The sequence below is a fragment of the Ylistrum balloti genome, unplaced genomic scaffold (assembly GCF_031769215.1).
Source record: "Ylistrum balloti isolate Yb309-2 unplaced genomic scaffold, AGI_CSIRO_Ybal_v1 Utg370266, whole genome shotgun sequence".
Lineage (NCBI taxonomy): Eukaryota > Metazoa > Mollusca > Bivalvia > Pectinida > Pectinidae > Ylistrum > Ylistrum balloti.
This window is the reverse complement of record NW_026782208.1, coordinates 343005-397765: the sequence shown is the minus strand read 5'-3', so window position 1 is coordinate 397765 and position 54761 is coordinate 343005. Positions and strand designations below refer to the sequence as shown.

Here is a 54761-nt window from a genome sequence, read left to right as displayed (position 1 = left end):
TAAATCCACTACCTGTATATATTTGAGAGAACTTAGCAGGTAGTGGACATGCTCCTAAGCATTTGCATCCCTTGTACATCTTAAAAGCTTGGATATGCTAATCAAGACACATCTACATAAATAATGTATAGAAAATTTCAAGAAAAAAAATTGTGGAACATAATTCCATTTTCCAATCTCTGGATCTATGTATCCTCTTATATATCTAAAATTGTATATATTACACTAAAATTCCACTCAAATGATATATGACAATTCTAAAAGTATTTTGAATCAAACTATCTGTAAACCATGGATAACACTAAATTCCTTTCACAAGAAGAAAGTGTAGTCCCATGTACAAATACATTGTTGTCATTTAATAATGAAGACTACAGAAATGATACAGTAAACTGAAACAGAACCATATACATGACTTTGACGAACTTCTGGGTACAGACAATAATATGTTACAGTGCACCAGCTGTTTGGTTAAACACTTTCAATGACAACAGCTGTCTGTGGTTTACTACTGTCAGTGATACTAGCTGTCTGTATGTAGTTTACCACGATCAATGATACCAGCTGTCTGTGGTCTACCACTATCAATGACACCAGCTGTCTGTGGTCTACCACTGATAATGACACCAGCTGTCTGTGGTCTACCACTGTCAATGACACCAGCTGTCTGTGGTTTACCACTGTCATTGACACCAGCTGTCTGTGGTCTACCACTGTCAATGACACCAGCTGTCTGTGGTTTACCACTGATAATGATACCAGAATACTGAAGTATACCACCAAAAATAACACAAGCCTATATACAGTATGTTTAATACCAATAGCTTATAAACAGTTATGTTGACTAGTATTCATATCCAAAATCAGTATACAATCTTTATCAAAGTTCCAATTAATGTTGATTCTGTGTATATCTTACTGCAAAATAAAAAAAATAGTAAAAATAATATATTCAATCAATCACCAACTGTGTTGGAATAACTTTGACTTTATGTAAACTTACATTACATACAGTGGGTGATGTTGCAGTGTTTGGCACATAAAATGGAAATCAACCTTATGGATGGATGAACTTGTATTATCTGTGTAAACATACAGTTAGAGCATAATGCGAAGTGTGCAAAACATTTGTTTGTTTCTATAAGAAATTTATTTTAATTGGAATGTGTTAATTTAGTCTTTCTTGGTCATTGTTAAACTGAAGTGTACCAACCATATACTGTATTGGTTTTAATGATATTGCTGGATTCAAACTACAATTAAAACAAAAATTAAAATAATTATGTAAAATAATATATCATAATAGGAACTAAATTACAAATGCGTTTAACTGTGATAAAAAGAGACTAAGAAACAGGAACATTTTTTTTTTGCAAATTGTAATGTTTATAAAATATTGAATACACAAGTTTTTGGGACTGTCCAATAGTTACCACCAATAATTGTTCCCATTTTCCATCTCTTGTTCCCATTTTCTGTCCCCTTTTTGGATGATAAATACATTTTATGTCAAACCAATGACCAAACTAATTAAGCATTTCCATATTCAAAGAAACATTGACATACAGCAGTATAATAAGGATTTTTAATGGAAAAAAAAATGCGAACACCCTAGCTACCATTTCAACAAAATTGTTACATTTCAATCAGCAGCTCATAAACAGGGGGAACACAATGGCTTACAACATGACATTTGGTAACTGATAGGTGCAACAATGATTATCACTCTAACCAACAAATGAATAGTGTATTTTACAATTAGCTGAGCAGTATTATATTTATTTGGCAATAAGCCCATTTAATAAGTCCAACTATTATAATTACAGTTCAGATCCTGAAGTAAGCCTACCCTTTAACTTTGATTTGAAACAGAGGTAATGTGATGGCAGTTTAAATAGGGTACCTTTATGTCTGATGGATCAGATCGGATCAAATACATAAAATTTTTTGTACAACAATCCATATCACTTTTGCTTTTACATAATGATAGTTTTCACATTGCATTTGCAAATTTGCAAGTTTATGTGAGCATAGAATTTTTGGAATGTGATAAGCCTGCAGATATATCATTTTAGAAACTAGCTAATACCTTTATACACATGTAGCAGAAACCTAAATAAAATCCTCTTACATCCTCCAGCTGTTACTAGGACTTAGGGTGTTAATTTTCAGACGTTTTATTGGGTTCTGATATTAAAGCCCACAGGTAAAGTGAAACCTGACAGAGGTTATCAATATTGCCATAAATTTAGAATGTTTCTCAAACAAGAGATCCCAGAGGGATCTTGGCGCCCACCATTTGAGGATCTGTTTTCAGTTCTTGAAGATTTGTTGTTTTTTTTTTGTTTGTTACAGGTGTTGTAAATGTTCATGAACTGGTCTTCATTGAATGTACTCAATGATGGCACAAGATATTTTTATTAAGCACCTATTAGCAAATATCATTTGAAAAAGATCCCAAAGTATTATTAGATAGCAGTCAGTTACAGGTGGATAATGGACAATATGCTTGTGCTGTATTACTGTCGACATCCAAGATGGCTGCCTGTGGGCCACCTTGATTTCAAATCAGTCCAAAATGGTACAATGCACAACTAGGGACCAAGGGAAACCAATATCTATGAAATATCAGAAGGATCCATCCAGTACTTCCTAAGATATAGCAGTAACAAGATTTTACTCTCAAAATCCAAGATGGCTGTCTGTCAGTCATCTTGATTTCGGATCAGTCCAAAAAGGTATGATGCACAACTTGGAACCAAAGGGAACCTGCATATGAAATTTGAAAAAAAAGATCCATCCAGTACTTCCCAAGAAATAGCAGTAACAAACTTTTACATCCAAAATCCAAGATGGCCACCTGTCGGCCATCTTGAATTCGAATCAGTCCAAAAAAGGTACAATGCACAACTAGGGACCAAGGGGAAACTGCATATGAAATTTGAGAAAGATCCATCCAGTACTTTCTCAGAAATAGCAGTAACAAACTTTTACTTCCAAAATCCAAGATGGCCACCTGTCGGCCATCATGTATTCAAATCAGTCCAAAAAAGGTATGATGCACAACTAGGGACAAAGGGGAACCTGCATGTGAAATTTAAAAAAAAAGATCCATCCAGTACTTTTCCAGAAATAGCGGTAACAAACTTTTACTTCCAAAATCCAAGATGGCCACCTGTCGGCCATCTTGAATGTGAATCAGTTCAAAAAAGGTACAATGCACAACTAGGGACCAAGGGGAACCTGCATATGAAATTTGAGAAAGATCCATCCAGTACTTTTCCAGAAATAGCGGTAACAAGAATTGTTTACGGACGGGCGTACGGACGACGGACCACAGACGGCAGGGCGATTTGAATACCCCACCATCTGATGATGGTGGGCTAATTAAAAATAAAAGGAAATGTGTATAGCTTCATGTTATCTTTCCTTTTCAGCTGGAAGAATAGCAAAATCACTGTTAGAATACAAACTGTTACAAACAAACTTTAATAACTTATCTGAAAGTCCCCAATTTTGAGAAATTACATACAAGAGTAAATCAATAGTAAAACATTAATATCCCTGATATTCTGACAACTTTGGGTTAGCATAATGAACACATATTAAATAATATTTACAAAAACAATTTATGAAATTAATTTTATAACATTTTGGCTTTCTTAAGAAAAGGATTTAAAATTACTATCACAATCAATGAAAGCACACATCACAGCAATTTGGCATACATTTGATTATCATCATGCTAATATAATTATATATTTTTTCATCACCAAGTAATTTTAAATGGCGTTGATAACATTTTCTAATCAATTTTATGTCTGTTGTGAGAAGGCCAGCACCATTATCAGAATTCTAAATTCTGATTATATAATGGAGTTGTAGCAGTAAAATTGTTAAGGATGAACAAACTCTGACTTAGATATTTGAGGTAATTATTAAAAACAAATTTCTTTAAACAAATCAGTGTGTGTAACAATATTCTTTCAATTCCTTGCGTATGAAAAAGTTATTCAAAATTTGCAGCAAATTTTATTGAAATATGTACTTTTTGATTCTTATGTTCATCAATTTAATATGTATGATAAAAATATCTTGATGTGTTTCATGTAAATGAAATTTTCCTTGTGATTATACCTAATAAATATATGTATATTACATTTTAAAGATGACTGGATATTGGACTTAAAACTTCCTATCAATGTAGTAAGTAAATGACTTGTATTATAGATGAACTGTCTTTTCATGAGAAATGTTCTTATATTTGATTTATGGTTGTAAGATAGTGAATTCAGCATTTTCATGGCAGAGTTCAACAGTTTTTTCACAATATCTTAGGACTACTTAACAAATTAAAGAGGCATTTCTTCGTTTGAAGGTCAGAAATATGCTATGTTATTATCCTGCAAATTCATGTCTAAATGAGAGTTATTGTAACGCATGTTCCTAATGATGATGAAGTGAGCAGAGAATTAGTAAAAAAAAATACTCGTATTCTGTCAAAACATTGATGTCTTTATGCAGTGATACATGAATATTCTGTCACTGCATCACCAGCTGTATTTAGATATCATGTCAAATTTGAATTATGTATCACAAGGAATTCACCTAAAAACAATTGTGTGGCATGTCAACAGAAGTTTAAATGTGGTCACATGTATGTAATCTAACGGATGGAAAATTAGAATGTATAATTTGAGCATAACATCTTTACAAACAACTGTCTAGCTGGGGCAGGGCCAATATTTGTCATTCATCTGAAGTGAGGCAGCAGTTTGCCATTTCCTACCTTTCAACAGCTTTGCTAAAATTGAATAAACTTTTCTGTATCTCACTTACCTGTATGTTTTGTTCTTTGTTTCTTCTCAGACTCAGATTTTGGAGATTTATTTGGATAATTTAAATTTAAATTCACTGGTAGGATTAATCTTCATATTTCTAGTCTAATTGAAAACTTCATACTTTTTGTAATTTCATAACTGTTACACTTTTGCACCTAAACAGCCACATTAAGTATAAAGACAATAACTTTCACTACTTCACAAAAAAACCCAGGTTGTTCTTGTAGTTCTTATTATCTAAAATAGTTTCAACAATATAATGCCCCTTAATTCAATAAGAAATACTCTTCAATGCAAAAAAAGAACAATAAACAATTAAATATAAAGTATAAATATATGTCACTGAAGTATACCGACCAGGTAACTCATCAAAAATGCTGCTTGCATAAAATAGTGCACAGAGATCACATCTGCCTCAGGGAATGTTTTAATGACCAAATTTTGCTATCAAGTGTGGATTGTATGAGTTAAAAGGCCTCACCAACAGACATAAAACAGGGAAAGGAATCACTTCATATAGGAATGACACATGTATTGGATTTTGCTTTACTTTTTTGAGGATGAGACTGACTAAGTGATAATAACATTTGTATGTACATACAACTTCATATGTACAAGTACTTGAATATCATCTTCCTTGTGTTTCACATGGAATTACATGTGTACTGGATCCATCTTGAAATTGTATTTTTAGTATTTTTAAAATATCAGAAAGAGATAATAATTCTATACATGAAAAATATACATTAAACAGAATGTCTTTGTAAACAAGATCTATGTATTAATACATGATGGCACCAAAATAAGCACTGTTACAAGCTGTACTAACCAAACTTCTGACAATATTTATGCCATCTGTAAACACATGAAAGATGATAATTCATAGTTAGACTAGTGTACATTACTCTATAGGCTTGAACTACCGCTTTTCAAACTCCTCTTCTGACTTGTCGCTGATCACTGTGACTTGACTTAATCTTTAATTCCAGTGATCTGCGAAATAAGGAACTCTCCAACACCAAAATAATATACAGTTTGGGCTATGCCAAACAAGGGTGCTATGACCAGAATTCTACATAATCCTCCTTTGTAAAACGCCTTTAAACCCTCGTATTTGTACACTTTCCTGAAATGAAAATAAAGTTGTCTCTATAGCTCTATTGTAATAATTACTGATATATCACTGTATTAACATAGATACAGTTTACTTTATCTACATATTCATGTATGTGTCTAGTTGATAAGAGATCTCTTGACACCTGCCACCTCATTATACTTATTGGCTATTGATTTTAATTTTTCTGTTCTTTTCTCTCCTTTCCTTTTAATCATTTTTTCTAACAGAGTCAATCACATAATTTATATATATGAAATAATATCAACATGGAAATGAGTAAAGAAAGACACACTCAACAATAGCACTGAAGCATGAAATATTTCAAAACTGAAAACAGTTCCAGGCAAACAAGATAATCCAATACTAACCTGAAACAATCCACAATGCCGTTGTAAGTCTGTTCTCCTGCTCCCTTTTCAATAGTCTGTAGTCTTGTTTTAACAACTGAAACGTTCAGTCTTTTATCTTTACATTCTATTACAATTTCAATACATTACAATAAAAAATTTATAATCTACCATCAAAAGTAGATTTTAGGTAAATCCCACCTCCAAACCCCAAAAATGGGATTCCATTTCAGAAGAAAAAAATATTGTACCTCTAGTAAACTGTGTGAATGCTGTTAAAATTAGTAACATAAATCCTCCTATTTGTTCTGGTGTGTAGAAAAGGATATCATTGTAACAAATTTTGATGTATGTAATCACTATTGAAGTGTTGGTAGTTCTATATATATGCAGAGTGATTTCTATCTTACCATCCATGGGGTTGACAAATAAGGATGCGGTGCCTCCAGCAATTATTCCAGAAATACAGGTATGATAAAACACAGCTTCAGTACTGTTTTCCCTTCGTTTACCCTAGAAAAGAATAGTGAGCATAAAATAGATAAATTATTTAGAATTGTTTCTGCAAAGGCTGTATACTGCTACTACTGTAGCTAGGTTCTGCATTCTCATTAATTTTCTCCAAAAACAGTTTTTTCTTTCAAGAACTTAGTGTTATCTCAATGTTACAGATTAAATCCCACTTTCTCGATTGGAAATTGTATACATATACTTTGACATACTTAATTAGGAAAAACCAGGCTCAAATCAAGTGCTTATCTAACTGCTGGTTTGTATTAGTGGAATTACTAGGTATATATATTAGAAAAAAAAAACACATCAAAAATTCATTTACTAATGCGATATGCCCTAATTATAAAACTGCCCCTTACTAGAAGCATTGCAGAACATTTTACAACTGCATGTATTTACATCTGCACAATTTTAATTTATACACAACAAGGCTAAAAGATGTAAAACAAGAAATCACCATTGCATTTAGGTGAGCAAAGTAAGGGAAATATAAAGCTGAAAATGTGACATCTCTCAGCATTGTGGCTGCACACCCCTGGTACAGACCAGTCAGGCCCTTTTCTCTCAATAGCATTGAGATGATTTTCATGGCTGTCAGCTTGGATGCAGTGCCTGCTCCATTGGCGGAAACATTTAAACGAGCTGCAACACATATGAAATAAGAAAATGTTATTAACACTTCGAATTAAAATAAAAAGAAATTAAAACAAATCTGTTATAAAAAATGTTTTGTTTCAGTGTGTTTCTATCAAAACAGAACAAATTTTTAATAAAGCCCTGCCATTTGTAGCCTTTCTCTCTCTAATATTGCAATGAAATATATTTTTTTTATTATGAATATGAGATTTACTTTTTGATCATTATGCTTGATAAGATCATGATGAATAAAGAACAGTGTAAGTGATATTGTTAACTGAGAATACTTCAGAGATCAGACAAATCGGCTGCATGTACATCATACTTTTTTTCAGCAAGTAATTTTCAAAAGTGAAATTAAATACCGCTGGTTCAGTTTTTTAACTTTAATCACCAACCAACATCATATGTATATATCCAAATTCCATTTTTTATAAATTTTTTAGAAAAAGAGCAGTGGTAATGTCTTTGATATGATATATTCACACACAAACAAAAAGTTAAGATAGTCTCTACAGGATGACAGACAATAAATAGGGAAGTTAAGGTAATCAATAGAACAAATATCTAGACCCATATGCAAGATTTATTTATAAATATATTGACAATGGAATGTGTTGAACATCTGTCTGAAGTATATACTGACCACTTCGTCCAGCATCCTGCAGCTGTATCTTAATGAGTTCCATTGGTGTGGTAACAATGATCTGGAATAGTCCTGCTCCTGCCCCACACATAATCTCCCGAGGCAGCGTCAGCTTGCCAGTACTGAAATTTTTATTTACAATCATAACTCCTGCATTAAATTCAATGTTTAACTTTTTAATCAAGTTCTTTTCAAGCTTACTATTTCTTTCAGTACTACGTGTAAGTAAACATGTACTTTAAGTATATTCAATTCAATATTTTTCCTAGATCTATTCCTGCTTAACCGATGGAACCATGCATGTCTATGGTCAAGGTAATATATTAAAAGTATATGTAGAACAAGTGACCCAAAGGGCTTGCTTCACTCATTTGGCAGAAATTACTTTATCTAAACTGAAGGAAAAGGATTCTAAAGCTTTATATCTCTTTCTTCACTGGGCGCAGCTCCATCATGTGGAAACAGAGAGGTTGGACTTAGGAATCTATATCAAGTTATGTAATATCCATGGGGATATTTTTTATTAGTAGTACTTATGGAAAGTACAGAAACTTAAAATAAAAAGTTTAAGACAAATAGACTAATCAACATGTATCAATAATTCATTTTCTGGATTTTAATCAGAAGGTAAACAATGATTCTGGGCCTGTAAGCCTTTAAAGTACAATCAATGTTTGTTCTGTCTATTCATACATCAGAACAAGCATTTACCTGTATTATAAAATCAGTCGTTCACAGTATATCTTATCTGCTATCTGTAAAACAGGTAGCACACCACACCACATGTTACTGCCAATGTCTAGGCATAATGGTGAAGTACATGTCAACATAACTACATGATAAAAGATTAGAATGGGCACACATGTGTCCTTCTAACTCTGTAATACCTCTAAATACTTATCAACAGGAGAAACAATGGATTTACCAACATTCCATTAAAGATTTCAGATTTTATATCTAATTCAGACATACATCTTACAAGAGATCAACATAAATAGTAATTCTTCACATCAAGGACAAGTATCATGAAAAAATTAAATACGTACATCTAGATGTGTTTCAAGTTTTTCAATAAAATTGCTTATATTAGATAAAACTTTGACGTTACAAACTGACAATAATCCATGAATATTACCAAGATTAGGATTCAAACAATGATAGTTTTTAATAGATATATCTCCAATAATTCTTTTGATTGATGCATGTTCACATTCAAATAAATCATAAAATTCATCACCAATATTATTACTACAACACAGATTACAAGTTCTGTTAAATCAATGTAGAACTTTTGGACCAAGCCAATAATTAAGGCACTTTAGATTCTAACACACTGACTAGCTAGAGACTCCCTTGGGACAATCACTCCTCAGAAACTATAAATAATCAATACCTGGTACTTAATGATTTCATTACAGCCACATACTCTATTCTATTCTCTCATCACACATAATCATCACAGGATTTTTTCAGACCCTGCTACATTAACCCTCTGTCTAGTCGCAGCATTGGGCAAACAAGAGCCTTACAAATGTCCATTATAAATACATAATGGTAAAGTGCATTTATTATATAAGTTCTGTGAAAAACTTTGTGGGTTTATATGGAATGGCAGGTCACTAGAATTCAGCATTTTATCCATCAATAAGTCCATTCTTGGAAATACACCCACTTAAAACTGTAGCTGTTCAGTACATGTTCTATTCAACAAATGCTTTTTCATTAACGAGTAAGATGAAATGTGTTGACTTCCTGGGATAATTGTGGTATAAAGGTTGTCAGCCAACATAATAACAAGATGATATTCATGTACAAAATAAACTTTTTATATAATCAACACATTTCTTATTGATTTTGATAGTCATTTGAACTTTGATGATTTTTGCATTTAAGTTTTATCAATTCAAGAATCTTGCCGAACAGCATGTCATCTACGATACATTGGATTACAAAAGACATTTTTCACATTGAAAGTCAACTTTACATACATGGTCATTCATCTTTCCCTTCCTTCTAATTAAACTTGAGGATTGTACAAAAACCTCTCTGGACAATAATACAGTATAAGGAATTTCATATACATTTGTATGTATGTTTCAATGATAATGAGCACTTAAGTGGACGTACACATATTTATGCATGTTAGTATGTAATCATGTTATCAAATGCATTCAAAGCAACAACCCTATGTAAGAAGTCCAATGTAACACTTTCACAGTGCATTTAAGGACAACTAACTGAAAACTAAAGAGATACCTGTCCTTCTATCTGCCATCTAGCTACATATACGAATTGCAAGAAACCATTTACATGATATCATGAAGTGCATTTTTAATCTTCTGGATTATCCTACCTTCCATCTTTAAGGTGATGACGAAGGAAGTCATTGCCCACAAGTTTGATAGCTTTCTCTGGAGTTATCAGGACCAAGTTGACTCCAGACCCTACAGGAGAAAATATTAGGTTAATCATGAGTTATCAGAATTTTTTACTTGTATTTTGTTAAATAGGTGGTTTTTTTAAAGGATATAGTGTCTAACCAATCAAAATAGACTAACAATTAAAATGGGTAGAATATACATAACATTGTGCATTTCCGGATTTTAAGCAAACAATTTCAGGATTCCTTCAGGCTTCTGACTGAATTTTCTTGTCTGAGAGTATACATAGGCGATTTTTCTGATGTGTAAAATTTCTGTCTTATGCATGTATACTTAGAGAGATTTTCTACCTACCTCTGTACATCCCAACGAAACCTTCATTTCTGTACGTTTTCGAAAAGCAGTCCCATCTATAGAAGAACAGAATACATACAGAAAACATTAATATACTCAAAATGGCTAATAAATCTCAGTGTTAAATAATTAAAACACAGTTGCAAGCTTTAATATATCAACACTAGACATTAGCAATGTCCACTTGGCTGATATGTTGTTTCTTTAACACATCAATGATAACATTGATGATTCAGAAGTTATTTCGTTGTTTTAATTTGTTTACTAGTAGGACATATTGGATGCCGTAATGTTTTCTTATGATTTCTTAACCATAACGGTAAATATTTTAACAAGCTCAGAGTTTTTATAGAAATGTTACAATATAATGTCCTTGTCTCTAAACTATTGTCTTTTCTTCATATACCCCCATCACAGGTTAGTTGTTTTTCATTTTATCATATATTTTGAATTTACAAAAATGTTTTCAAGAATTAAGAAATCATATGCCCATGAGATATAACCACTACACTGCTATCTAAATAAACTACTTACAGACTGCGGTAGAGGAGTTGGCCATTGGGTCCTGGCTGCTGGTTCTGTAGTCGTGTCTTTGTCAAGTCAATGGGGAACACACAAGTTACCCCTACAATTCCCGCTACACCCCCATTGATTATTTTAGGTAATAACCTGAAATATTGCAAACAATTTCAGTGACACAGATAAAGGTATTACAAATTGTTACAACTTTGATAATTAAAACGTTACAAAAATAATTCAAGAAAGAGATAAAAGCTTACACAAATATACAAAATGTTTTCAAAGCATACAACAGAGAGAAATGTATTTCCTTTACCTTTCAATAAGTCATTTATTTTATTAAAAAGACAACTTTTTATTTGTAGCAAAATTCACTAGTGACTTTGCTTAATACATGTACTTACGAAAACTCCATCAAACAATGGTTTCCTTGATAAGAACGGGAGACAGTGACTTCAGCTGGTGATCTTAATTGTTCTGATTTGATGTAATTAAATAACACTGCTATCCACGTTATGTTTGGATCGACCAAACCTTGCTGCAATGTACTAACTTACATCAGGTTCACCTGCAATTGGAACAAGAATGTGATTTAGTAATGTAGAACAAAAAGGACTAGTTCTTAGTACATCTTCAAAATCATACCACAACTATTAATTAGTCCAAGTAATGTTCAATCACAATTACACACACCAGGCATCACCAGTAAGTCGTACATTTATTTTGATTTGTCAATCTTTGTTAAAACTATCATTAAGTTAAGCAGAGCTCATGTTATAAACAGCACTGCCCTTATGTGCATTTCTGTCCTATTGTATATGAAAATCAGAACATTTTTTCAGCATTCACAGTTTAGAATGTACAAATAACAGCAGTCTCAATTGAGACGTCAGCTAGAACAAAGCTAGCACCCAGAAATTTGCTTCCTAAGATACAAAATGGTACTAATCAAAAGTAATGAAACATTCAGATACCCATGCATACTGTAGTTGTTTTCAAGTATGTGGTGTGTTGCTCAGTGCAGAATATATAAAAATACTAATACCTACAGGTTAAACAGCCTGGGCATGATTCCATGACAAAACATGAGAACCAAGAGGAATCTAATGGCACCCACAATTGTTTGATAATTATTTGTTCTTTAAAAGTTGGGTCTTTTCCCTTCTTTTCTCTGGTTTCCTTTGTATTTTCTTTTCACTTGTATGAAAATTGAATGATCTTTCACTATCAAATTAAAGATGGTTGCTTGTTGCCCATTTTGTTTTTATGATCAGTCCCAAAATCAAAAGTGCACAAATAGGAAGTAAGGAAAATTACAGATGAAATTTGTTAAAGATCCATCCAGTATTTCATAAGAAATGGCAACACCAAAATTTCATTGTTAAAATCCAAGATGATCATCTACCTGCCATTTCATAACTTTGAACAGTTCTAAAATAACAAGTGCTCAACTAGGGACCATTAAGGGCATTCATAAATCTGGAGTGAGAAATATAGGTCACATTGAACTAGTTATAATACACCTTCATCCTTACATGTACATGAAACTGCAAGTTAAACTATGGATATCTTGTGATCTGATGATCTGTCATAAAATATAATGTAAAACTGAATCATTTGCTCAATAACTTTGACCCAAATTTACTTCACAGAAACACAGATATACATGTACAAGGGCAAAAACCTCATTGAATGAGGCATATACTTGTACTATTATCATGCAAATTAGCTCACTGTCTCTCCATACTGTCTAAATCTTTAAAAACTTCTGAGTTTTGGGCATAAATTGTCAGCATAACCAACACCATCACCAAACCTGGTTCTACCCAAATGGGATACTGGTGTCATATTTATCACTAAGGCCAAATCTGTACTAAAAGGATTTTGTATGATTTAAGTCTTCTAGTAATGGGAGACAGATAATCCAATGTTCTGGTTAAGATAAGAATACCTCTGTCTTACCCAAGATGGATATCAAGCATGCACAGTGGTAACATTAATGCATGAACCAAGAAGTCAGAAACAGTGAGCAAGACTTAAATAATGTTATGCAGTGTGATAAGTTTCACATTAATTGCATACACTAGGAAGAGTAAGTTAAAGCTCTGACATATAAAACCACATTTATCTTTTTTTTTTTTGTGGAAATTTTTGGCAGTCTGTGTCACCGAGCCTTGGATTCTTGATGCCAGTAACAACATTGAAATTTGAAGAAGGTCAAAGTTCACAAAATGTTGGGGTCAATGACGTCATCATTTACTATCATCGGAGCTTCATATGCACAACTCAGTTTACAGCCACAGGCTATTTTCGTCCACTTACAATTTAGAATATGTAATACTTGTTCATCCCAGATTTCTTATGCACATTTAAATGTGTTTTCAGAGTGTTTGCAGTCAGTTGAAAGTTCTTCTATTCAAATATTATAATTACAACAGTGAGAGTTATGTGACTTTGACAGCTTAACATTTTCCTACACATTGCTAGCATTATAGGAACACTTTAATATAACAAAGTAACCAGAAAGATTCTGTTTTAATAGCATGTATATGCCTTAACAAAGTATACAATACATTACTTGTGATGAAAAATGTAAATGAAACTATGTATATTGATTGAAGTGCAGCTTTAATATTCTAAAATGTCTATATTCAACTATCAAAACTATTCAAATATAATGTACATGCAAGAAGACATCTGTAAGCAGGCATAATGTGGAGCACATGTCAGAGCATGTTATATGATCATGACAATTACCTAATAAAGTAATACAGGTAAACTTATGCTAGATGTTTTACTCCAAGTATACAATACTATTACCCACCTGTAGTAACTGCCTTGAAAGCTAATCATAATCACAAAAATAGGACCAGCTGAAATTATATACATATATTAGGTTGGATTGTGTATAGAAATGGGATTATATATGAGATTTCAGCATCCTAATTAAGGTCATATGAGAATGGATCATTGGGAGACACCAAAGTACATTAACTAGCCTGAATATCACTAACTTTTCTTGTAAAATCTACAGTATGTATGACTGTGTGTGGATACTAATGCACAAAGTACATTCTCGAGAGTTGAGATGGACTTTCACCATGACCTTGTATACCTAAAACAAGAGAAAGAATGGGCCTGTATCATTTATCAGCTCTGATGAGTTTTACAGATATGACATGACTGGAAGGGTTAAAGAAGGTATTACTTAAATATTAATCTTATACATTACACCTGTTCTTTACCCTGTATACATATAAATGTGCATGTTCCAGACCAAATAATGAAACTTGGATTTCCTTATCAAGAACAGGTTATTGGAATATTTTGACAATACTACCCCTGTAAACTTGCTTGGTTCATATAAGTGATTTTGTTACTGAGCACTTGCAATTACAATTGATGACAAAATACTATATAACTTTTAGTATTTTTGGTAAATTAAAAGTTTATCAAAACTTTTAATACATTAGATCCTTGTGACCTTAAAGAAGTCATCCATTTTGCAGTTTGTCCTTTGATCACTCTAGAATGCCATATTTAAGGCTTAATATCTCAACACTGGCCCTCTTCATTATAGTTATTAAAATGTCATTAAAATATGTGAATGCAACTATAAATGGAACACAGGGACTTTGAAAAAACATCCATGTCATTCAGTATAATGACCTTGGTAGCACTTTTCACCCTAACATGTCACTGGTCCAAAATTATGACAATAACATGACAATGAATCTTTAATGGTTATAAAATTTTGTTTTCCATTGCTTTTTAAGATTTAACACAACACATTTAACCCCCTTTACCTTGACAGTGGGTCAAGATCATCCATTTGAACATGTCAATGCTTAGACAACATGAAATTATAAAGCTGGCATTGCGGTTGGTTTTAACACATTTCATTTGATCAATACCATAATATGCATATTTTGTAAAAGGCAAAAATTTGGGTACAACTTAGATGTTGGGTTATTCACAATCAAAAGAAGCCATATGTAAATATCAGCATATTGGAACCCAGTGACCTTGGAACAGTTCAAGATCACTGACTTGAACAAACTTCAATAATTTAACCTGGCAGGTTACTTGCCCAATACCAATATCTTGACTCTAAAGTTGTTAAAATGAAAAAAACTACCTTAAACTCGATTTTTACAGATTTTAAACCTATTACACATTAAGAACAATCCATCAAACTGCAAGGAAATTCATACTTGATATCTGACACATTAAATGCAACAGCACAGACCTATGTTTATTATGTAAATAAAATGCTAATAACATCTCCATTTTTCACCGTCTGATAGCTTTAATGGGAAAGATTAAATGAATTATCAAGTATATATTACTGTTATGTGAATATAGATCCTTTTTATGCAAAGTAAAATGTACACATAAATGGATGGGCCCTTAAACATATACATTAATCAACTATTGCCTTGACAAGGCAGTTATCATTATCACTATCAAGTGTGAAAAGAAAACTGAAGCAATCAATGACAGTTTTAAAAAGATATATATAATGCATACGGCCTGACAGATGTGCAAATGATGCAGGTGCATCACTCCTCACAGTTTTGTGAACAATGACATGTTCTTGTCAGATAGCCGAAACAAATTTAAAAACTGATTATAAAAAGCTAACATTGCGAAGTGCATAATTTACTGTTATAAAAAGCCACCATAATTGCACACTGTTAAATATAGTAAATTCATTTAGTTTCATGGTGATTTTATTTTCATTTAATTCATGGTTACTTCCATAAAATGAAAAATGGGCACTGAAAGGACAATGTCATCAAGATCCCCTGCCCATGTTCATTTGTAAAATATATACATTTAAAGTGACCGACATAAACATCTGAAGTATTCAAAAGCATTTATCGTTCATGTTCAGTTTAAAGTTCCATTGAAAGTGGTCAATATAATAACAATGCAGTAGCATAATACTGTGAATATTAAAATCAGCTTATCATACCTTTAGATTCCCGTCTCTTACCCAATGGTGATGATAGAATATTTGTCAGTGATGCTATATCAATCAATGATTCTATTTCTGCTCAAGTATGACAAAACAGTGAAATGGTTTATACACATCAATAAAATACAATAAAGAATCTAATTGTCACATATGTAAAATTGCAAGAAAGGTACTATCAGTAAAACAAATCATAACCGGTTCCTTCAAAAGATTACATGCAGAAAGCATTCAGTCAGAATGCCGAAAGATATCAGGCCACAGCAGTCTCATGAAATATGCATAGAATTTGCTGATAAGCAAACTTGAAAAAGGAATTCAGGTAATAAGTCTACAAAGCAAGTTTCCAAAAAATCTTATCATTCCTTCATAAGATAATGTGCAGAAAGCATTCCCATAGAGTGATTAAAGAAATCAGCCAACCAGGTCAAAAGCAGTCTCATTAAATATGCATGTGAATTGTTGTTAATCGAACTTCGGCAAGGGATTAAGGTAATAAGTGTGCCAATCATGTTTCATCAAAATCTGACTCATCCTTCAAAAACTATCCTGCAAATAGCAGCATTTGAACGGATAGGACAGATTGAGAGATGGAACCAATTTGAATATCCTCTGCCCAACAAAGGTGGCAGGGGATCAAAATTCTTATGGATTATAAAACAAGTAGACTTCATGAGCATAAGATATCCAGGAAATCACAAAAGCACATTTTGGTAAAACCAGCAAATAGGAGTACAATGGAAATACATTTTACAGATCTTTTTTTATCACATTTTCCCATTTCAACATAAGACTTTAAAACACTTTACAGCAAAGTTTAATCTTACAAGAGGACCCTCGGTTTGTAGATTGATTAAATGCAACCAAACTTAATAACTCTATGTCAAGCATACTATTTGCCATTTAACATTACTGATGTCTTGTTTACTCAGAAAATGATGTTTGAAAAATTTAAACCATTTATATGTTATCATAGTGATCTTGAGAGTGGGTAAAATCATTCATTTAAACAAACTTAATTGTATTGGCACAAGATCATAATTAAACTCAAATGGTTATTATGAAGAAAATGTCAAAGTGCTGGTAGAGATGGATCCCAAATGAATGGCAGACACTGCAACATTGCAATAACATAAGCTCAGGTGAATTCAAATGGTCTTTTCTTTTTTTCTCTATGACATCTCCATACCAAATTTACTTATTTATGGTTTTCAATCTCTCTATGGTACTTCCAGACATGTATGTTTCATGTTCAGTAATAATTGTAGCATGAAGCAAAGATGTTACAATGTCTAATTTTTCTGATGGTGGTTATTACGAATAAGGTTGCAAAATTAGAGGGAAAAATAATCAAACTAAATTGTGATTCAATCCCAGGACTTCCTACATCTGGACATGATCATGATAGCCTCATTTTGCAAGATGTTGACTAATCCTCCCTTCCTTTCCCACTAGTAATTCTAAATATGCCTTATACTGCCCACCGAGCAAAACAAAGGACGTAGTCATTCAGATCCCCCACAAAGGGAGCTTAGTAACAGGCATGAAATGTCCCTCAAATGATCAAAATGGAATACATTTAGAGGTAATAACCAATGTGAGGTATGGGATGAAAGTGGTGATTAGTCTCATTAAAGAAGTAGTGGAAAAACTGGAATCAGTTAATTTGACCCTTCTATCTCCATAATTAAATCTTAAAAAATGAAAATTCTTATACAGTCATCTGCTACAGCAGAAGGCACTACTAGACCACTCAACTGATGTGTGTGGGAAGTTTCATAGACATGTTCTGAAAAAGCTTAAATGAGCGATTAGGACTATTTGTTTACATGGTAACCACCTGATCCAAATAGAAAACTCAATAAAAAAAGGCATTACTAGAAATCTTGAACCTAGTTTTTTTAAAATCCACCAGCAAACCTTTGTCAGACAGGGGATAACAACAAGCTGGTATGTGTATTCCCTTGCATGAAGTTCAGAGTTTGAACCCCAGAATGTTTAATGTAAACCACATACATACAAACAACATAATTTGTGAACTCTAGTGCAAAATGGTCAAGTTTATCAGTGACACAGACAAAACAAAAACTGACACCTGAATCCAAAACTCATTGGTATAATCATACTGGAATCATATCCTCCAAATGTCACTTTAAAATCATTTCAATATAAAAATAGGCCATGTAAAATGTAACTTGTATCTAGTTTCATTAATTCTGGTAGAGCTCTTACCCAGTCACTGTCAGACAAAACCGAATTGTAAAAGATATACAAAGCAGAAGAAAACTGAATTTCAATGATATTTGTAGGTCAAACTTATACATCACTCTGGTAGTGACAGTAGTGACAGGTGGTATCAATACATGGTATTAGCTATGTGTAATCTCTCCATATAATCACATAATACACCGACCAGATCATGTTAACTGGAATGTACCCACCACTTACCAATTCTTGCCTAATCCTGCACTGGTATATGATGCAGACCCAAAGATAACCATAGGGTTGTCAGACATATGATACACAATAGCCGCTACCAATATAGTGGGAGTCTGAGAATAGCAGACAGCAGCCTCCAATTGATGAACACAAACAAAATCAATAGACCAGGTCCAATCCACACCTTAGTTCTTTTAGTGGGCTTAACTATTAATCACTTCTGCAGCATGAACAATTAGTACCTGGTAGACGTATGCATAGTACATGTGTAAAACATGAAGTACTTATAGATGATAGTGGTCCTGGAGGCACATGGGTAGTGAACGGATGACTATGGCTACCAGCAAGTGATTGGGACATACAGCTGTATCTGGCACAAGGCTATACTTTTTGTATTCAGTACATGTAGCTAGCCAGCATAACAAGCCTTCATGTCATTTTCCCTAAATCTCTTCTATTTCCACTCCAACACATCTACACTGTATTTAAGTACCTATCTACAAACAAACTATTATCATATGGGTAAATTTGTTAATGAGTTGACATTATCGCAAACAAGTTTTATCAGTGATATTATAAACTCAATGTACCAGTGTTATTCAGTAAAAGACATCCAAATAAAGATGAACACATGTATAGAAAAGGTGAAAACCTACCACTGATGTATTGTGATCCATGTGAAACACTCACCATCTGATTTATACAGAGCTATTTAATCAATATAAGACAGGTTATTCCTAATGCAGTAAATGTACCCAGTATTAACTATATTAAAGATATTTAAAGAGGACAGTTATTGATGATCACATGTACAATGTAGAAACTTTGGATAGTTTCTAATATAAAAATAAATACAGTAAACAAAGAAACATTAATAAATAATCATCTACAGTAATACTTAGTCTAAATTTAGATTTGTGATTTTTAAATGTTAACAGCTGTGACACTATAATAGCACAAGTTTTACTAATGAGACACTCGTAATTTTATAGGTTATCTGGATGTATACCTCAAGCCCAAGGGAGCTATGTATAACATCTTAATTGAGTTCAATGTAAGAAAGGTTTGATCAACATAATAATATAAAGCAAGCAGAGTGTAAATATTATCATAATTAAATTTTTTTTTTTAAATGATGCATATGTAAAGAAATCCATTACTTACAACTTATTCTCCTTCACATGCACACAGTTGTATAGTTCCCGGATATACACCACACTACAGGAAGATACACATGCATCATACTTAACAGTAGTAATATAATGTTACCATTTAGTTGTACATCTGATAACATATGTCACACATTCATGTAGTCCTAAAATCTGTAAAGGTTTTAAGAGGACTTAACAAATGAGTCTAAAGCTAGCCAGAGTTAAACATTTCCTAATTATGTGTGCCCTCTATATAAACAATTAGGGATGGGATATTCATAAGATATCTAAGTAATTTGTATTTCTAGGTAAGCATGTATTCATTTTTGAGGTTGAACATGTATAATGTAATCAGATCATTTATGTTTTCATTCTGACATTTCCTAAGTCCCTTCCCAGTTAAAGATCTCTCTCTTTTAGTTTTAGGCATTTGATTATCAGAATAATTATTAAATATCAATATCCTCATCTCTAACAGGTGCCTTGGCCATGCAACACTGAAAGTGACCACTCAATTTTACACTGCAGGGATCATTTCATTTTTAACAATGACCATTATGTAGTATATATAGTGTCTGTAGGTGGTAGTTATGTGCACTTTCAGAGATAACCACACCATTCAATGTAATTAAATATATATGCAAATTGCTGTAGGTCTCCTATGTTCCAATTATAAACAGCACAAAATGTAAAGCAATCCAGCAATTTTACCTATTTTCTGGGTACATTGTACTACAAATACATAAAAGTGTAGCTCACCTATTTGACAAATTATGTTGTCCAGCTGTACCACTATTACTCCTTTGATATGATGGTTAATATGTACAGTGAGTGAAATAATAGATTATATTTCAAGATAGGTCAACACCTTGCACAATAACAGAAAAAAAATGTTTAAAAAATAAGAAAATATAGCAAATAATTTCCTAGCATTTTCATCTCAGAAGAATTACATGCCGCAAGAACAACATGTACTATAACAGGTTTAGAGTTGAAGCCAAATTTTATAAACCAACCGCAATCCAATTAAATTTTGTAATACCTCATCTCTATTTTCTTTCTTTTTGATTTTTCTAAAGTTAAAAGTTATGCTATTTTGATCTTCTCTGAACAGTGAATAACTTCATTATATGATTTAGCTTTCACTAATGTTGTACTCAATCTATAGAGAAAGTATATAGTTTTTGTTAGAGCTACACTGTAAATCTTCCTTAAGTAAATTTTAGGATTGAACATACATATGTAGCTTATCGTAGGACACTTGAAATCCAGTCACATGATGTTGACAAGGCTGTATGATTATATATAGCCAGCACAGCTGTTTTTGTTGGTCAAGGTTGCGCTTGATAAACATGATTTTATGACCTACACCTCACCAGAGTGACTACAGAGCAATATGTAAAGTACCTAATATGATACATATCATGACAGCAAGGGCAAGACCGAGATATTGATTACCATATCTATCCTGTAATAAGACCAGTGACCAAGACATCAGCACCCAGTAGAAGGTGGACTAACTGTAGGACAACTCAAATGAAATAACATGTCAGTAGTATAAGTCACTAAACTAAATATGGATGGGCTTATTGTTGGATAGAAGCAGTTAACCACATCAAGTCCAGCTGGTCTATACCACTCACATGGAAATTTCAAAACTGACCAAAGCAAATTTAAGCAAATTATTACAGTTCAAATTAATATCTAAGCATATCATCATGTTTTTTCTTAAACTTTTGTGTCAATTTCTGGCATGAAAAAATTACACACTTGCCCACACAGTTAAGTCAAATTCGACTATAAGAGCAACCTAGGAATTAAGAGAATTAAAAGGAATTTCTCAATAGCAATAGCTTTTTATTTTTCTTTATTTAATTTTTGCAGTCATCTGCAAAGCATTCTATTTAAAACATCAGAATACCTGTAGTGACACAGTATTGCTTAAACTCTTCAAAACTTAATATAATAGTAAAAGTTATAGTTTTTGTGTTTCTAAATATATATCAAGTTAAGAATTAAGTTTTTAAAAATTTTAAAAATAGATAAAGTAGAAGTGTCCACAGGTAGACAAAAAAATCAGGACACTGTTGAGTTGTTCCATTAACCAATTAAAAAACATCTTGACAACATAATCTATGCTTGGAAAATTGCAGACCATACATGGACATGACTCTTGAGGGTGTGGCCATGGCACCCTAATCAGGTCAAATACAATTGTATGTGAGTGTATTTCCCATTTTAATCTGCTCTGCCAAGGGGCAGTGACTGCTTGTGTGATTTTATTCAAATCTTGCAGAAATGATCTCAGGCAGTTTGTGATTAAAGTATCCATAGGGCAAAATGCTGACTGACCCTTTGGGTGCCCCTCTCGGCCCCCTCCTTCCCTTCTCCAAAGTGAGGACAGTCAGAAGTTTGTGGGGTATATTTTCTCATTCCCATCTTGTGTAATTTAGACTTTTGGCTCATTGTATCCTATGTGCCACCCACTATTTCTTTCTCAATTTTTTTCTGCTACCAAAGTTTCATAAATGTGACAACAATTTTCCCTGTAAAATATTCACACTCCTAATATTTGTGATTTTCGAAGTGCACATAGCATACCTATCTAAATAGGTTGAATATGGTAATAAATTTCCTTTTAGCTACAAGAACTTCAGATGAATTCCATTTCAAATGTTTGCAAGTATTTGTACATCACACTTGTGTTACTCAAGTTATCATTCTTATAGACCTTTGGTTTAGGTTTTGTAATGATTTCCTGTGAAAGGCTAACAAACTGATGATCACCACTGGCACTGACTCAAAAAAAATAATAATTATACAAATTTCCCTAATTTTCCCATAATTTGCTTTTCCAATTTTTCAAAATAATTTGGATCACAGCTCAAATATTTCAGCATATAACTAAGTTTTCAATTATTTATCTTCAAGGTTTGTATTTATTTTCTTTGTGTCGACTCAGTTTAGTTCTTCTTAAACAGAATAAAGAATGTAGAGTATTTATCTGACAAAACAAATATCTAACATATTTTCTAAACAAAAAGAAATATGGTATTTCGAAGAAATTTACTATTTTCATTGACTTTTATTGTTTACTAAATAACAATCATTCATTTTAATCAACTTTTTTGCAATGTTTTTTCTTAATATTTTCATTAGTAACTTTCAAGATAAAATTTATTTCAAATGTGTTTCCATGACATCAGGAAATTAATCAAGGGAGATAATAAACATTGCAGTACTCAACTCATTTTATGCCTTTGATAAAAACAAAGTGGGTGTCAACTGGTGGGCAATACAAATAATAAAATAGTATTATGCAATTATATAGTGCAATACACACATTAGCTCAATTGCTTGGCAGGCTATTCAACGTTGCCGCCTGAGTGATTACTAGAAGCGTTAGAGCGTGAAATTTCCGTTATAACAACTCCTGTTATTATAATGAATACATTTTTTGCCTGGTCAGGTGCCTACACTATAATAGGTTAATATAGATTGGCACATTGTATTCACCAATGTTATACCGAGCCAATTGCACGTGCAATACACTGAATTTCAACGACACACTAAGATCTTTGCCGATACAATGGAGATCCACGAAAATATCCATTTCACGGCGTTTGCCTGTTTGCTTTACAGTAAAGCATGTTATTTATAACTTGCTGCATGCAAACACGGTAGAAAATACATACAGTAAAAAAAATATACCTGTTTGTTGTCGATATGTATTCAGCCAAGACCTACCAACGTGGGCATACAATACACATGTGTATAGTAACCTTACACATGTGTACGTATTCAGGCAGACGACGTAAACAATTCAGTTACCTCCCTTCGAATACTGGGGTGATATAAGGGAGGTAACTTTACATTGTCTTACTAGAATGTAGATTATTTTGGTTTGTAAAAGGATAGGTGGTATGAAAAAAGAGTACTGTACCTCACCTGAATAATTTTAACATATTGTGAATATTGGGAAGGCTATCAGAATATATAAAACTTGAAACTAATGTTATTAATGGAGCTGCGAAACTATAATAGTGATTACGGTGCAGTTATAGAGCAAATATTTTTGATGTCTGTCCGCGCAAACGATGTATAACGAAGTGTTTTCTTTATCGGCATCTCATACCGATAACTTTACAACATCAAGTGTTTGTCCACTTTACACGCCTAACAATACATCATTCCAAACTGAACGAACACCTTTGTTTTCTTGCTTTGAGATCTTTCAATGAAATAATTTGCGGAAATTTTTTCCAACATATTGGCATACCTATCGAGAGAGGCAGGTTGAAAATGACTATCGTGAACCTTTATTGTAGTCATACTTATTTCATTGAGGAATAATCTGTTTCCCAGCGATGCGATTTGAAGTTGGACATGTTTGATGACGCTCGTTATAATACGCCTCGTTGTTCCTTGGCCTTTTACATTGTTATCTTTTGGGAACGTGACATTACTTAATTAAATTGACCAACATTTAAACAAACAATAAACATTAGACAGGATTTTTATGCACGCTCATTCTACTGTATATAAGCTAATTGAAATAATCACATTTGTATAGCTCTTGAAGAAAAAAAAACGTATGTATGACATTCTGTGATATTTCAAAGGTTTTTGATCGGGTTTGGCATACAGGTTGGATGGTGAAGTTAAAATCATGTGGAATTTGCTGTAAATTAAATTTGATAATTCCAGGCTGCAGTGAATTTGCTTAAAATAGTTTTATTTTCAAGAAGTTTTTTAACTTAGAAGGGGTTCTATAGACTACATAATTGGTCCGCTCTATTTCAAATATACATTTATGTGGGATTTGTTTGTTTGTTTGTTTTTTATATATATATACTTCTTTACTTAAGTCTTTTTCATGTCTTGAAATTCAAACCAATTTGAAAAGGAAATATGATTATTTCTTTGTAAACTTTGATCAAAAACTTGGTTAGTAACATTTAATCCAGATTAACTTTGCACATCACAATAGGCATTTGGGAGTAGTTTTGAAGTTAAGCGCAATGAAACGATCTCCTACCACATATAATTGAAGAAAATTATGGTATGGTGGTTCATTTCGTCGATTCATTTCGTCACCCCAACCTAAAAATAATCTTTGTCTTTTCGCCCCCGCTGATTATCGTCATTTCGCACCGACATAATAAAAAGAAGTCATTACTCATCTCGAAATCAGCCACCATAGCCATGACGTATTATTTTCGGAAATTTGAATGCGTTGGGCATAAAGGTGAATTTAGAGCTTCTTTTGTTTGGAAGTACTTTCAGATCTGTCTGAATCCTCTTGTGCCTAGACGTGTAAAATTTTATCAAATTCAGCAATAGACGTTGAAGTGTGTTTTTCATGTTGTGAACTTGTGTCGGTGAAAATCTCGCATATAAATTTGTGTATTTCGTGTTTATACCTACTGTATTTCATTGTTATCATGTAATTGTAAATATATCAAAGGAGAAGACTTTATCTCATCTCCAAATTGATACTTACAATAAGTTGAAATAAAAAAATACATCATAAGATTTCGTCTCTAAAAAAGAAACAAGTATCTATAGCAACACTCCATGTGACGTTCAAAATATAACAGTTGGTATTTTTTTTTTTTTTTATTTTTTTTGTTTTTTGTTTTTTGTTTTCCTTTTCTTTTTTTCTTTCTTTTTTTTTTTTTTTTTTTTCTTTATTGTTTGTTTGTAAAATTGATAGTACCGTAAAAGAAGTATCATCTGCGGGCAATACGCAGAAAAATATCGGGTATATGATCGTAATAGTAACTACATGCTACATTTTATCTGTACATTTTACAATAGTCGCTAGTTCAAGTAGTGTTGTGATTTATATGCTTTTTTCTCGCATATATTGCAAATATGGATTGTTATTATTGCATTATGTAACTCTGTTTATATTAAATAGCATTAAATCATTAAAACCATGCTGATGAGCAAATTGTTTGAGAAATGATGATAATTTAAATAAATAAATAAATGATTTTTTAAACGAATTATTAGTGTTCTTATTCGTTTATACTTGAGCGTCTCTTGTCAGTGTATCACGTCCACTGTAGCATATCACGGGAGAAGCCAAGGGGGGCAACTCCTACTTATTGGTTAAACTTTGGCGAGGAGAAAAGTTAGGGATGATTCTTTAGCAAATAATTTACCTATCAAACCTTTCAAAAAGAATAAAAATTCTGCACATGCATATTCCGGACATTGCTAAAACATATGCCATACATCCTCCGATCCATTTCTACAATCCGGGCAATTATCAAAATCAGCCATTGTTATTTCATCAACTCCTTTCGAGTCAAATATGTTTTGTAAACAACTTTAAATGTACCATGTGATATAATTCCAAGTACCTAATCTATCTGTTTAGCTGGAACCCATACTATATCATACTGCTCTATCTACCTGTGTTTAAGTTTTTTTCGTTCTCTACTGATATAGAGAATCAATATTAACAAAAACATATATACAGTAATGGCGTTCCCAACTGTAGAGACATACATATAGACTTATCGAGGACAGAAGTGGAAAAGAGATTTAAATAATTGTTTTGGTAAATCAATATCCTTAGTGTTCATTAAGGATTAGAACTGAATCATATTTGCTCTAGTACAATAGTAATCTCATAGAAAAAACTTTCTTATACCGGAAAATTTAGTATATTCTAGTAAATAGTGAAACTCGTCTCCACTCTTTCCGTTATTACAACACGTGCAAACTCTATCTTCTCACGAAATATGATTCCATCTCTCTGTTTCAATTACAAAGTAATGATTAGTTGTTCTAAATTTACAATTTATAATGTGGTCTCTGTCATCATGGTGCTCATGATATTGTCCATATTCTAGAAATTATTTAGGTGTCCTATAACATTTAGACTTAGAAGAATTGAAAACATCGCTTTTCCACTTTTGAATGTTTTGATAATTCAAAATCTGTTTGACTGTTAACTTTAACCGCTTTACGTTTGAATTGATAGAACTTTGGATATCCTGTATATAACTTAGATCACATTCATTTAGAATGTTTCGTACATATGTCAACCATGGACTGTTATTACCATTTTGACTCTTTCTATTATATAAAACATTGGACAATATATATGAGAAATTACTATCGTTTGACAAGTATTCTAGACCAATAGCTAATCATACAGACTTTTATACTATTTACGAGATAAGAGACTCCCAGTTCTCTGCAGGATTCTAGACCAATAGCTAATCGTACAGACTTTTATACTATTTACAAGACAATAAACTTTCAGTGCTCTGTATACCATTTATCTTGGTGTACTTCTTTACAAATTTAGTCAAATTTTACAAAACTTTAAATGTACACGTTCTATCTCTTTTACGTTTTTTATCCCCATACTTCACAGCCATTTAATAACACTTGCGTTACCACTTTGTCAAACAAATCGTACAATCATTGCACTGACAAATTTAGACTGATGATATTTTAAAATATCTTTTTTAATACATTTTTCAAAATATCAAGATATATAGTATTTTCCCTTATATTGTTCTTCTTAGCATCTGCAAAAGGACATGCACGTGAGAACCATCTCAATTTCTTCGACATCGAAATTAAAAGAAGACAAGTTCATGAAACGAGTCTATACGACAATTATAAATTTTGTTTTGTTTCATGTTAACTTTGAGCTTCCAACGTCTACAATACTTCCTAAAGATATCTAACTGTCTTTGTAAATCTTACGGCGGTCGGAGAACAGAACTGTGCCATCCACACATAGCAAAACAAACATATATATGTAAGTAAATGTTCTTGAATTTCGTTATAAACACAACTTGCACGTATGGCATTTTCTTAATGAAATATTCAATGTCATTCAAAAAAAGAATGAAAAAATGGTGAGAGATTTTCACCTTGCCTCATTCCATTTTTACAAGTGAAATAGGCAGAATTTTCACAATGAAATGAAATTTTGGATTTGGTACCTTGATATACATTATAAATGATATGAAATATCTTACCGTTAATTGATTACGTAACATTAATTCCTGAGGCCGATTATCCACACTTAATCAAATGCTTTCTCGAAATCTACCTCTTCCGGTGTGACAAATGCCCCTCTTGTGTGCTGATACGCGCGTGCCGTCTGATCTCCGTAGTGTCTCATAGCTGCAGTTAAGAATAATTGGGTGTATTTTCTCTGGATATGTGGATATTCCGTGAAATAGTTTCCTTTATTGGAAGGTCGGATTAAATTCATAGATTATATTCACTTTTACAAGATCTGCTTAAACAAATTCAGCGCTATTCAGTAATTTGTCTTTGAGAGGGACGATCAGAATATACAGGTTTACAATAAATATTATCACTAACTTCCTCAAATTTTAAAATCTCTAACATTTCTGACTAAGCTAGCAATATTTTGCAGTAAAACGTAAGAATTCAGTTTCAGTTTCAGTCTAAAACTGCAACCTAAACAAGACAACCATAGCTTCATCATCCCCACGAAGGAAAAATAATGTTAACCCATGTCTTTCCATTATATATGATAATTTCTCAGCAATCCAGCTTAGTTTTAAAAATCAAATGACTGGAAACTGTAAATCACGTTTATTTTCAGTGTCTGATTGTGCCTGTTCAATTTTAATTATTATCGGGAAAGCAGCATGCTGACAGATGTCTATCTTGGAGTTTTTAAAAGTACTGAAAAAAATTATGCATGCAGTATAGTTACTGTTATTTCCATGAAGGTGTGGGATTCTGTATCTTATTAAACCATAAAATAATGTATGACGATATGATGAATTTAATCCATTGTACACTTTGTAAAATAAAGAAGACCCCCTTCCACTAATTTTCATCAACCTTTATCTTTTGAATCCCTGTGTTGCGAGTTTTCTGTCAGTTGACGACTTCTTTCTGCACGCAAATCGTGAGAATGGGAATAGGTCCTTGAATATTGAATCAACCGCAACATGTAAACACCATAGGTTGGTGATGCAAGGATGTTGTTATCCAGGAATTGAAAATGAACAATAGGAAATTTAAATCATCACGCTTATCATAGAACTTGGAGAAAAGCTATCAATGTTGATTTTGTTGTAGGAAAAGATAGAGAGAAAGGGCTGATGTAGAAGAGTCTGTCGTATCTTTGATTTCCTATTCTGTTGGGTATGTATGATGGCCGTAATCAATAAATATCGTGTTATATAAACATATGACGCAATCAATATATCTGAAATCGATATTAAACGAATTCGCAACGTATTTGTGACCTGTTTCCATAAGCACTTTGATAAATTCAGCATCGTATGAAACCAAAACTAAGTCACAGCTTGCTTCCTTAAGTATACCAATATTCGTTTGGAAAACCTTACTGCCAAACTCGACGACAACCAATAACTCAATCATTTTATTATTTCTTCCTCCGAAATTTGCTTCAGTATAACCCTTAATCATATATTTGTACCGCCGTTGACCTTTCTTGGGAAAGAGAGCTTTCATAGCAAGAGAAGAATTTACTTCAAACTTCATGGTTCACTAGTAATTGGAATTTTCTTGAAGCATCTTCTTAAAATTTGAAGAACTTTTTCAACTTATTTTCAACGGTATTACCCTAATCAGCATGTTGCTCCCAAAAGGATGTTTTTCTTTTCAGAAAAAATAGAATGTCGTCGGCAAACAATGACTCCAACCACCATTTTTCTTAAACATTTGGCGATAAAGGGAAAACGTTTGTTTTGATTAAGAGTGATCAACCATTGTTCTGACCATGACTTTATACATAGAAGACACATCAGAGTTTCAAGTTCCATACAACTTAATATTTTGCATACTAAGCTCCGACACAAGTGTAGTTCCCTTAACTATGACCTAGTTAGAGTAAATCTAGTTGATAATGCATCCTGTAATTGTGGTCATCCTTGTGAGAATGTCTATCACTTTTTTATTGAATGTCCGCTGTTCTTAATTGAAAGGCGTAATTTGGTACATAATTTAAATATTTTGAATGTTCCGTTTGATATTGAACTTCTTTTATATGGTAATTGTAATTTTTCTGTGGACCTTAATTCAACCATTTTTAGACATGTGCAAAATTTTATTAAAACCAGCAACAGATTTTGAGTTAATATATATCAACATTTGTATTATCAATATTGTATTGTATTGTCAGTATTGTACTATATTGTCATATTGTTTTGTATTGTCATATGTAATGTATCTTTGGAGAAGGCGTTGATCAGTTGTAATACCTTGTGCCTAATCCACTGTCTGTATTTGACAATAAATATGTTTAAACTAATTAAACTCCATACAAGAATTGGAACTGAATAGAACCGAATCATCCATTGTCCAAAGTCTAGGTACAGTAAATGATTGAAGATTTATCATTTATAATTAAAAATAAAATGAAAGTACTCCTTTAAAAGATACTGTTAGAGCATGTGTAGGTGTCATAAGGTTAAATACAGGAAATGATTGAGGATTTATCATTAATATCAATCAAAATTAAATGAAAGCACTCGTTTTAAAAAAACTGCCGCGTTTCTTTTCACGAATATAATTTTCTTGTTTAAATAATCATTAGTTGATTTGTGCTCTTTTGTTTAAAAGTCATCAACTTGATTTCACTAATTCAAATAAAGCTTGATCATTGTTTTGAATAAACTATCAATACTTGTGCAATTACAAGCCTAAGTTTTCACTTTTTAGCATTCAGCATAATGAATCAATCAAAGTTCTGCAAGTATATATATATTCTTTCCTTCAAACATTTTTGTGATTCATACAAAACCAATATTGAGAGAAACAAAGAATATCATTTCTGAAAACATCATTTTATTTAAATCACCACAGATAAGCAAAAATAGAAATCAGTAAAGTATAAGTGTATAAGTGAAAATAACACATCGAAAGACTAACATTAGTGAAACACATATCATCCTTTAAAATTATTTACTCATCAAAAAGTCTAACACAAAATAATTATTAGACAATATGATATACACAATATTAAATAACGTTATCAGCAATATGTATTATATAAATATTTCTATTTGTGTGACAGTTGAATATCCTAAATCTATGCTGTTTTAAATGTGATCTTGATGATAGGAAGAGATGTATGGGAAAGTTGGAATATATATATTGTTAATTGATTGAATTGATTAGCTTGAAAATGGCGAAAACATGATTAATAGGAGATAGAAATTACAAATAGAGTAATGTGAGTATGATAAATCATATGCATTCAGAATGTTTGCCGAATGTACACAAGTATTCTCTGTGTTAGGCGTAAACAATCTATAGTATCGTCTTGTTAAACATGAACAACATTTGCAGACCGATAACTGTGTGTTTAAAATCATACATGTGCATTACATTTTTGTAAACCAATAGTGCAATGTTTATACATAGGTATAACCATTTGTGTGTGAAATATTGATAGGCAAATAATACAGCAGCCATTCACACCATTAAATCAATATTAAACTGAATCTCGACCTTTACAATTGTATATGGCTGTTATCTAAGGGGAGATAAATACAACCATGGTGATTATTCCGTAACATATATCAACGTTTTTATTTGCATGCAAGCAAAGTTGAACATTGGGTTATATTGATGGAGTTTGAAAGCTTACTTCCATCACAACAAAACACTATCCTCAATCCTCAACCTAATGAACTAGATTTGAAGTAGCATGTATTATATTGTGTAGATAGCTTCAAACGCCGATATATTTCCAATGCTAATTTTTGTTTTGCTTTAGTTATGTTTCGTAGTCTCTAAATTTACTTATATTAGTATAAGCTTACTCTGTCGCTTTTCATCATCGATGTCGATGATAGGAAACCCACTAATTGGTCTGTGCTCATAAAGGTCATTTATTAAGTCAATGAGATGACTTCTCATGCGTTCCTGGTCATAGATAATATTTTCTAATCTGCTTCCATTTCCAAGGCAGATATCGATTAGGGCAGCAACTACGTACAACCCACAGTAAATATTCCCAAGCTGTACTGACATTGCTTTTTCCTGTACAACCACGGTATGTGCTTCCTTAAATCCAAGACAGGTTCTAATGATTTTGTAAATATTTGGGCGGATATTCGATGACCGCTCACCAAGACTGTCGCATAATGCGAAAAGTTTCTTGCAACCAATGTTGGTTAAAAGCACAAAATGGCCAATATCATTCTCATTATTCTCCTGCTCGACGCCTGTTGATTCCCGTGATGATTTTGGCCGCGCAAAAATCACCTGAGCGAACTCTGATGAACAGTGTAATGGCTGCACTCCATTTGGTCTGAAAAATTTCTTCATATCATTCGGAATAAAGTATTCTGGAAAGTTGAGGCTAATGAGACGAAGGATAACATCCATGATGACATCTGTGAAACAAGCATTTGGTTTACGTATTTCTTTTATAACAGCTTCCTTTTCTTCTTTGGTAACACCTTTGACAGATGGTGGCACATACCGTCTCCGCTACAAATACAGTGGAAAAATCTAAGTGTAAAACCAGAAATTGAAATAAACACGGGTAAAAATCACATAATGTCACATATGTCGCCGAATTGACAAATCAAATAATGGTAAAATTGTAAAAATCGTCACCATGATGAGATTCGAAATTAAGTTCGGTTATGTGGAAATCACATGATGGTTAGTAAAGGAACAACATTTAAACCAGTGATTTGATAATGCATACCTTGGACTTATTTTGCAACATTAGTTCTTTGTCCATTTCCTTCCTTTTACCTGACGGGGTTGGTTTGTTTCCATCACTCTCACACATTTGGTTCTTCCCTTCATCAGAAGCCTAAAAATTATACAATTCAGAGATGACCAATAACAATTTCGTTCCACGAACAGGTTTTTGACAAAACTATAAAAGAATACTTCCATACAAAGTAAATCAACTGTAAAATTTAGCTTTTTTAACATCACCACTTCAGACGTACTATAACATATACTTGGACTGACCGTTAAAATCATGGATTTAATTCAAGTTCAAATATTAAGAGTTCTTTCCATTGAAAGACCATGTACGCCTAGCCAGTATCATAATCATATTTTACCGCGAAGATCTTCATGATTAACAAGATTGGTATAAAAAGTTCTGTTAGCTGTGAAATTATTATAACATTACAATTATCAAAGTGAAAAAACGTTAAATTTTCACGTACGGTAACCTATTGTTACTGGATGGTATGATCCTATCTACTTATACATTGTACAAATGATATTACTACGCCATACTACTATGAATGCAACGCAATATTGCCAACAAAAACAAACATTTCAAAATTCAACGGATTGAATAAAAGTATACAAACAAAAGCTGTTAAGCACATTCCCTTGTGTGCTCAATTACATTACAATAGGTGTAAACAAAATCGATCCTTGATTTCTGTTTATAGATACTTGAGATTTACAATTCCTTATGGCCAAGCTAATTCGCCACATTTGTTTTCTATAGAACACCATACATTATCTGTATTCCGAACGAAATTGATTGAATACAACCTCTGCATGGCGATGAAAATACTCCAGAAATAGTCTCAAAGTATAACTTAATATAACGTAAATGTCATGTAGAATATGTAAAAATGTATTCCTTTTATATAGAACAGAAAAGAATTATCAAGGTGTCCCAGTTAAAAATTGACCATTTACAACGATACATTATGTCAATAGAATACTTACTTTCTGCAATTTGATTCCATTTTTAAGCGATCGCCTTTTAGATGCCATGCTGCCTGTAATACAGTCATAAGACAAGAAAGTTTGAAAGGCTATCTGGAAAAAAAATCTGGTGAGAAGCACACTACCGCAACGAAAGTGAGATTATGAGGATTGAACAAGTTAACATCACATATATACATGTAGCGCCAAACTTTGAATTAATCTGTATTACACAGGTGTATTGTCCTTCTATGACTCAGCAGTAACGTTATTGGCCTGAATAATGAAACCTTGGTGAGCAAAAGAAATACATTTTGAAAATCTAGATGGGGATGTGCAAAAACCACATATTCAACAAATTACACGATTTTCATATCTGAAGTACGCGTGTATAATCTTAACCGTACAACGATTTGATTGAATTAAAACATGGCATGCACGTTACTAAAAGTTCAGCTCCTGCAATGTCGAAGATTGAACAAAAGAAACAAAAGTGAATAGTACCTTTCAATACGAATTTAGAGTTAGATGCAGTAGATCAAAACAATAAATGAAAGGCATCATACAGCTGGGTTTTTTTTACCTTCTGGGTCTCGTCAGTGATACTAAAGGCCTAAATGATGCTATTTTGGAGACTGCCGATCCCTTCCTCAAACATGTGACAATTTTACGAAAAAGTAAAAGTAGAAATAGATAATACTGAATAGGATAGCAACAGGCTAATAGCGAACAGCTATCAAAAATGAAAAATAAAACACTATTCATCAGATTAAATCTACCATTTTAGGTGCACTCATGGACCAATGAAGTTCAATGCTACTGAACAGTGTTTCTATGCTTTGAAATACTGTAAATATTTTCAACTATATCAACAAAAATCGTATCAAAAATATCCCTTACCTACTGAAACTTCATCATCTTGTGGGGTTGATGTAATCCTCTCTCGAGATGGCCGATCATCCAAATACGGATATCTATATTTATATCCCTTCTGTGCTTTCCATGTTGACCCTGCATATATTATATGATGAAATTCTACATTACTTTGTATCATTTTACATTGTTTTAAACTGAGGAGAACATTATCTGTCCAGGGCTGACCTCGAAAATGGTCTACATGATACATAATTTTGATCTGAACTTGCACTTGTTATGATAGCAGAATTCACAAAAACAGCAATTACATTATATGGTACAATTCAAATGAGTTTTTGTATTATCATTATCGATGCTGCAAATCTGAAACCTTGTATTGGTCTGGACTGTAATGGTTTCCGTTTACATGCTTGTCGTTCAGGTGAACTCGAAAATTTAAAAACATGACGTGACAGTGTAGTATCGTCATTTCCACATTCAGTAGATGCTTTTAAAGATGACTTTGGCAGCTCAGTGGTGGGTAGTTGTTCATTCATCGGCCCTCTTTCAGCAAAGGAAGAACATGGCTGCAAATTCTTACTCAGACCGACTGCGGCATTATCTTAAAAATACAAGCCACACTGATCATATGTCATGAATCAATTACTTGAAGCGATACGTGCAAGAAATGTATACTATTAGTTTACACGTTTTTGCATTTTAAGAATCATTTACCAATTAAAAATTCAGTAGCAGAAGGAGATAAAATACATTCAATTAGGTAAAATAATCTTGATAATACTATTTATTGCACTAAGCACCAAGCTACCAATATCGCACTATTCCTTCAAAGTACATATCTTGTGTTACCATCATCGTGGACTTTCTCGAACCGATCGGTGTTGATATCTCTATAAGAGAAAAAAAACCAATGTCATTATTTGCATATAATCTGGTAGAATTAGAATCTTTGGTGTTGAGAAGTAATTGAACATTTGACAGATATTAAAAATATTTTAATCAAAACTATTTTGTTGAATTAATATTGTTTCCTCAAATTTTATAATCAAACCTTACTGAGCTGGCGTGTTTGACTGTGATCTTCTTCAGGAGGAAAAGACCATGTCTGAAATTGATCTTCCTGCTGTGTGTAAAGCTTTGTTGTCCCCTCTGGTGGGTTCGAAGTTTTCACTGGTGTCGTCAGTTTTAAGGCAATGGCGTTTACTGTAGAACTTTCTGTAATATTGGTTTTATTATCATTGTTAGACGCTGCTGAAATATTAGAAAGGTCACCAGAAAATACAGAACATCCAATAGACGACATGCTTTCATTTACTGACGCTTCGACCGTACTCGACGCATTCCCAGTTGATGTCGACACTGACTTCATATCCGCCATTCTTTTGAGTTCACATTTATTCGCTTGGTAATTTTCTGATTTGCTTGAAAATTGTATATACTGTGATGTCTCTTGATATCACTACATTTGCCCTAAGTGTACATAAGCGGTGTTTCGTCGAAACGTCACGTCAATAAAATCCTTTGTACTCTTTTTGTTTGTTATTGGGTTTTTTTCATGTGATATGGAAGATCATTTTTGACACATGATAATAGTTTACAGCAATTAGGATTTTAATTAGCTCTGACTTCAATTCCTGTGCCTACTAAGGTTTGATTACTCAGAGTAGTTGTATACGTTTATGTTTTTACGTTATCCATCTTCGGCGTTAATTCATCTATAATGTAATCCACACTTTTGCTTGTTTTGGGATTATCCTCACAGCTTTTCTGAAGAAGCGTTATGAAGAAAGTGTTGAGCAATACATTGCTGAAGCCACCGGTTCCTTAAAACGATTTGCTACAAACGACACAAATTATAGAAACATAAATATGGACAGCATGATTTGCTTTGTTATTCAAACTGAAAGTTAGAAATGAAAGTTGCTGACAAATTCCCATATAATTCTGATATGCTTCGATCCGTTGTTAGCTGTGACATAATAGGCGGAAGCTCATGATAGAATGATATGTATGAGATGTCTTATAACGCAAAAATTAGAAAGGAAATTTGCTATATCCTACCTCTGTGTCAGCCATGATTGTGATCTCATCGTCATTTAGTTACACGCAATCTGATTGGTTAGTAAAATTATGTCATTTGCAATCTATTAGCTCTCAAAAGGAATGTTCGGATTACCATATACATAAGACAGGTATAATCATATGTACGAAACGTCTTAAAATGAAATAGAAAAACTGTTTGAAAGATTTCGCGTTCATCCAATTAGCAATACATTACACGTACTAGCGGCTATATTTATGACTTCGATTTGTTAGATGCAGTCTTATTGCTCCATGAATTTACGACACTTGTCGGGTGTGCTTGTCTTGATTTTTATGTATTATTCTAGTTTGAGACGACCCCTGAAATGATTTCCGGGGTGTACATATAAGCAAATCATATAACAAGTACACCTGTAGTAGTGGTAATGTTATGTAAGTAGGACATCCATTTGTTACGTTTTAAACTTTATCGATAGTGGCTGTGTATGCGTTCATACACTGGAACACGAAAATTGATGTTATGGTATCACTTTTCTATAGTTAAGACACAAAGTATATATATATCTGAAATGATGTGTTATTTTGTTGTATTTTGTTGTATAAAAGATTGTACAAAATATACAGAAAACCGTACCTATCAACAAATACAATGGTGGGTTCTCAAAATGGCCTAAGAAGTAAATACAACAGCTTATATGTGTTATTTGCAGCCTCTGTAGTCGTACATTCACAACCAGGCATTTAAGTCCAAACATGTATACGCAAGAATATTGCACCCTTTTTTGTGCGAATTTTTTTTTAATGTATGATTTTGAGGAAGAAATGCTACAATATCATTTCTTCATTTTTAAAACATGACTATGCTGATAATGATATGTTAAATATTATATATACAAAGCAAAAAGGTACAGTTTTGAACACTGGAAACAGAAAATAAAAATGTGATGCATTTTGAGAAAGAACAGGCTCTTTTCACATTAAGCGAAATTTTCTGAAGGTCAAACATACAACTTCCTATTAGAGTCCATTCGTACCTATGCGCTAAAACATCTTCAAAACAGTATAAGATAAATTACTCAAAATATTAATTAAGAGTTTTGAGCAAAGTAATCAAAATTGATTGACAATACTGATATGTATTTTCAAAGGAACATCCGAGCAAAGGGGAAAATCTGTTTTGGATTGAGTATTGTAAAGTGAACTGAAATAGAATGTTTATGCTTGATTTCATTAGTACAAAGGGTCAGTTACTGTACCTACGCTAATAACAAACTAAACTAAACTTTAAAATTTCAAAATGGCCACGGATAACCACAAAAGTTAAATGTTCTTACAAGAATGCTGCTAGATTTTAGTTGGTTTACACAGTGAACCACCTAATATGTAAACCAATAAGACTTCTTCATCCTAGAATCTGATTAGTCATGTCAGTGTTGGTCTTCATCGTACAGTAATGTATGTCCAAGTCGACCACAGATAATGTATTGAAGATGATGGTTGGTAGCGAAATCTACATTACCTTGGGTTTGTCCTAAACCTTTTTGCTTTTTGAAACAAAGGCTTACTGTTGTCCAAATGCATGTAGTATCCTAAATAGTACATGATACCAACTACGTGGAGACATACACCCATGGTTCTCTGTTCAATACGATACTGGCAATAAAAACCCTTTATGGAATTAATAGCGTCGGACCTGTCATGCTGGACCCAAGCAGTGTGCGTTACACTGCTCTTACACCTCAAATGGATCTGACATCGTACAATGTCTCTAAGTGGTATGTGCAAGAGGATATTGCCTGAAGATATTCCACTTTAGAATCTCACAATTATCCGCACTAGCATCTAGTTTTACAAATAGTGACTTAGCCCTTCTGGTGTGATCTGGTTCATTTTTCACACACTGAGCTAAATTGTTGTGAACACTGAGACGCGCTTTCATTTTGGCACTCAGCGCCCTATCCTATCCGTCTCGCTCCTGTGTTTTAACATATATGGGTCATCGGATTCAATTGAGACAGTCTGTTACTATTCCAACGAATTCCTCAATAACATCATTGAAATATTTGGAAGCAAATTGAGTTTTGAAAAACAGCCATTGCTTGTATCGTCCGTGATATCAATCCACTACCTATTGGACTCAGTTACGGATCTGTCTAGGTTAGCTTGTCGGTCATCATGTTGAGTCTGGCCAGGTTTTAGATAAGGCGGCGTATTTAATGTCAAACCACGTGATTCCAAATCTTGCAAAAAACATCTTTCAACCCTCGATCAATAACAACGTTGTCATATTTTCCTAAACATTAGAGACTATCCACAAAGCTGGCAAAAACATCCCTAAACCCTCGATCAACAATGACGTTGTCATATTTTCCCAGCCAGAAGAGACTATCCATGATGACTTTTGTAATCTTCGCATCATTATCGCTTCCAGGACCAGATCCTACTGTTTTCAGAATGTAACCAACAGGCAAGGTTATGCTTATGAACTTGAAATAGTTCCACTTCTTTCGGCCACAGTAGGAGATTCTCTGGAGCTTGTGACCAGAACTCTTAGGAATAAAGATATATGTACCGTCGAGTCTGACAGTTGCCCGACTTGTAAGATGTTCGCGTCCAAGGGAAAAAGGAACTACGGTTATTTCTAATGCTTTTACTCTGGAATCAAATGTTTTCGGTGTACTGGAAAATGACATGTTTAAGAATTGAACACTGTTTCCATGATATGTCCGTTTCCATTTCACCCAGAACAACAGTAGTGCATTCTCGTGGTTTGGATTGTAAATACCACTGCCAATATTGAATGAACAATAAAAAGTTTTTTTAGAAACTGTGTTCTTGCCCAACCATTCCAGGCTTTATAATCTGCATCATCCAGAGAGGAGAATCGCAGAGTAAACGATGACTTCTGTTTTGATAGAATATGTGATATCTCTAAGAAATCATTGATGATTTCCTGTGATCTGAAAGGTGGCTTGAAGGTCAGCAATTCTCTTTTATCAGTACGGATTTCAACGTTAGGGTTAAGATATTTCTCTATAAGTGATGTGATCAAAAACGTGAGGACCAAGGACACCACATCTTCTGATAATATATGAGTTGGTGTTTTGCGTGCTTGGGCAATATGTCGAGTTTTGAGTGAATCTCTTACAACAACGTTTGCATTTTGCTTGGGAAGACTGTCCATAAAATAGATCCTCTATGGATAATAGTGGGATGTTTCGCCACTAATCATCATCGACATCAACGATTTGACTTTCAGGTTGTGGTTTTCTTTTCTGATAATTCTTATAACACTTATCACACATACCAATCTCTTGATCATCCGTAAAGTTATTGCCATCTGCTTTTACAACATCAAACAACGAATTGTGCTGGGGAAGTCTTATATTTCTAGCAAATTTTCTTCTCTTAATGTTTCTCCTAAACACAACTTTATAAATTGCATCTACACATCTACCTCTCATTATTAGAACGGTACTGTATAAGGTGTTTAAAGTCTCCGTCTTAGTATAAAAGTAGAAAGTAATGTCAAAATAACAATTGACGATGTTGGGGTATATAGGGTATATGATATATTGTCGGAAAATTTGTATAGTAATTATCGGTCATATGATATATTGTATTTAACGTCCTGATTGATAGATACAGTCATTCAAGGACATGTCAGCATGTGCGAACTAGGGATTGGTATATAACAGGAAAGACACGTGTGTACATGAAGATTTGGAGTATGACAGGGTGGTCTACTATGTCCACTATCGTTCACCAGGTCATTAGGGTGATACACATCAAAGTCAAAAATCTACACTTTGCACAAATGGTGAAGTTTCTATCTTTTTGGCAGGGTTAGGGTCAGAGATAAAGCTATCTATATAATAAATAATTTTGAATGAACTAAATATTCAAAATGTCATTTGGACATACACACAATAATCACAAGACCTATCGTCAGCTGACCTTGAGCATTTGCGGTGGTGTTAGTGCGAAAGGAACCATAAATATGTGCATAGAACACGATTGCCATACTAGTAAATTGAATTTTTTTATCATTCTTCGTCTTAGTTTAAAAAAACTGTTTCCACACAAGACTTTTATCCAATATACATGTCTTCGACATAATTTTCTGCCGCTATCTTGGGACTCAACTAATCCCAGGCTGGCTGTTTAATTGGTGTCGAATATGGTTCATAGGTCAAATACCTTAATTCGAGTCAAAACTCTCCGTTTTGTTGAAGGTTCTCCTAAACATCTTGCAATATCCTCCTTATTCTTCTTCATGAGTCTCATTTTCTCCAACCAAGCTGATATCTTGCTCTGTTTTTGTTGTGTTTGAGTTTGGGTTATGATGGTTTTGGCTCTTTGTATATGTAGCAGCTGCATAATGGCTACCCTGAGCGCTCGCAGAACATCGTGCATGGGACCCGGTTCTGCTATCCAGACTTTCCCAAGGAAACATCAATAACGTCAGCACTTGACAGCTACAACTTAGTCCGTGATCTCAGCTTCGTTCGAAAGAGTAATCGTCCAGGATAAGGTTCGATCCACAAACATTGGGTTCTCACTGACCTGATTGTACAAAGTCAGATGAATTTAAGATTCTCTAGAAAATACATTATAGAACCTGTTAATAATCCACTGTTACACTAGTGGACAAATAGAATATGATAAAAATGGCATATAATTGGCCGAAAGCTGAAACATGATGCTGCAATTAAAAAGGAACTTTACAAATATTATCCATGTGTGCAGCGTGATTCCCATTTATACAACATCGGTAGAGTTCTGCGGCCACCTCACCCCCATCCCTAACCCAATCCACCTTGCATGTTAGCACTGACGTACGTAATGTACGAGATGGTAAGAAATCTCCGATTTTTCCGGTTGTACTTTAATCTTGTGTACACTTAGATCGAAAATTAAGTGGCAAGATAGTAAACAAATTATAGACCGAAAAATTAACATTAAGAAAATGTGTAAAGACTTAAAATAAACACTTGTGTGCTTATTGTTATTGTCCTCTATTAGTTTAATTTCTAACTCACTTGTCTACGGTAAATACACATATTATGCCTATGTATATGCTTGTTCAATAAATTAATCTGCTTATGTAAAATATTGCAAAATGTGTACAAAAGACCTTTCACTTGGACAAAATTGGTCGATTTGATGAAACGTTTTATATAGATAAAGAAGACTCTTTTTGATAGAAATTTATTTTTGGAATGATTTTGTATGAAAACAATGATAGATAAAAACAACAGAAAAATAATATAAACAAACAAATAAAAAAGCAAAAAGACAAAAAAGACGACTGTGTGTCTCTGTTGATCGTCGATCAACTTCGTGTTTGATTTCGGAGGCAATTCGCCTGAAGGGAGATCACTCTTTGTTAACTTGTAGAACTCTTCTGCTTGAGAGGTATACTTGTATGAGTTTAAACCGGCGCGCTGAAAATGTCAGAAAATTCTGCCAGTTTTACTATACCGTGTCATGACATTGTTAGTGTCGTAGAATTCGTTCCGTTTGAGTGGTGCACAAACTTGTTGGCTGTTGGTACAAATTCAAGAGTTACCATTTACCGGGTTGACCTCAGGGTAAACGTTTTGTCAATGTTACACCACTGTCTCCTCCACCTGCTCACAGCGCATGGATACAAAGAGTAGTATTTGATAGCACAGAATTACCGATAATTATATATACGCACGTAATAGACAATGAAATGAATAAGTACCGATCGAAATCGGTACTTGTTCATTTCTTGATTTGACCCAGTCTTTGTAAACTTTTGTTTGTGTCTGAGCCGCAAGGGCTCTGGATCTCGATAAGTTACAGGGCATGATTAGGTATATTCACAACGGAAGAAAGAGAGACTCTGAGTATGTAATTTTGTCTGTACAGGGCTTGTTTTGAGCTTATCAGTGTTTTTTCATGAACAACCTTGTCTGGTAGTTTGTTTAGCAATTTTAGCGAAGAAAGTGTATTTGTGGAGATCAGTTCTTGAATGAATTCGTTCCGTTTGAGTGGTGCACAAACTTGTTGGCTGTTGGTACAAATTCAAGAGTTACCATTTACCGGGTTGACCTCAGGGTAAACGTTTTGTCAATGTTACACCACTGTCTCGTCCACCTGCTCACAGCGCATGGATACAAAGAGTAGTATTTGATAGCACAGAATTACCGATAATTATATATACGCACGTAATAGACAATGAAATGAATAAGTACCGATCGAAATCGGTACTTGTTCATTTCTTGATTTGACCCAGTCTTTGTAAACTTTTGTTTGTATCTGAGCCGCAAGGGCTCTGGATCTCGATATGCAAGTTACAGGGCATGATTAGGTATATTCACAACGGAAGAAAGAGAGACTCTGAGTATGTAATTTTGTCCCTCGAATACAGGGCTTGTTTTGAGCTTATCAGTGTTTTTTCATGAACAACCTTGTCTGGTAGTTTGTTTAGCAATTTTAGCGAAGAAAGTGTATTTGTGGAGATCAGTTCTTGAATGAATGATTTGAAAGCTGCTGTTATTGATCTCTTGCTTATCAATGATGTTTAAAGAGACACAACTACTGATTTGTGTTTATTTCCACAGGATTCCGATTATCTATCCACAATTTACTTTTTCCATCTTTGTCACGGCCAATACAAAAGTTAAAAAATAGTAACATTGTGTGGAGTGAGTCAGAACCCTATGACCTACTCTTAAAGTCTACTTCATAAAGAACATTTTGAATACTGTTTGCTCCAAAAATTATAACAAAGGTTCATGTCCTGGTCAGTTATTTTGAATTTGCCATTTTATATGATGTAAATACATATGTTTAATTCACGATATGACTTACCTTTACACAAATGTGTCAGAGTTCATGTGATTTTCTTCCTCTGATCACAGGGACATGTAATTGAGATAAGAATAAACAAAGCCATATGTATACATTATCCATTTTACATATTTATGAAATGAGCTAGAAGACAAATTGAATAATTTTCTTCAAACTGATAAATTGGTAGGCCTTATTAATTGACTTGATTTGACTTTATTGACATAAAAACATAAAGACAAAATAAACTAAAACAGCAGAGGACAATGAAATGTTGTTTATAAGTTGACTAATGTAATAGTGATAAATGTATGTCATCTTTACTAAAGATACATAAATAGTCACCTATACACATATTAAATAATGGGAATGCTGTATTATTGTTCTGTTTTGGATATTTTTATAATTACCATTTCAGTTTAGGTTTTTTTCTAAATTGTAGGACGAGTCTGAGGATGAAAAACCATTTGAATTTAAACAAGTGCGTGACTTTCAAAATGGATGCAGAGTGACGGCTATATCATGGAGCCCTGAAACTTCATATGAATCTCGAGAAGTTGCAGACTGCTTGAGGTAAGACATCATTGGTGCATGTAAATAACTGAATAACACAAGAAGAGCATCTCTGGTTGAAAGTTTGTCATTGCATACTTGCCTTTTAAGATGTATATATGCTATATAATGTAATATTTTAATGTGTACATTTACACATCATCATATCAACCTCTTGTAACAAATGATCATGAACATCCTCATTAAAATGTTTAATAATTATTATCTTTTAAAAAAATCCTTACTTTAACAAGCATAATGTACTCAGAACTGGACTTAACAATTATTTTAGCACACAGGTACTTTTGTATTACAAAATGCTTTACTTATAGCCAGTATCACAAATACCGTATTCGACCCAATAAGCGTCCATGTCCCTATAAGCGCCCCCTCCCCCCTTCAGATACCTAAAAGTCTTGATTTACTTACGTTTTAGTCACGATCAAAAAGTGTTTTAAGTCGGTTTATAAGGAGATGTACTCCAGAAAAACGTAAAAAACAGTTAATCTTCACTCCACCAGCAACAGAGAAATGTCGTTAGTGTCCTCTGTAACTACTAACACAATTTCCCAACTATGCCTGATAAAAAAAACGCTGTTTTTTACAGTTCATTTGGAATGTGACCCATTGTTTTCCCTTCTTTCACAACTCTGATTGCAAACGGATTATTATCCTAAATTAGACCATTCACACACGTAATTTTGTGACGTCACAGTGAAAGGTCTTATAACTGTATCAAGACACTGCCCTATGAATTGTTTCCAACACTCTATAAACATGATATAAGATAAAAGACATTTTTTTCACACATTCCTAAACCACATGGTAGATGACCTTTACCTTGTGTACCTTGGTGTCGCGCGCTCAGCCACAGTAACGATAGCCATTGATACAGCAGATTAAGAAATGATATTTTCATGTGTGATAGATTATCTGACAGAAACAAATGGAGCAGTTGGATATCAAATGACAGATAAAATAGTTATGCTAAAATAGTATGAATGGAATTTCGTATCTTTATCATAAACAAATTCCCTTTTGTGTCATCATGTTAAGATGATCTGAAACAATTTATTGACGAGGACATAATGACATAGTGCACCTTGTTACATAGAGGTTGACACTGAAATTATGGCGACCACAGACACATCACAATCTCACAAAGGGGGCTGAATCAAGTCGAATCAAATTTCTTTCAAGTTAAAAGTTGTGTAGTTGGCCAAGGAATAGGGCAAACAGCAAAGCATCAAAGCAGTACGGTAAAGATAGGAAGCGAATTCGCGATTTGAGACCAAAAGAGAGTGAATTGAAAACTTCTTTACAAAACACCTCAAAACGGAGACGAAAGGTTCCTGGTAGAAGCAGATTTTTTGGTACTGAATGTGTTTCTTTTACGTCTAAGATGGTCTCTAATAAGCGCCCCTCTTAATTGCAATATTTTAAGCGCCCTGGGCGCTTATTGGATCAAATACGGTAAGTATTTAAAAAATATTCCAATTTCAATTTATTGCCAAAAGTACTAAGTTGTTTATAGACCCAGTTTTTCAATGTAGAGACAAAATGAAAGCCTGTCAGCATTTATTTTGAATTTAATTCGCTCTTTAACCCTTATTCATATAATTACCAGTAAAGCATACTTAAACTCTTGCATTGGTGTACTTATTGATTGTCAATGGTTTTTATCTGATAAACATAACAGTGCTTCAACCCCAGAACATTATACCTAAACTGATCATTTGAATTCCTGAAATATTTGAAATTATATTTCCTGAGGAAAAAGGCATAAGTATAAAGGATTATTGTTTCTTGCAATATATAGAATATACATTATGACTGGTCAGTAGTCTCTTGCCAATAAGTTGGTTGTATCCAGTCATTTCCACAAATAAGCACTGTCTAAACCTTTTAATGTATACACAAAGTTAGGAAATTTCCTTTCGTTGTCAAACACAAGGTCTCCTTAACTAGAAATATCAAGCAATACTGATTACTTTTCAACTCAAGAGTTGGAGACTAGTCTTATTTTTATTGCCATCAACTTTTCATTTTTCCTTGTGAATTAACATCAGTCATCTCTCACTTTCAGATTTGCTGTAGCTGGGTCCAACAACAGAATACAACTTTTTGAGTCAGATTTACGAGAGAAAGATGCAGTGGAGGTAGTCAAATAATGCTGTCATGTGTAACCAATGACATGGCAAATGCACACAATTTTTCAGTCGTCATATCATATAATTTTGTTGATGAAGAAGTGCATACGTTTTTCTCACAGTGATTTTAGTGACTCAAATATTTGAGTCCTGGACTACTGCTTTTCCTGTAGTACTCAACCAAATATTGAGAATCTACTTATCTCTTTGTAACTGGGTCATCAAAATTTTGAAAATGGTACTCTGCTCACCACAGAAAATCCTACAAAAATACTTTCCTCATTACCATGTCTTGTAGCTGAAAGTATTATGCCAGAGTCTAAGTAACCTAAGAAGTCTTGATATTTGTTGCAATTTTCTCCTGGTTTACAAACATTATTCACCCAGAGGCAATTATGTAAAAAACAAAAAGTCAAGACTGCAACTTTTATTTTGTATGATTTTGATCAGACAAACTTTCTGTTTAATAAAGACATTGTCTAAATGTTGATTTTGATTAGCAAATTGAAGCCTTTCATATCCTCCAAATGACTTGTAGCAGATCAAGAGCATTATGTGATAATGGCATTTTCTACATAGATTGCTCAGTTCAAGAGGAAAGTTTTTGTTTGGTTCAGTATTCATTTCAGATGATGTAATTGAATTTTAGGCCCAAAACCCTACTGCAGGAGATTCATCTTGTATATGTCAATTTTACTAGAGCGTTTTTCATTGTAGCTGCCATATGAACTATTGGTACCAAATTTACATGAATATATACAGAGTAATGCCCCTTTGTTCATTCTGCATTGCATGTGACGTCCTTCTTTGCAGTGGTAAACAAACTTTTAAGCTTTAATAATATACATCTCATTCTGAACTTCATTTATTCTTTTTTTTTCAAGTTGTTGGAAGGCCATACTGACTTTATCAACTCTGTGGCTTACAACCCCCAGAGCGGGGAGACCCTGGCCTCAACAGGGGATGACTTGACTTGTAAGCTATGGGTAGGAGATGAACTCAATGCCAGTTTTCAGCTTGGTGCTCCAGGAATGTCTGTGTGTATCCACGAAAAAGAGCCAGGCAAGGTATAATTTGTTTTAGTTCTTTGTTATTCAGCGACAGATTTATATGCAACATTGGTTTTGGAGAAAATTCTGTGGACATGTAAAACCAGTAAGAACATTGTTTGCCTAAGAAGAAAACTTGGGAGTTGAATGCTGGTCAGAACGATATTTTATACTTGGCTATGTAACAATAAGCAGATAAGGCATCTTTAGAAAGATATCATATTGCTCTCTGTTGAAGTTATTTGAAATGATGATGAGAATATTGATCCTGTGACCCTCCCACAGTTTTTCCTTTGCTTTGTTATACATCTAAGTTACTCACATATCTCCTATCTTATGAAACTTAGTTCTGCATCATGTTTTCATCATGGTTTTGCAAATGTGGTAGCATTTTAAAACATCATATCCATTCTTTATCAGTTGTTTAACGTTGTGCTTAACCAGACTCAAAAAATGAGAGGCATGTACTATACTATACAGTGTCAGCATCTGGTTAAAGAACAGGTCAGATCATTTGTAAAGTAGTTTCAAGTGGTTAATCAGAAAGTTTATGGTTTGGAGTCTGTATCTTCCCTTCATTTATGTTTGATTGACACAATTTGACAAATACTGTAATCTTGATGTACATATCCTTATGGTTGGGGATGTTGAAATGAGCTATGAAATCTTTGTCTGCAGTGTTGTTTCTTCTATTGCACATTTTTTCTTATCAATCCCTTTCTTCAAAAATTGATTATTAGAAATTGTATTGAATTAAGCTTTTAGTATAGTTCTTGGTAGTATGAATTGTTCATATACATGTATTTGAGAACATAATAAATAAAAAGGAAAACTCAACAACACAAAAACTTTTTGTGAAAATTGCTTAGTGGCTGTCATCAGGACAAAAATTAATTGTGAAAAATTAGCTAAGATGTGGAATGCTGTTCAAGTTACATTATGACATCATAGTAAAGCTGATGTTGAAACACTTATCATAGTTTAAAAGTTCTTGGTTATAATCTAGGAAAATTCTGTACACACTGTGTACACTAATTGTCCGGTTTTGAAGGCAGACTGGAAGTTCGTCCTGTAAATCTGTAGAAATGCCACTAAAGCTTTCATTCATAAAGTTGTCGTTGAAACAATTATTATAGTTGAAATGTTTTAAACATGTCATAAACCTAATCCAGAACCTATTGGTGTAGACACCTTAGCAGATCTTTATCTCCCTGACTCTGAAGATGAAAATGCCAACGGGAACACTAATAGTGACCACCTGTGTGTTAACAAGAACCACGCATCATCCATGAATGACAGCTTTAGTGGCATTTCTACAGATGTACAGGACGAACTTCAAGTCTGCCTTCAAAACTGGACAATTAGTGTACACAGCGTGTACGAAAATTTTCTACATTATAACCAAAAACTTTTAAACGTTGTTTCAATGTCAGCTTTACTGTGACGTCATAATGTTACTTGAAACACTTTTCACACCTTAGCTATTTTTTCACAATAAGTTTTTGTCCTGATGGCAGCTGTATAGCGGCTGAACCATGTAGACGATTTTCACAAAAAGTCTTCATGTTGTTGAGTTTTCCTTTTTATTTATTATGTTTTCTTGGTAAGGAACTCTATTGAATCCCACGCGGATCTGACCGAAGAATCTACAACAAAGTTCTACATTAGGAGTATTGGATCACTCTTTATTTATTATGTACTTGAGAAGTGCAATGTATAATGGAGGACCTGATCAAAATTCAAATTTCATGTGATTTAATTCATTTTAGGTGATGGTGGCACAAAAAGACGGCATTATCAAAATATTTAGTATGGACCTACAGCTTCAGATCATGTCTTTAGACTGTTGCCAATCTCCACTGATGGGTGCTGACTGGAGTAGACTTGATGATGATGTCATCGCTGCAGTGGCTGGTACAGAATGGCTCATATTTCACCTATCAAGATCTAGGTATTCCTTACATCAAGTCATTTTAATTAGGATAATATAGTCCTGGGTCTGAAATTGTCACTGACTTGCAGGCAGATCTCTCAATCAAGTTAGCTTCATTAAAGCCTGGATAGTGGCAGACAGATTGCCCATCAATAAGTGCACTGTGTTAAATATGACACTGCTTGTGAAAAAAGCATGTCAACAATATGTCTACAATACAGATCAATCATTCTTGGCTGTTAAGAAGCTTTTATTTATATCTTATGTTCATAACATTAATAGTACTATCCCCTTCAGAAATTCAAATTCTGTTGCTGGAAATGCTTTTAGGAATGGATTTGAATTTGCATAGTAATATATCCAGATTGTTTTAGATTAGTTTCAGATGAGACCAAATTATCTTATTCGAGGGAAAAATTAGCTTCAAAATCATGCCAAAATAAGCATAATACGTATTTAGTGCATATCATAATATATCATTGGTTATTAGATGTTTTTGAGTAAAATATCATTATTGTTATCGAGCAGACATTCAAAGGACTGCTAGGGATATTGGACAACAATGAATAACAACAAATTTCTCTTTGGTAATTTTTATGCATATATAATTATTTTTGACAAAAAGAAACATGATTAGACAATAAAAGACATTATGAATACCTGTGACAACATTCTGGAAACAACCAAGAGCATCACAATACTCCAGTTCAATCAATTGGTCAACTAAATGTGGCATTCAGAAAAACTTGTAAACCAAATAATTTGACAAGGAACAAAGGTGTCCAGATTATCAAGTTTTCAGCGTATTGTGCTTAAACCTTTCTTATAAATATATCTGTCATTTGGGACAATAGTCTAACACCATTTGTGCGGGGGTTATGAGTATAAGGTGCCAATTTTTATATCTGTTTGTTTTCAAATTAGATTGAATGATTTTTTGACAGTCAGCCACAGGAGAGGCGCCAAGCTCACCCTGAAGGGGCACGGGACATTCGTTGGGCAAAGTCAACACCTATACTGCTAGCTACCACAGGACGGCCAGGACGACAGATCAAAGTGTTCAGCACAAGACACCATCAGGTATGGAAAGACTGCTGATCCTGATGGTCTAAATTTGATCTTAATCACCCTAAGTAAAACATTTTCTAGTCAAAGTACCACTATAACCACAATAAGTTCAGAAAAAATTGTGAAATGCATTATGTGTTGCCTAAAAGGACAAAATTTTGAACAATCTGTTGTGGTCATATTGATTTTGATGTTCACACAATGGTTTGTAGCTGTGAAAATTGTCAAGCACTGATTGTTCCATTTCTTAGACATTCCTTATTTTATCTGTACCAACAATGGTAGAATGTAGAATCTGTGTGTACTCTAAATCCCAAAATTGACATGTCCACGAAATGATAAACTAATTGATCACAGTTGACATGGTCGATAGTATTTGTGGATATTTTGAGGAAGACCTGTCCAGAAAATGAAGTGCGAATAAGAAAAGTATATTTTTGGAAAACCATCATATTTGAGCCCCCAAAAAATATATGATTTTATGGTAGATGATAGAAACCATTATCTTGAATTGACCCCCTCAATACAGAAATATTTTCATGATATCACAAACAACTAAAATTGTTTTGGTATTTGATATCTTGCAGGTTCCCTTGAGTACAAGCCAACAGGTGGCCTATGGAATGAGTTGGCACTATACCCACCCACTGCTGGCTGTGGGCGGAGATCAACAAGTGAAAGTTTACCATATAGAGCCAAACAGGGCGCAATTGGGATGAAAAAAGTCTTTACAGCTTGCTACTGCACTGTTCAGAAACTAAAACACTGGGTGACCATGAACCAGATAATTCAAAGTTAGATTTGGTGTTTTTAGCGACTGAAGATGTTGACTTTTACAACACTCTTAGGCTGGGTGCTCATTCCTAGATGGACCAATTTGACCATGCATACTAGGATGAATACATGTGGATTTTGAGAAAGTACTGGAAGTGTAATATTCACAAATTACTTGATGTTAAACTGTAATTGATTAGGACCATAGAAAGTCATGAAGGTACATTTTGTAACTGAATGGAAATGGTTTTCTTTTTCTCAGAAGGTAGAAAAACAGTATCTCACTGTAATATATGATGAACATGCTTTGATTTGTAGTACATTTTTTAGTTGGAATATTGTGTGACATTGTCAGTGCTATTTATCAGCACTTGCAACAGGCATTCATCAGTAATGATGCAACATATTGCTTTATGCATGTTTCCACATACAAATAAACCATGCTGAAGAAAAAAGCTACAGCTAAGGAGTGGGTTGTGCTCTACCAATGGGCCAACATAGCTCAATCAGGAAAGCATGTTAATTAAACCTTGTATGAAGTTCTAAGGTTTAGGGATCGATGCCTACCCTTGACAGTTTTTTCATTTACCAGGAAGCTAAGATCAGGATCTGTTTTTGTCTTCTTGCGATGTGTCTTTAGCAAGGATAATGTTCTCCAGTTGGTCAGAATAGCATGGTGGGGGCATCCCGCGTGATATTTAAAGCTTCTACATAGAAATACTGCCTCAAATGACACTTGTGATGCACATGGCAATAACCCCAGTGACCAGCTGAAAAATTGTCCTTCCCATTTTTTCACTAACATGACTGAAGTATAAAGTAATATCACAGTGACTTTAATTGTGTTGGAGCTAGTTTGTATGTACTTTTCTTATGCTTATTGTTCTGTGTTCCTGTGGTAATATTGATACATATATAATGGATAATAAATGATGGTGTTTTCTATGTCTACTGCGATATTATGTTTCTATGAATTCTGTGAACATTCATTAAACATAAACATTATTCATTTAAAAAGTAATTCAAATAACTTTGTCAGACCAAACAAAGCGCACTCTGATGCTCGCTATGACAAATATTTGGATTTTCTTCAAAGAAAGTTATCTTATTTAGGTGTTTTAATCCCATCGATTCATCTAAAATTTTTATTCTCGAATTTTTCAACTGGCTAAAGAAATAAAAGGAGAAACTTGACACAAAAGTAAGAATTGATAACAGAATTAAAAAAGTTCTACAAATATTTTTGTTGAAAGATTTATTTATTCAGGATAACAAAATCATAACATTAACTTGTTGGGCACATGCATGTGGCTTTCAAATCAGTAATATAGTAGGTAAATTTTATCATCAGTAATGGGGTCATTAGACACTTTATGAGAGTAGGAACCAAAGATGATTACCAGACTATGAGCTTGGTTGAGATTGTTCACTTCTTACAATAATCTTTTACCCCATCCTCGCTAGTCCATGAGTTACGCTCACCATCATTCCTGCATCTCTGGAACATTTCATGACGAAACTGACAGTCCCATGTACGACATCTTGTGGACAAGACTGAAAGACTTGTTTGATCCTTCATGTACATCTTAAGGTCGCGAAATGGTATGTTCTTTTGGATTTGAAGTTGTGTGTCGCTCATTTGTAATCTTCAAAGGACTGTACCGGTCTGTGATTGGTCCTTGCCTTTTCTCCTGGACTCCACTCTAGACCTATCGAATTACATCGCTTTTGCCTTCAATTTGACAGGAAATGTTCCAGGCGCGCAGGAAGCAAAATTGATCGTAACCCCTGGAGTATGGAGGATGGCAGTATCTATGAGGCGTCGGTGCCTTGTGTACCTTGTTTCTAAAGGTCATATGCAGTTTTCTGTTTCCTATAGTAAACTATAATATATATAATTGGTTACTGCTTCTTCATACCTCATTCCGTAATGGTTGTCACGAAAGGTGTGCTGAGAAGATGACGTCATTTCCAGTGGACAACCTGAGGGTTAATGTAAACATAAACTCAAGTAATGTACCTAAACATATATTTATGTATTTAAAGTATACTACGGAAACGTATTAGGCTCAAGTACGATAATATTTTACGTGATAACGAAAATATAATATCTGGCGGCCGCTACATAATGATCTGGCGGCCGCTACATAGTTATCTGGCGGCCGCAACTTAATTATCTGACAATTGCCTTTCAATTATCTGGCGGCCACTACTTTTTATTTTTTATTTCTTTTTTTATTTAAATTAATTAATTTAATTAAATGGCGATCGCCAGATCATTATGTAGCGGCCGCCAGATCATTATGTAGCGGCCGCCAGATCTTTAAGTGGCGGCCGCCAAATATTATATTTCCGTTATCACGTAAAATGTTACCGTACATGAGCCTAATACGTTCCCGTAGTATACGAATGTAATTGTAAATGTTCGTTTACTTATGTAGTATATTTCCATCATTCGGTACATCACACTTTCAAGCCTTAGCCTACATGGCATACACAGCCGTGCAGGAATATACGAATGATTGAAATATATCGATAAATTATGACATTAATTTGTCTACCTATATCAGACATTGTTTATTAATTTATAAATGTTAACACGGCAATCAGGACCTAAAAAGGTAGATCCAGGTTCCGGTGATCGAATATAGCGATGTCCACGTCATGTATACCGTTTCTAAGGTGAATTTCATGCTAACTCTACACTGCATCTCCGCAAGTAGTACAAAAGTACCAACATATGACTCCGTTCTGCCGCATAGGTAAACCTTACCTTCACCCTGGAACCAAATGGGAAACCGCTTTAAACACTCTTATCACTACCCTAAGGCGGTGCAATAACCCAAATGTATGAGTTTATAGCGGAAATAACGTCTGGTGGTTTCCGAATGCAACACGTTTCAATCGAAGAGGTTCTGGAATAAACTACAAGGAAAACATAACGCGGTTGGAGAGTGATCCCACACTTATTCTTGTAAAGATGACCTACTTTTGTATATATATACCTCGAAACATAGAAATTACAACTGTATCAGAGCAATACGGTACTGACATATGCCTGTATCCAGGAATTGGATTTCTTAAGCCATTGAAGCCATTTCGGCCTTTTCCATTAGTTTTCAATTTGGCTTTCGCCTTCAAGATATCATCCTTCTTAATGTCCATTTTTTATTGTTTGGATTAATAAAACGTGAAGGGAAATCCTTCTTGTAGTATCTTATGAAAAATGGTAAATACATCTTGCTCTACTTGTCTCGTTTCTTTCTTTTTTTTTCTTTTAAAAGCCATTCTGATCGCTTTGCGATCCCTAATGCCATCGTCCATGTATTCTGTCATATCTACCATGACGTTTTCTTGAACCAGTCCTTTTTGTACCAGATAAGCATGTAGTGGGAATTCCCCTTGATATCATAGACCTATTTTAAATCCATTGTAAATCAGAACGTGGCGCTATAAAAATACAAACATGATTGGGCTCCGTTAACAAACCAAAACACTCTCTTTTGGGGGTAAAAGTAAAAAATGGTGCTTTGGTTCGTTAAAGGTGGTTCCTGGCGGCTAGTGGCCAAGATGGTAGGCGGTGTCGGTATTTGTACTACTTTAACATTTCATATTGTCGATGACTACACACAGTTAAAAATAAACCATTACGGCACTGTTATGCAGAATGTTCTTTGGTTGCTTACAATACTGACGGATATTCATGGCTACCATGATAAAAGGCGTGCAGAGACTGCTTGTTATAGGAGCATGGGTTCCTCTTTTGGTTGGTAAGTATTTGATAAACCATAGTGTTAATCGTTAACTGATTATTTTACTACATAACTTTATGAAAAGAGCAAGGAAATCATCATATAAATTTGCATTAATTTCACATACATATTACATC

General features: G+C 33.6%; 2 protein-coding genes across 2 annotated transcripts; one reads left to right on the top strand and one right to left on the bottom strand.

The window, feature by feature from the left end:
• Positions 1-5813: 5813 nt before the first annotated feature.
• Positions 5814-11769, bottom strand: LOC132552663 (mitochondrial glutamate carrier 1-like). Its single transcript, XM_060216852.1, has 9 exons — positions 11759-11769; positions 11370-11504; positions 10836-10891; positions 10454-10544; positions 8101-8222; positions 7276-7460; positions 6716-6818; positions 6327-6402; positions 5814-5967 (listed from the first exon to the last, which is right to left on the bottom strand). The coding sequence occupies exons 1-9, from the start codon at positions 11767-11769 to the stop codon at positions 5814-5816; spliced, it is 933 nt and encodes a 310-aa protein (XP_060072835.1).
• A 30208-nt stretch (positions 11770-41977) lies between these two features.
• LOC132552676 (nucleoporin Nup37-like) lies at positions 41978-51821 on the top strand. The gene is made up of 7 exons (XM_060216866.1): positions 41978-42118; positions 43789-43919; positions 45985-46057; positions 46933-47115; positions 48867-49048; positions 49975-50110; positions 50686-51821. Exons 1-7 carry the CDS (start codon positions 41978-41980, stop codon positions 50815-50817), a joined length of 978 nt encoding a protein of 325 aa, XP_060072849.1. The 3' UTR covers positions 50818-51821.
• Positions 51822-54761: the final 2940 nt, after the last annotated feature.

Coding starts and splice junctions, on each gene's coding strand:
- LOC132552663 (XM_060216852.1), bottom strand. Junction 10,892..11,369: donor CAACTCCTCTACCGCAGTCT/GTAAGTAGTTTA, acceptor GTTCTTCTATAG/ATGGGACTGCTTTTCGAAAA. Junction 5,968..6,326: donor GGCATTGTGGATTGTTTCAG/GTTAGTATTGGA, acceptor TTTTCATTTCAG/GAAAGTGTACAAATACGAGG.
- LOC132552676 (XM_060216866.1), top strand. CDS start 41,978: ATGTCAGAAAATTCTGCCAGTTTTACTATACCGTGTCATGACATTGTT. Junction 46,058..46,932: donor GAGAGAAAGATGCAGTGGAG/GTAGTCAAATAA, acceptor TTTTTTTTCAAG/TTGTTGGAAGGCCATACTGA. Junction 50,111..50,685: donor TCAGCACAAGACACCATCAG/GTATGGAAAGAC, acceptor GATATCTTGCAG/GTTCCCTTGAGTACAAGCCA.